Here is a 72,089-nt window from a genome sequence, read left to right on the forward strand (position 1 = left end):
TGAAGAATAGGAGAAAACAGAAAACCCTGGTTTAGACTCAGGCAGCCCTGGCATGACAGAGCCACTGACTAGCTGTGACATCTAAGACAAAATGCTTATTCTTCTGTGACAACTTCCTGATCTGTAGAATGGACTAATAAAACATGCCTTACTGTGTTTTTATGAGGATTGATATGCCGGGCACAGAGTAGGTGTGTAACAAACCACGTCAAAACCGAGTGGTTAACAATAATTTATAATTTCTCGCAATTTGGGGTTTTTCCAGGTGGTTTTGCCCGTCTCACCTGAACTCTCACAGGCCTCCTCAGTCAGCTTCGCGGGGCTGAGGGCCGTGTCAACCAGGACAGCTGGGCTTCTCTCCAGGGTGGTCCAGCCTGGTCTCTGCGCTGTGGCTGCTTCAGGGCAGCCTCTGGGCTTGTATTTACCAAGTTTCTCCTTCCTCCAGATTTGCTGATGTCCTACAGGCCCAAACAAGCCACATGGCCAAACCCTGACGTAACCTGGGAGCAATTTCACCTCTTCCTGTTGGTGTGGGGAGGGGCAAAGGATGCATGGCCCCTTCCAGTGCGTCACTTTTGCTTAGGAGGATACTTATGAAAAGACAGGTTTGTGTTTTTCAGTCTATGTCAGCACTTGTTCTGCTGTGCCTCAGCCACTTTTCAGGTGTCAGGAAAACTTCTGATATGTTAGCATTATTCCTTTCCTGAGTGTCAGACACTGTGCTCTACTCTATTAATAGGTATGATTACTGTGCCGTGACTATTCTCCTCTTTCAGATTTTAGGAAAGCTAAATAGCGTGCCTGTAGTTACGGTGAGAAAAGGGTGGAGCAGGATTTCAGGCCCAGCAGGCTAGCTCCAGCACCTATCGCAGCCCCGACTGCAGCCTCAGCAACTAGTTATGGCCAACAGCATCAGAGTGAGTTTGGCCAATGCCCCTTTGCCTGAGCGTTCACTGGCCATGCAATGGCGCAGGCTACAAACCCTGGACTCCAGCGAGGCTGTGCGTGTGGGGGCCCCAGAAGTTTAGTACGAAGCCAGTCCCCTTCACACCACTGCCTGTCAGGCCCAGAACTGGGCGAGTCAACAGTCTGGAAGAATCTTCTTTTGAAGCACTCCCAGGATGCCCAAGTGCTCAGAGAGAAATCTGGTGGGTATGAACTCACTGCAATCTAGTTCTCTTTCACAGGACAGGAACTCTTAATCCCAATAACCAGTTAGTACTAGTCCCTGTTTGCTCTGGACTTTTCCACTTTTCATAATGAAAGTCCCCCTGGAGAACACCTCAGTCCCAAGTACACCGGGATAGTTGGTCATTCTGGTCCTTAGACTGGTCTGCTGTCTGTCTACGATTCTCAGAAAACATCTGGTCACTGACTGAACAGCCCATGGAATGAAAAAAGACCCCTTTGACTGATTTTTTTCACCACTGTACCTTCAGAGCCTTGTACAGAGATTGGTGCCAAAGAGTGGATCAAAAAATACTAGTTGAAAAAATGAGTATGTGAATGAATGAAGAAATCAGTCTTGCTGAGAAGGGGTGGCCTTGATTCCTACAACCCAAGAAAATGGATGACACCACAGACACCCAGGGATAGGACCTGGTGTTTAGGCCCAGAGTGTGCACTGAGTTACCTTTATGTCCTTCTGGTCCCTTCTAATACAAGGAGGAATGGACGAAGAGACTGGTTGATTCAAATAATTCAATTTCACTCACATAAACAGGATTTCCCAGAATCATACCAAGTCCTCTTGAAGTTATTATGTTTAGTGAAATTCTGACCAACATTTTTATGAACAACAACAATAAAAAAAATCATGTTTTGTACAATGGAGCCACCTTAACTGAAACTTTCTGGATTATCACACTTCAGGGAAGAGATTACATAAGTAACTAGCTATTTTAGTCCCAATTAAAGCTATGAATAAGTCAAAGACAGTCTTAGAGGTGAAGGGCAGCGCTGTGCATTGAACCATTGTGTCCCTCCAAATTCATATGTGGAAACCCTAATCCCCTGTGTGATGGTATTTAGAGGTGGGGCCATGGGGAAGTGATGAGATCATAAGGGTGGAGCCCTCAGAAATGGGATTAGTGCCCTTATTGGAAGAGATGAGATGTAAGAGCCCTCTGCCCTATGCAAGGAGACAGGAGAAGGCACCCATCTGCAAATCAAGAAGAGAGCTTTCACCAGGAACCAGAGTCCCAGCACCTTGATCTTGGACTTCCTGCCTCCAGAGCTGTGAGACATAAATGTCTGTTGTGTAAGCCACTCATTCAGTCTTTGGTGTTCTGTTATAGGATCCCTGGCTGACTGGGACAGGCAGTATCATCCAGTGGCTAAAGGCAGGCAAATTGATGTAAAGCGAACTTATGTTTGAATCCTGTCTTTGCCACCTTCTAGGCCATGTGACACTAGGTGCAGCTTTTGACTTCTTTAATCCTTTGTTTTCTTACCTACAAAATAGACATGGCGCTCTCTTTGGGAGCTGTGGTGAGAATCAACGTGAAGCCATATCCTGGTTGGCCTCAGGGTAAGCCTGGGTAATTCTCCACCACAGGCCTGCTTTTACTCTGAAAGCTCTCCCAGTTTGCCTCAAATACCTTCTAATGCTGCAATACTTTCCTAATACTGCAAGTACTTAGCTCTGGGCCTGACATGCAGCGGATGCTTCATTAAGCACCATGGATTCATATACTGAAATGTTCCCAAACTTTGCATTACCTTTTTTAAATGAGTACTTTTCAAAACTATGCTTAGCGTAAAAATGGTGCAAAAAAATTGATATTGAAGAAAACTTCAAGAATGTGCAATAGCGTCATGCCATGTGGGCACCAGAGCCTATAAACTAAAATAGCATTTTTGAAAAAGGAAAAACAGCAATAAGGCCACCTTCATCTGTAGGGTAATAATGCACTAAGCACTCTTACACCAGCTCTCTATGTGCTAAGTCACGTGTTCAGCGTGTTTTACCTTTACTAACTCATTGGCCTCACGCAATTTTCTGAGCAAGACACTTGAATTGTCATCCCTGTTTCGTGGAAGGGGAAACTGAAGCTCATACATCACCCAGGGATTACGAGGCAGAGCTGGGACTGGAATACAGTCAGTCTGGCTCCAGAGTCTGTACTCTGGACCCTGCTGAGTACATCAATGAAGTAAGTTTTACCCCACTGGGTGCAGGGTTTGTTGCCTGTCTGGGCCAGGGAACCAGGTAAAATAGGAGACCTTTCTACAAAAAGAAAGGGTTTCAGTGCCATTCGGACTTCCTGACACCATTTTGGCCTCTCAGGGTCCTTTTGTGCTTCTTTCCAAGTACACAACTGTGTTCCACGGTAGTTGAGGTTCTGGCCTGATTGGCTGGAAAAAAATGATTAACTTTCCCTATTAAAAATCAACATATTTTACCCAAGGGGGGTTTCAGCATATCTTCCCTCTCTGTAAGGCTGATCATTTTTCTAATAACTACCTAGGTATTTTTTTCCAGTCATACTTAGAGAAGACATGAGCTATACTCCATGATAAAAGGAATGGCTCAGATTCTACTCTCATTAATATAATGATTCCATAACACAATGACAGATAAAAGAACTTTCTTTTTATTCTACTCAAGGCTGGTTTTACATAAAAATGGACCATAACTCAGAGTCTGTAATGTCTGTGGAAAGGTTATACTCGTTACCATCCAAATAGGCTCAGCTAATAAAAATTATATTTGTTACAATCCAAATAGATTAACCGGCCTTAAGGGCTTAGCTATGTATTACACTTTTCAATTTTCTTATAATTAAATTAACATAAAATAGTCTTCACAAATAAATGGCTGTTTCAGAAATAGTTAAGCTCTGTTTAAGAAAAATAGCCATTCTATTTACATGTGCTGCCGCTCAGGTAGTTCTGGAAGTGAAAAGAGGTACTTCTCTGTAGAATGGACTCACGTTGCAGAGATTAACAGGAAAAAAATTTCTTCTCATTAGTCCTGCTGAGGCCATGGGTGCCCCAGCTGGTGGTCCAAGAACAAACCCAGGACAAATGTCACCTGGACCACTGTCTGCTCTTTGCTGGGTGTTCCCAGCCACCCACCACTGGGCACAATGGTGTCACCTCAGTCCCCATGCTCTGGCTTCCTGCTGGTCTTGAAGCCCAATAACAAAGATTCTGCTCCCATGTTCTCAGCTCATCTTCCTGTTCCCTCTCCAGAAGCCTGCCCTCTACACATTTGCCTTCTGGCTAGAAATCCTGTTAGAATGGTATTCCCTTTTATAAAATCCTTTATTCGGGATTTTATGTTTTTGTTCAGGTGCCATTTTATTACTCCATCCCAGAAGTGCTCACAGCATTGACTAAACAACGTTGACATAACTCTCTCAGCTGAAAAGGTCTTAAACACAGGAGTTGACACCCCTGAGCTGGTTGCACTCTTGAAGAGTTAGGACCCTCACCAAGCTAATTGCTTTTAGGTTAGCCTTTTGTTTTATGCTATAAATGTTGTAAGAGGAGATAAAGAAATGGAACAAGTTATGTATCTGTTGCCATTTGAAACAATAAAAGCTTGCGTTTTTTTCAGTTCTAAAAGTCAAGAGGGAGAAAATTCACAAGGAAAAGAGATGGGAGCTAACACCGGATGGGTGATCTGATGCCAGGCAGGGGGCTGGGTGCTGTGCTAAATACCTTTCCTTGCTTGAGCTCATTTAATCCACACATCTTCCTGAATATTCGAGGAACCTACCCAATCTGTAGATGGGGAAATAAAGGTCATAGACCTAGTGGGAGTCGGAGCAAGTTTTACAAACCCAGAAATAAGGAGATGCATTCAAAATGGTGGAGAGCCAGGCGTGGGTCTGGAAAAGCCCTGGGTTGGAGTATTGCTGAAAACCTGAAGCACAATGTCATCACTGGTCAATTTGTATACAAGGGTTTTGGAGGGACTCTGAACTTAACAATACGGTCAATAGCTATCAATCCTGAGTGCTCTCCTTTGAGCTCAATGGTTCGACTGCACCAATAGTCAAATACAATCTAATACAACTACATGATAATATAATGTAAACACACCAGCAACCCCTGGTACATCATTGGGATTACCTCCTGGAAAATAAATACAAGATATCTTGATCATGTTGAGGCAGGTGGCACAGACTCTTTAAATCTTTGTATGCCCCCTGCTGCTGCCCACTTTTTGGGTGACTTAGTCCCCGTTAGTACCGCTACAAAAAGTTGGGCAAGAAAAATAGAGATGAGGCTCAAATGCATCCATGTTGCTGCACATCAGCAGCTTTCGTCGAAGATTCGATGAGGGAAGAGGTGAAAAGTAATGGAGCAATAAGACATTTAAATTATCTGTGAACCACATCTATTGATGACACTCCTGTTCCCCCTCATTGTGGATGAGCAAGCCATACACTTAAGAAGATTGAGAACACTTTTACATTCAAAGTGCTCCAGTAAGGTGAGTAGGTGAGAAACACTGTAATTTGCATTTTGTGTTATTTTTACACAGAAAAGCCCCCCCCACACACACACACACACTTTTTAATGTAAATGGCAGTGAAGTTATTCATCTTTATCTTCTTCGTGCCCAGCATGAAGTGATGTTCAATGTGCACCTGCACTGAGGACAGGCCATGTGAGGACCTGCCGAGAAGTCAGCCATCTGCAACTCAGGAGCGGAGCATGCACCAGAAACCGAATCAGCAGGCACCTTGATCCCAATTGGACTTGCAGCCTCCAGAACTGGGAGAAGTAAATCTTTGTCGTTTAAGCCCCTCAGTCTGCAGTATTCTGTTATGGTGGCCGTGCTAACACAGAGGCGAGTAGATAGGGGGAGCAGGCATATAGTGGGCATTTGGGCTACCTGGCCTGTCCCATACACACACATGCATACACACACACACACACACACGCACATACACACCTTCTCAAGCTCATGCCTGCAGAAAACATCTAAGAGACTATTTGGTAGAGTCATCCTCGCCAAAGCCACTTCCTCTCTCTACACATGAGGCCAGGGTAAAATGTCTTTGGTGGAGTCTCAGAGACAGAAATAGTTGGGTCAAGAGTGAGGAGGGGTGGTTGCTCCCGGTCCCTGACTTAGTTTGTTCAAAGCACCATAAACTAAGTGGCATATAAACAATAAACTCTTATATCTGACTGTTCTCAAGGCTGGAAGTCCAAGGTTGAGGTGCCTGCACAGATTCGATGTTTGGTGAGAGCCTGTTTCCTGGTTCGTAGACGGCCCTCTTCTCACTGTTTCCTCACATGGTGAGGGGTGAGTCAAGCTCTCTGGGTTATCTTTTATAGGGACATGAATCCAGTTCATGAGGGCCCCACCCTCACGACCTGATCACCCCCAACAGCCACCTCCTAATACCATCACATTGGGAATTAGGTTTCAACATATACATTTTGGGGGATACACACACATTCAGACCAGAACAGCACCCCCATACCATCTGGTGGCCCCCAGCCCCACACCCCACCACACTGGGACAGCAAACCCCTGGAGCTCTCTGAGCAGTTTCTCCTGGGCGTGTGGTGAGAGCCCTCCCTCCCTGCCACCCACTTTTCTCCTCTGAACTTTTCTGCCACTTGCCTGTGTGGTCCTTTCACCAGACGCAGGGCTGACTGACATCTCCTGGCCTAAAGTGTATCTGTGCATCCCACTGATCAAAAGCTAAATGACTCCTGCTTCCCTCCACACTCTTTTTGAAGACTATTTTTAACTGTAGTGGTAATTCACGGATTCACAGGGGAGACCAAGCTCTCTGGGGAATTCAGCATTAAAGTCTTCTTCTCATCCCCAGAGCTGATATGGATACGTCCCTCCTGTCGTGTTCAGAAGGGCTGCATTCCGCAGTCCCACTCCTAACACGAAATTAGGCCACGCTTAAAACAAACAGTGTTGCAGACAGCGTGGGAGGAAAACATTGACCTACATACTAGGAAACACTGAAGCCTTCTATTTTAGATCCTAAAGCAGGCTGAAATTCCTCCCCACACACCTGTGAGCTTGTGCTTGCACTACCACTACTGGGTAAAAATCGATTGTCAGAGTTAAAAGGGGCCTTAAGATGATCCAGCCTGGGGATTATTAAGTAGGGATGCATGTCAAAATCAAAAGCACCTGAAGAGGTTTTCAAAAGCGGACAAGAGGATCTGATTGTCTCATTTGAGTCCAATTGTAAAGCAATTAAAATGGTGCCAGTTGATTCTGTATTTTGCAATTTTGTTTGGGTAAACAGGGAGAGGAGGTTATTTTTATTATTGTCATTTTCTGCAAAGTAAAAAAGCACAATCCTTGCTGAGTGATAGCTCCCCTTCTCACTTTTCCTGTGGCATATGAATTTTTCTACACCCTCACAATCTTCGATTAAGTAGAGGGGGTAGAAAGTGGAAGAATAGTGGTGGCTCATGTAGGAACAAAGGTAAAGCCATTGAAGGTGAAATATTTGATCTTTTTCGCTTGTCTTTGAGAGAGGCCCTATAACATTTCCTCTCCTGCCACTTCAGTTGCTCATTCATGTCATTTCTTTGCTTCATTTGCCTTTCTCATCTTACGGATTTTTCCCCTTTGGTCCTATTTCCTTCTCAGCTTCCCATTCCTCTGCTCACATCCTCCTGGATAAAAATGAAAATGACTTTACCACTTGCTGTTCCACGATGCAGGACGAGAATCCAAATTTCAGGGGACACACAAAGGCGGCTTTGTCCCTCGTCCTCCTCCATGCCACTCCACACAGCATAGAGCCCGGTGATCCTCAAACCTCTACGAACTGGAAAAATCACCCTGAATGGCTTATAGAAGTAAGATGCCCAGGCCTTCCCTTGACAGAATTAGGTGCCCCTGATTCTAAAGCAGAGCACAGTGATTATAATGCAGGTTGCCCAAGGAGTACCTATGAAAGGTAGCTGGTATGGTGAAGGAACCCTCAGATTCTTAATTTAAGACTGGGTACAGAACACTCAACTCCTGTTTGCACAGCGAAGGAAACCAACAACAAAACAAAAAGACAACCTACTGAATGGGAGAAGATATTCACAAATGAGACATCTGATAAGAGGTTAATACCCAAAAGGTATAAAGAGCTCATACAACTTATCACCAAAGAGACAAACATCCAATTAAAAAATGGGCAGAGGATCTGTATAGACATTTCTCCCAAGAAGACATGCAAACGACCAACAGGAATATGAAAAGATGATCAATGTCACTAATCTTCAGAGAAATGCAAATTAAAACCACAAAGAGATTTCGCCTGACTCCTGTCAGAATGGCTATCATTAATAAATCAACAAACAAGTGTTGGTGAGGATATGGAGAAAAGGAAACCCTTGTGCACTGTTGATGCAGCCACTATGGAAAATGGTATAGAGATTCCTCAAGAAATTAAAAATAGAATTACCTTATGACCCAGGAATTCCACTCCTGAGTATTTATAAAAACAAAACAAAACAAAAATACTAATATGAAAAGATATATGCACCCTTACGTTCATTGCAACATTATTTACAATAGCCAAGATATGAAAGCAACCTAAGTGTTCATCATATTATGACTGTATAAAGAAGATTTGCTATAGATATAGATGGAATATTATTCAGCAGTAAAAAAGAATGAAATCTTGCCATTTGTGACAACATAGATGAACCTAGAGGGTATTATGCTAAGTGAAATAAGTCAGAGAAAGACAAATACCATACAATCTCATATGTGGAGTCTTTTTTTAAAAAAATTAATGAATAAACAGAACAAAAACAGAGCCATATTTATAGAGAACAAGCTGATGGCTGCCAAAGGGGAAGGGATGGGTAGATGGGAATTCTAAAAATTCAAAAATTAAAAATTAAAAAAAAAAGAAACACTCAACTACTGACTCTGAACTTTAGATGCCTCCTGGGTTCAAATGTGAATTACCAGCACACCACCTTCCACGGCCTGGGTAGGGGTGAGAGGAGATAACTATGTAAAGCACAAAGGACGAGACCTGTCACTGAACACACAGGCAATTTCTGCAGCTTTCTGACTCTCTAAGCTATCCCACACGCATTGCTTCTGGTAAGTGTCACTGTAAGAAAAAATCAAGCTCTGGTAGAAATTCAACTATTGCCTTAACATTGATGCTGTTGCACATAATGTCAGACCTGCACCTTAAGAACTTCAGACAAAGGAAATAGTTTTATTTGAGGTCCTTCTACCTCCATGGTCCCCTGTCGCCAATCAACTGTTCAACTCATGGCAGAAAAGTCAATACATTTCAATTTCTCCTTTCATGCCAATCATCTTAGTGTAAGGAATAAACTCCTTCATGAAATGGCCCCCACTCACCTCACCAGTCTCACTCCCCAACATCTCATGCTCTGCCGGCTGGGTTCCTTTCAAACTGCACCTCATCACACTCCCACATCCCAGCACCACATGTGCCAGGCTGGATGACGTAGCTCTTGCTGCCTCCCTGTCCTCAACAGCCCTTCCCACCTCTTCCCCCACGCACTGCAACTTATAGGCAATGCCCAGCTCAAAGACCTCCTGCAGAGGTGATTACTGGCTCTTTTCTGGGCGTTTGTGGGGGTTTTTGTGTGTTTTTTTTGTTTTGTTTTGTTCTTTAGCTGAGCCATCCCACCACCTGTTGGCAGCTCAGTGGCTGCTCAGCTCGGGCCGGGACTTGAACCGCTGTTGCTCAGAGCTCAAACTCTTGAGCGAGCTCTTAACCAACTGAGCCACTCAGTCGGTCCCGTGTTTCACATTTTATACTCTATTGTTTTTGGTTTTGTTTTTTTAATTTCCATGTCCATCTCACCCACTGGTGCTGGCATACTCTCTGGACAGGAAAGCTAGTCTTCAGCACCCCTGAACCCCCTGCGCCTCATCCAGAGCCTCAGTGATAGGTAAACAAGTGCTCGGCTTTTGATTTCTTAGAGGAGAAAGTACGAAAAGCATGAGAAACACCTAAACATGGCATGAGGGCATCTGATACAAAAAGCAAAGGTTTCGGGGCTGGCCGAGTGGCGCGATGGTTAAGAACTGGCTTGGGACGCCAGAGGGCCCCGGTTCGGATCCCACATATGAGGGCCAGTGACACTGCCCTCCACAGCTAAGATGCAGAACAACAGCTCAACCTGGAGCTGGGCTACCGTGAGTCGCCGACGACAGCATAGGCTGCAGCCCCTGTGGCAGTGGGTTGCCATGGGCTACCGTGTGTAGCCAGCAGCCAGTGTGAGCGGCGTTCCGGAAGCCAGCGACTGATCTGCCTCACCCGGGAAGAGCGCAACTTGGTGCCAACTTGGGCCAGTGAAGCAACGTCCTCCACAACTAGACTGAAGAACAAAAATGATAGCAACTTGTCTGTTCCCTATCCCCCAATTTCCCAGCACTGTTCCCATCCCCCCAATTCCCCAGTTAAAAAAAAAAAATCTTTACAAAAAAAAAAAAAGCAAAGGTTTTATGGTTTTATCCACATCTCCTCCTCCTCTAACTTTGCAGTGGTTAATCCCTTAACAAATGCAAGCTTGGCTCTCCCTCAGTTTAGCAGTATAGATTGAGAAGAACCCAACTGTTCCATGCTTCAGGGAAAGGATTGTAGAAACAAGCTCCCGGATTTACCTAGGCTTAATGGGACTTGTAATGGAAAATTGTAATATATTGCTTAACACATAGTGAATAACAAACAGATATTTATAAACTGGAATACCCATGTATTTTTGTCATTTTATTAGTACCCTTCAGCCATTGTGTATATGGTAGTGTTTGGGAAGTGTTGCAATAGGAGTGAGGGGGAGGCAGCTGATTTATACCAAGTTTTACATATTGTTTCCAAATATAAATGATTTGCATTTGTGGTTTGTTTTATTCTTAGGCACTGTATTAGTAGTTTCCTAGGACTGCTGTGGGAAATTATTACAAACTGGGTGGCTTAAAACAACAGAAATGTATTCTCTCATGGTTCTGGAAGCTAGAAGTCCAAAATCAAGGTGTTGGCAAGGCCATGCTCCCTCTGAGGCTCCAGGGGAGCGTCCCTCCTTGCCTCGTCTGCCTTCTGGTGGTTGCCAGCAATCCTTGGCATTCCTTAGCTTTAAATACATCACTCAGTCTCTGCCTCCATTTTTGCTTGGCATTCTCCCCTGCGTGTCTGTGGCCAAATTTCCCTCTTCCTATAAATTAGGTTTCAGGCCCACTCTAATCCAGCATGACCTCATTGGAACTTGATTATATCTGCCAAGACCCAATTTCCAAATAAGGTCACATTCATAGATTCCAGGTGGACGTGAATTTGGGGGGGGGGGGAACACTATTAAACTTAGTATAGGCACTGTCTTGTCCTGAGAACTATAAATAAGCATAGTACGATGAAATTCTCCTGAGTCAGCTCTTTTGTCAGAAAAGTAAATTTTTATCTCCCTAAGGCCTTAACTTAACAGTTATTTAGAGGAGAGTGTTGGGGTTGGGAAGTTAATGAGAAAACTATTCACAAGTGGTACCCATTTCTACCGGAACAAGGGTCTAGGCCTGTGTTTCTGGACTGACTGCCATCCCAGAGAGCAGATTCTCAAGTCACGGAAATAGGTCAGGGAAAGGGAGAGGGAAGCCATGGGCCCATCTCACCCTCTCACAGCCACTTTAAAACTTCAGAATCAAAAGTTGTCTTAGTCAGTTCAGGCTGCCATACAAAATACCACAGACTGGGTGCCTTAAACAACAAAAGTTTAATTTCTCAAAAATTAATTTTTTTGGAGGAGAGAAGGCCAAGATCAAGGTTGCAACTGATCTGATCTCCATTGAGATCTGTCTTCCTGGCTTTCAGACGGTTGCCTTTTCACTGTGTCCTTGCACAGCCTTTCTCTGTGAGCCTGGAAAGAGACGTGCTTCTTAAATAAATAAGCATGGATGGCAGCCCCTTCATTTTTACCTATTCCCAAAGGCAATACATAGAAGCTTGATCTAAGGCCCCTTCTATGAAGGATTGTAGATAAAAATGGGTAACCATTTTGGATTTTCCATGAACCTAGCACTCTGAGTTATACATACTAGGCATACATTAACAATAGATCATATTCATATTAATGACTAATATTTTATTTAGTACTTACACTATTCTTAGCACTTTCCATGTATTAACTCATTTAACCCTTACAATAACTTAATAGACAGGTTCTATTGTCAGTGGCATTTTATGGGTAAGGAAATTGAGGAACAGAGGAATTTAGTAATTCACTCAATTTTCGCTAATGTATAAACGAATAAATGAATGAATCATAATATCTGAAGACCGCTTTAAGCTTTATGCTTTAACACTGCCTAGCTGCACCCATCTTCTTTCAACAACCTCTTGTCTGAATTTATTTTGGAGAGTCCTGTTATTGTTTTCTTTTCGTAGAAGGTAAGAGAACGCTGGACAAATCACACTAATTTTTTAAAAAGTCACTAACTATAAATATTCAACACTGTATTATCAGTGTTTTTATCAAGATGCATGCACATACTGAAACAAGTTTCCCCAAAATACTACTTAGCCTCACTATATACTGTAATGTATTGTTATTTTCTATTGTATTCTATTTTAGTCTTAGTCTAGTTTGTCCATTTAACTTAATTTGTTTAATGCAGATCATGGCCAAAACTGATTTCATGATCTATAATTGGGTCACCAAAGCTATTTGAAAAACAATATTGTTTTATATAATAGGTTAATAAGTAGATTTTTCTTCTGCTTTTAGCTGCTGAAGTTCAGGATTATAAAGATGTTGTCATATGTATACCCTTAAATGCTTTTAGAATTTATTTTTAAAAATGAATGCTTTGTTCTTAGCCTGTAGTAAAAGGGACTAACAGATTTCAGAGTTTCAGCTTTGAAAATTCATTTAATTTTCCTTCAGTCATATCACAGTATGTTTCCTTTCATTGGACATGACCTTCTTAAAAGGAACACATTTTCTAGTTAAAAGGAACAATTCAAGTCAGACATCATCAGATTGTGGCTCTGTTTAAGTTCTGAATTGTGAACCCCAAATGCATCCTGAAATTTTGGAGGTGAATTCAAGTTCTTTTCATGAAATCCCAGTGCTATAGTAACCCTATTGTCTTGACATTATCAACTAATATGCAATCAACTTCCTCAGAGTGTAAGACCCGAACTCATATTCTCACACTTCAGTCTGATGCATTTTTTCAGAGGCAACAAGCCTGGAGATTCGCATCTTCCAAAGCTACAGACAGGAAAATCATCAAGGAAAGAATTGAAATGTGTCTTGGAATGATGTTCTCAGAAAGGTACAAAGAGCTAATATATTTTTTTAATGATAAAAAGATAAGTTTGAAGCATCCTCTATGTATATATTCTGCTTATTTTAAAATCATGCCATAGAAAAAGTAAACAGTGCATATGCAATTGAAGTGAAATGTTGTTTCCTGAACATATCCAGATCTTATGTATAGGAGCAAATGCTTTATGAAGACCAAAGGGACACAAATAAATATATCAGCATGGTACTAAAAAAATAAATAAATAAATGTAGCAGTTAACTTTTAAAGGGATTTATTGATATCAGTTTTCTTCCCTTCAAAAAAATGTTAGTTCTCTTGCCCTTCCTCTTCCTAAAGCAAGAATGAGCCATCTTTAAATAAGCCATACTAAGAGATGATCCTAAGTATCCTGGGTAATCCTAATCAGTATTTGTATCTGACACTGGAAGGTACTTGGTCAGAGAAGTGTTTCTAAAGGCAGTCAAATCTGCTCCTTCTCCAAGGATTGACCGTGTGGCAGAGCCTCCCAGAAGCACACAGTCTAGCCAGAGGGACCAAGAAGGATGAGCACCGGATGTTAACATCGTAAATGGTTCATCTGTTTGCAGTTCATCAAGACTTAGTCCAGCGATTCTCAAACTTGAACAGGCATCAGGAACACCTGGGGGACTGGTTGAAACATGGACTGCTGAGCACCCTCCCCTCCCCACCCCACCCTCCCGTTCTAATTCAGCGGGTGGGGCCAGAGACTTTGCAGGTCCAACAAGTTCAGGGAACACTGCTGATGATGATCTGAAGCATATGCTCTAGTCCCATTTTCTGGAATTAGGACCCTTGAACTTAACCCCAAGGGTAAAGCATAGAGCCTTCCTGACTTCTTCAGAGATATCAGCGGCACGCTGGTGATCAAATTGACTGAAAGCCCAAGAGCACCAGTGAAAATGATCTACAAGTGAAATAGGAAGGCAGCCATTAGAACCACAAGAATGTGGCCCCCACTCAGCTAGAACTTACAGAAGTTGAGACTTGGCCCAGGTTCTCAAGATTGCAAGAAATGACAGGACAAGAAAGTTTTATCAAACATAATGACTCTACAAATAAATGGAGCGGATCTCATTCCCCCTTGCAATAAAGAGCTGACATCTCATGACACCAGACAAAGGGCAAGTGGACCTGGGCTGAGGATCACAAGAGCAAGGCCTGTAATTTATCTGTACATAAAATAAGGATTTTGGAGAACAAATGCTGTGAAACACAGGGACATTTCCTTTTTTTTATTTTTTATTTTAAGGAAATAAGGAGGAAAGGAGGGAGGGAGAAAAGGAAGGAGGGAAAGAAGGGAGAAAGGAAGGGAGGAAGGGCAAGCAAAGTAATACAAGCAGTGCTCTTGGTAAATGTGCCTCTGAAATAGTTTGTCAACTGCCTTATGGTGCAGGAGACTGGCTATGGTGGGTCTAAAAGTGATTCCATTTCCCACAATTCCACAGGGTGGTTCGTGAACAAAAATATGCTTCTTTTCCTAAGGAGCACCAGGTGAACCGTCGTAAACCAGCCACAGTAAGTAGGGGCCTGCAGATTGCTTTAAGAGAAAAAGACTTTATTAAAATTCAAAGGAAAAAAATCAGCTGAGATGATTTAGAAAGCATTATGCATTTATTGAACAAACACTGCTAAAGACATTTCAGCAAACTGTGTGTTTAAAAAGTAATAAATAGCTATTGTGCTTACTTCATAAACTTGTCAGACTGTCTTCATTTTATTTTCCTGAACAAACTGAATTTCTGTACTGCTCATCCCCAGCCAGTTAATAAATACATCACCCTAAAAAGTGCTGTGGTATTAAATTTACAGCAGATAAAATATGGATGAAGTTGCTGTGCCGCAGGTACGTCAAGTGTGATTTAATATCTCACACTCGTCTCATGAGGAGTAAGAGATTACTGGCTGCTTCAACCGCCAGAGAGCGACCTTTGCCCCTGAGTAACAGCCACTCAGCAAATAGCGCCAAATGAAGACGGAGAATAACATATAGATTTGCCATAAGAAAAAATTGATCTAAATCCGTATATCAAATCTGCTGATCAGAGCTCTGGAGAAACATCTCAGAATCTTCAGTACACAACTGCAGTTACTTTGCGCGGAAAGGAGGCCTTCCTGCCAGTGTATGGGATATTTTTGTGTTTTTTCTTAAAATTTTCACCTTATTCCTATTATTATTATTTACATTTTATATCGCTGGAATAAAATTTCCTTAGGAAAAAAAAGCTCTTTGACTTAATATCTTAGTGGTAAGTTTTTTTTGTTTTTTGTTTTTCTCTTTGTAGGAACCAGAAGCTCTTTGAGCATTTCAGAGATCGGGAGAATCTTATAAATGAAGGCGTTGTTCTCCAGGGAAATCTCTCAACAATCTGATTTCATTTATGTCTTTTTAAAAAGTTCTGTCTAAATGATAAAAAAAAAAATCTCCAAGGAAAACATTTGTTAGCACAGAAAATAAATTCTTATGATTAACATTTTGCCATCCAAAAAGGTTGGTGACTAAGAGAGTTTTCAGCACTTCAAAGGTAAGAGAGAAATGAGTTTTAAAACAAGAGTGAAAAAGAAGCAAATTGCTGCTGAGCTATTTTTATTTCAAATATATAAAAGTAGAGTTGGTAACTGCCATGGGTAAATCTTCAAAGTGCGGCTTGCAAAGGGTCTTCCTCTAAAGACTGTTGTGAAAAAATAAACTTCAGCAATTAAAGCGGCTTTCTCCTTTCACCACGGAAGTGAGGCAAGTGGCCGGTGTCCCAGGGGCTCCTGGCATCCTCTCAGTTCCCAGGGAGCAGTGTGTGCTGGCTAATTTTAAAAAACCTCTTCAGCTCTGGGCCTTTGCAAATAAAAGCTTTTGGTGCCTCCCCCAAAATGTGACGGCTCCACGGTTTGAGGATTTTTTGTTTGTTTATTTGTTTTTCACTGGGCATTTTTGTGCTCACTTGGTAATTGGTTTGACTGAGCCAGAGGCGTGTGGGGACAAGGCTGTTTATTCTGAATTTCATCACTGGTGAGTAGAGAGGCATTGGCACTAGCAGATAGGTTAGCACAAAAGCTATGATTCCTATATATGAACTGGGGAAATATCCTAAAACAGGTGAGAGAGGGGACTGAGTGGGGTGACTTTAGGGCTGAGGGCATGTGTCTGTGTGTATGTGCACACCTACCATGGAGGCTCTCCTATTAGAAATGAAAGCTCTCTTCAGAGAGTAGCCAGATGGACCAGCACCCCTCTTCCCAGACTGGCCCATATTCACTCAGTGTAATACCTGCCGGTCCCCACACCTTTCTAAACAAGTGCTTTTCCCATTCCGATTGTACAGTACATTGGCCAAGGAGGGCGACGTTTCTGGAGTGACAGATGTGCCTGCTGAGAGGGCTCCAGGAGGAGCCTGGTCTTTTTGTTTGCATCAGTGGGGAGGGTGCGGAGATGGGTGGACTACAGGTGGGGGGCAGGAAACAGGGCCAGGCACAGGGAAAACAGGAAAAGGGAGACTCTTTATGCTTGGTATGACTTTATTTTTTTTAAATATATATGTGCATATTGTGAACCTAGAGAGGAGAGTTGGAGGCAGCTGGCAAGAATTCGGAGGCCACGCGGGAATGGGGAACGTTTGAGTGGCACACACGTAGTGTCAAACCCCATGGAAGCCTCCTTCTCATGGTTGTGTCTTTCCCAGACTGACCAGACAGGGAAGGGCTAGTGTTTAGTGAACAATTGGAAGGAAAATAATGCCCAAATTTTAAAATTATCATAATATTTTCCAAAGGCTAATTTCCCCTTATCTTGCCATCATTTTACTTTTTATTTACTCTCCTGCTCCCAACTTATAGATTATCCTGTCAACTATTTTTCAATAAAAAATTTGTTTCTGAAAAAACTACGGGAAAATGATGTTCACAGGGATTTATGCTCGCCTTGCCCTGCGATGGCAACACGAGCCCCTCCTGAGGAGGCAGTAAAGGAGATTTCTTCAACTAAGAACTTCTTTCCATTTCAGATATGTTGAAAAGATCTACATGTAAGCAATATTGACTTGCATTTGGAACTGTATTTGCAAAACTAGGTTTTGGAGGAATAAACTTGACTCACTGGAAATGATCCCATGGAAATTAATTAGCATTTCAAAACAACTAGTAAAAGGCCATTTATTTTCTAATTTTTTAAAAAGCTAACAATACCATTAATTATTCCTTTTATGAATCCTGGTAATGGCTGTTTATTTGCAATAATTCGGTATTACACTGTCAGGGGCATAGCACCCCTGCATATTACAACATTTTTTGTTTTTAACAGGCCACAATGCAGACCTCCAAAATTCTCTCATGACAAAGCAGATTACAAGTGTCAGTCAAAATCTTGCAACTCCTGGTGCTTCCAGTCACCAGTATCACTTTTTGTTTCTGCCTTCCCTCTGCTAATACCCTTCCCTGGAATGTGCCCACTTGACATCAACGTGTAACTGAGAACAGATGCTTTTAGCATTCACCTTTCTAATCCAAGCATTTCCTAGTCCCATTGTAATGACAAATTAAGTTGCAACTAACAGTTTTTAATTTAGTTGAGTGTTTTGTTTTTTTTAATTAAAACGCAGGCCAAATCCTGCTGTATTTTTTAATAGATTTTATTTTTTAGAACAGTTTTAGATTCTTCCTGGCATGTCTTTAAAGTTGTTTTCTTCATTCAAGAACATCACTGAAAATATCTGGAAATTATAAACCATAACTTTTGACCTGTGTGGATTATAATTTCCAGCCCCTGAAACATTGAAAAAAGAGAAAATGTTCAGAATTGTATTGATGCTATATTGAGTAAAAATAAATTTACTTGAAATGTTAAAAAAAGAACATGAAGATAAAGGTCATTAGCATTTATAAAAGAATTAGATTGTTTATTTTTTTTCCTTGGGGGAAAAATTTATAAATGAAATTGCTGGATCAAAAGGAAAATACATTTTTAGAATGCTTACCATATCTACTTACAGAGAGAGAGAGAGAGAGAGAGAGAGAGACTATATATCCAGTTACCCCTCTAAAATGATGTACCTATTAATACTCTCCATATCCATTTAGGACAGAATGTCTCTTTTCCCAAATGTGGAAAATGCTGATTATTCCCATTCTTTTAAATCTGATGAATTGTATCTTGTTTTTATTTGCAACTTATTGATTTCTGCAGTTTGAAATTTTTCACATCTATTTTTCCCTGGTGAGTTCTTCATGACCTTATCTCATTTGTCCATTAGAATGGTCACCTTTTTTTTTTCATATTGATATAAAAAAGCTGTTTTATAAATTAAGAATGCTAATTAACCTTTATTATTTACTTATAAGAATGTTCTTCAATTTTGTCTTCTGTCTTCTATTTTTAAAATTTATTTTTCTTTGTCAATTTGCTATTATGACATAGAAAGATAAAGAAACTGAGGATGGGGCTTGCTTAATTTTTTTGTTTATTATAATATGGTAAAATGTATTGGATTTCCCTTCACACCTTCTGCTTCAGATGCAGTGCTAAGGTAGTCTTTCCCATGCATCCCCAAATTATATACTCATCTCTATTTTCTTTTACTATTTTGTTCCAATAATCTGACTATTATTGTATCAGTGTCATACTGTTTTCATTGCTATAGTATATTTAATATCTGTTAAAGTAAATCGTTCTCATTCCTATTTTAAAAATTCCCCTTGCATCCTAAAGTAGTCTTACTAATGGATTATTTAGAATAATGTTAACTTCAAAACTTCGACTGAAATTTTATTAAATTTATTATTTATTGAGTTTTCTCATCCAAGAATACTGCAATCATTTTTTTTATGCAAGCCCCTTTTATTATGTCCTTCAGTAGAGTTTTAGTTTCTCAGATCAGTCAAATACTCTTCTTTCTAAGCATATTACTGGATATAGGACATTTACACCACTTTTAATATTTATTAAATTCTAGGAGAAAGTTATTACATTTGATTTTTGCTTTCTTACCAGCCAAGGTTTCTTAGTATTCCTGATAGATGTTCAGTTGACTCCTTCTTATTTCACAAGTTGATAGTCATATCATGTACAAATAATAACTTTATCTCTCTTTTCTCAATATTTACATGCCATATTTTGATTATTTCTCTAATTACATTGGCTAACTTTTTCTGAAAAATAAATAGCAATGATAATAGTGGGCATCTTTTCTTTCTCCAGCATTTAAAGAGATACTTTTCACTACTTCACCATAGAACGTAAAGCTGGTTTTTGGTTTGAGATGATCTACCATATTTTGCTGTGTATAATGCGCACTTTTTTGCTCAAATTTGTGAGGGAAAAATAAGGATGTCATATAGGTAGTACTAATTTCATATCTATATCAATGTTTGTAATTCTTTCATTCATGCTTATGAATTAAAAGTGTAACTCTATAACAATAGTCGGTTTTGTTGAACTTAGGATGAACTTGAAAAACGAGTTCTTGGCCTTCTATGATGCATTAATATCGTAAATTTGTTACTGGTACATAAAATTTCTTGTACCTTGTGTCTTTTCTTGTAATTACTTGTTTTGTAATTATTTGTTACATAAAATTTCTTTTACCATAATATAAATAAATAAGTTAAAAAATAAGTGCTAAAATTTTTTTGTAATACAAAAAACAAATATTTAAATGTAAACAAATACAAATTTGAATTAAAAAATTAACATGAAAGATTTTTTTCCCTGAAAGTTTGGGCCAAAAACGTGGGGGCGCATTATATACGGAAGTGCATTATACATGGCAAAATACAGTATGTCCATTTTACTATAAGTTGTTATCATCAAAAACAGATATTAAACTTTGCATAGTGATTCATTAGATCCTCTATGATAATGTTTTTCTTTTTCTGTAGATATAATAAACTATACTAACACATTTGAAGATACTTTTATATTCCTGGAATAAGCGTTAATTGGTGAGGACAGGTAAACTTATCAAATACTGATGAATTCATTCTAGTATAAGAATTTTGTATTTATATTCAAAAGTGATATGGGTCTCTATTTGCCAAGGATGAGGAGATTGCAAAAATCAACAAGGCTGTGGTTGAAATGGCAAATGACTTTACACTGGGCATGAGTGAGGATGGCATTGAGGAACACCTCAAGTTTGTTCCTGAGGAATTAACTAAGGGAAGGAGTTGTTGGAACTAGAACAAGAACACGTAGCTGAAGAAGAGTCGAGAGAAAAATAAACTGTAAGAGAGGTAAAAAAAAGAAGAGCCAGCAAGAAAATTAGCAATAAAGAGTGTAGTAGAGTCTTTTGTAGATCTCAGCAAGCTCCTCAAAAAGTTTGAAAACATGTACCCCAACACAGAAAGGTTTCCATTACTAGAAATGTTCATGGTGCATTATCTGTTTAAAAGAAAACCTATGATAATAAAAGAAACAAACCAAGCACACCACCATGGCCATGTTTCTGAAAAGAGTGACACCTCCTTAAGAAGAGCCTCAGGCAGGTCCTTCAGGGGGTATTTTAGAAGGAGACATTGTTATCATAGGAAGTGACAGCTCTATGTGTGTTATTGCCCCTGAAGACCTACCAGTGGGACAAGATACAGAGGTGGACATCAGTGATGTTAGGCCTAGGCTAAAGTGTGTGTTTGTGTCTTAGTTTTTAACAAAAAGTTGAAAAGGTTAATTATTTTTAATTAAAAAGAAAAAAACATACAATAAGGACATGAAAAAATGAGAAAAATGCACAACTGTAAAATATGTATTAATAACCTAAGAGTTTATAAAAGAGTTGAAAAGTTAGAAATATTTAAAAGTTTATAAAGTAAAAGTTACAGTAAGCTAAGGTTAATTTATTATTGAAGAAAAATATTTTTATAAATTTAGTGTAGTCTAAGTGTACAGTGTTTCTAAGTCTATAGTCATGTACAATCATTTCCTAGGCCTTCACATTCACTCACCTCTCACCCACTGACTCTCCCAGAGCAACTTCCAGTCCTGCAAGCTCCATACATGGTAAGTGCCCTATAGAGGTATGCCATTTTTTAAAATCTTTTATACCATATCTTTACTGTACATTTTCTTTCTTTAAATCTATTTAGATACACAAATACTTACCATTGTGTTACAATTACCTACAATATTCAGTACAGTAATAGGCTACATATACCATACAGCCTAGGTGTGCAGTAGGCTATACCATATGAGTTTGTGTAAGTGTACTCTATGAGAGTCACAGAATGATGAAATTGCCTAATAATGCCTGTCTCAAAATGTATTCCCATCATTAAGTAATGCATGACTGTATTGGAAGAAGATGCCCTATAGGACTTTTAAAGCTAGAGAGGAGAAGTCAATGCCTGGCTTCAAAGGACAGGCTGACTCTCTCATTAGGGGCTAATATAGCTGGTGACTTTAAGTGGAAGCCAATGCTCATTTATCATTCAGAAAATATTAGGGCTCTTAAGGACTATGCTAAATCTACTCTGCCTGTGCTCTATCAGTGGAACAACAAAGCCTGGCTAATGACAGCACATCTATTTACAACATGGTTTACTGAATATTTTACATCCACTGTTGAGACCAACTACTTAGAAAAAACAGGATTCTTTTCAAAATATTACTGCTCATTGACAATGCATCTGGCCACCCAAGAGCTCTGATGGAGATGTATAATGAGATTAATGTTGTTTTCAGCCTGGTAACACAGCATCCTTCCTGCAGTCCATGGGTCAGGAAGTAATTCTGTCTTTCAATTCTTATTATTTAAGAAACACATTTCATAAGGCTATAGCTGGCATAGATAATGATTCCTCTGATGGATCTGGGCAAAGTAAATTGAAACCCTTCTGGAAAGGATTCACCATGCTAGATGCCATTAAGGACATTCATGATTCATGAGAAAAGGTCAAAATATCAACATTAACAGGAGTTTGGAAGAAGTTGACTCCAACCCTCATGGATGACTGTGAGGGGTTCAAGATTTCCCTAGAGGAAGTAACTGTAGATGTGGCTAAAATAATAAGAAAACTACACTTAAAAGTGAGCCTGAAGATATGGCTGAATTGCTGCAATCTCATGATGAAACTTGAATGAATAAGGAGTTACTCTTTATGCATGAGCAAAGAGAGTGATTTTGTGAGCTGGAATCTACTCCTGGTGAAGATTGTTGGAATGACAGGAAAAGATTTAAGATATTACATAAAATTAGTTGATAAAGCAGAAGTAGAGTTTGAGAGGATTGACTCCAATTTTGAAAGTTATACTGTAGATAAAATGCTATCAAATGGCACCACATGCTACAGAGAAATCATTCGCGAAAGGAAGAGTCAATCAATGCAGCAAACTTCACTTTTGTCTTATTTTACACAATTGCCACAGCCACCCAACCTTCAGCAGCCACCACTCTGATCAGTCAGCAGCCATCAACATCAAGGCGAGACCCTCAACCTGCAAAAAGATTAGTACTCACTAAAGGCTCAGATGATGATTAGTATTTTTTAGCCATAAAATATTTTCTAATTAAGGTATGTATTGTTTTTTAGACATTATGCTATTGCACACTTAATAGTTTATGATATAGTATAAACATTACTTTTATGTACACTAGGAAACCAAAAATTTGTGTGACCTGCTTTATTACGATATTTGCTTTATTGCGTGGGTCTGGGAGTGAGCATGCAATATCTCAGAAGTGTCCTATATAAGACATGAGACTCCTGAGTACAAGACAAAAGATGGCACATTACTCACAACAGCAGTAGCCAGAGTATCGGCATTTGCACTGATTCCCCAAGCTCCAGTTCCCACAGGGTGACACAAAGAGGACCAGATGACACCTGTATGCACTGTGGGATATGTTACAAGCAAGAAACCCTGAGTTTAGAGAACATGAATCTTTTGTAATGGACACTGAGTCTGCCTGCTCTTTGCTCCAGAGTAAAGCATTATCTGCATTATATTACCAGCATCCATGGAACTATGGCAGTCTAACTTATTAGCTTGCAATTAAGGTGAAGTCTCCTTCTTTGCTTCAAATGGAGTTATTTGCTCTATCTTCCAAGGCTGTTTCCTACATGACATCCTTGATAGGTAGTCCAGAACAAAGTGATTTTATTGACAATGTGCCCAGAAACATGAGAGGCCAATGGAGAATTGGTTCCCAACACTGATATTCCGAAAACCATGACTTGGAATTACAACAGTTTTCCATGTGCTCTGAAACATTTTTCCAACTATTTACCTTTTATGTGCAAATAGTGGTTTAAAAAACAAAAAAAGCACAGCCCAGGAAAGTGATCACTTAAGTTTTGATGTTTGTTTGTTTGAGAATGCTCATATATAGAATAGAAATTTAATGGCATTTTTGAAGGAAAATCGGAAAAGTTTTTGGTTTTTTTCATTATTTCAGATGAAAATAGGGAGAGTTTTATACATCACTCCTCCAGTTATCTATTGCTGTCTATTAGACCATCCAAAACTTGGTGACTTCAAGCAACAATTTACTTTTATCACTCATGGTTTTTGGCTCTGCAGGATCATTATTACTCAGAGCTTCTCTCTGGTGTGGTTGCTGCCACATGGTGGCAAAGGTCGAGTTTTCTGGAGGCTCCTTCACTTCTGTTTATGACACTTGGGCTGGGAAGGCTGGAACAGCTCAAGCCTGGTAGGCTATCTTTCTCTCTGCATGTGGCCTCTTGACTAGCTGCATTTCCTCACAGCATGGTGATCTCAGCGTGGTCAAGCTTTGTGCATGATGGCTGGCTTATTCCATCGTGGGGCTGCCATAAGACTAAGGCTGAAACTGCACGTCTTCCTAGCACCTTGCTGGAGTCTCACTGCATCCCTTTTATGTCCTTCAATGAGTGACAGAGGGCAGTCCAGATTCTTGATGGGATGGGACTTACACTGAGTAACAGGATTACATGTGGCTCATTGTGGGCCTCACTTTTGTATCTGCCACTGTTGACCTGGACTCAGAAGTCCCAAGCTCAAATTCTGATTTTTAATTCTTAATGACTATGTAATCTTGAAGAAGTCATTTGTCTTCTTGAAGCCTGTTTCCCCATCTTTAATGTAGAAAGAATATTACCTCACACACAGGTAGACAGGAAAGAATGCTTAAGATGACATGAAAGCATTTTGAAAACCTAGTGAAAGTATACATGTTAATATCATAGCTTTATACAGGCCGAAGTCTTCTCTTGACTTGCATATTTTTGAAATTGCAACTTTTGCTTTATTAAATGGAGCATGCCCGTCTGCTCAACTCACCCAAATGTAGTTCAGAAAGTGTAAGTAAACCCGAAGCTTGGTTATATTTCACAGAGCCTCCATTCTTTTGAGACTTGATGCATCTGAATACAAGCAGGATACACAACGCCTCACTCAACAGGTGACATTGAGTCTCTGTGTATCACAGGGTGACGAGAGCGGGCAGTGGAATGCCGGAGGAAATGGCCAGCTCCAAAGTTGTACTATTAAATTTCAGTCAGTCCAAGGAGAGTCATCTCTTGTTTCATCAGCAAGTACTAGTTCTAAAAACTATAAAACCCCCAAGCGTTCTAAAATAGGCTATCATATAGAACACCATCAATTATTGTAGCCAAATATTCCATCATTTGTCTTTGCTAAGAAGAGTGGTCTGCTGGAGGGAGAAAAATACAAACTCGAAACCTTGTTTCTGATTTCTTTTGATTCCCTCTCTTGCCTACTTCAGGAGAGACTAGAAGACAGCTTTATTTAATTATGTAATACCTTTTCTTTAGTTTTGTGTATTTAAAAGCTTTTTGGAGCTGCCCAGTGTGGGAAAAAAGAAACTATTTCAGAAACAAGAGTGAGACAACCATTCTTATGTGTCATACAGATGGATGTGTCAAAACAGCAAGGAAATTGTATGTAAAACAAAAAAAACAGAGAAATAAATATATTTTCACCTTGATTTCCATTATAATTTCAGATTTGAATACTCCCGGGAAATTGATCTAAAATGCAGTAGAAATCACCTTTTAGAATCTTTCCATCTAGTCTAAGGAAAGCCCTGCTTTATCAGCAGGCATTCTCTGTGCGTGCAATTCCCTTTAGTCAGTCTCTACTAGAATAGCTAGTCAAATAAATAATCGGCCCACCAGATCTTGACACACTCACTAAATGTAACATATATTACAGTGTACCACGCACTGAATTGCCATTTGTTTAGAGGTTTAAACACTCTATCAGTCTTGTGTGTATGAGTACACAGTAGCCACACTGTTGTTCCAGGTATGCAGAGGAATTTAAAAGCCCAGCCAGCCACAGGGAGGCTACTTTGGACTGAATATGGGCTAAACCACTTCATTCACATCACATGGTATTGAAAGATCAGTGCTGAGTGAAATAGTCTTATTATCAGTTTAGAAGGACTTTTTATCAGTGCCTTTTTTAGTGTCACACATTAATAGAGGCATTAATTGCCATAGTCTCTCTAAGACGAGAAGAGAACAGGAAAGCATACCTGCAAAATTATTTCCATAATTTCTTGAGGTTTTCATTTATCTCCAACCACCAGAAAAGTCAGATTGATTTACAATTTATAGATAGAAGATTAGATAGATGATAGATCGATAGATCGATAGATAGATGATAGATAATAGATAGATATAGATAAGTTAAAGAACTCCCATTATTTTTAACTGCAAAAAATAGTAGCTGCCCTAGGTGAATATGGACAGATCAAAGTTGACTTATCATCAGTGAGAAAAGAACTTCCAAGTTGATCGAGTTTAGTCCCAGTGAACTTGCTATTTGTCAGTGCACTTAGCTATTCATTAAACATTTCTTGTGTCAGAAACTAAAGAAAGGATCCAGGGATGAAAAGCATAGTCTTGTTTTCAAGTTGTTCATGATCTAGAAAGGGAGAAAGACACAAAATGTTTATACAGTGTAAAACGAGTTATAATGGAGTCACAATAATATGGTGGGTTCTAGAAAGAATGACTTCAGTTTATGGCAAACGCAGGGTAGAGTGGGCACGTGGAGATCAAGGATCAGAAGAGACGAGAAACCAGTAGATAGATGAAGGTGAGGTATTAGAGGAGACTCTCCCAGTCTGAAGAGACCAGGCTAATGGCATGGCGAAATAACAGTTATGAAATAGCCTGATGTCTTTGGAAGAGCTGCAGGTAGTTCAGGAAGCCATGGACAAAGAGGCAGACTAGAAGAATGACAAGATAGAAAACTGGCGTAATAAGCCACGCCCAACATCAAGATACCTCATGGCCCACACTAGGGGTAGGAAGCCATCCATTCAACAATTCCATCGAATTCCACAAATATGGTTTTCATGTCCATTTGAATAAAAAAATCTTTTTTTAAAGCATTTTTTAGGGACCAAAAATTGCATCACACTTGTGTCCTTCAAGCTCACAATTCTGCTTGTCAGAGGTGAAGTAAAAGAGTGTGAGAGGGTGAATGTGGATGAACAGCCCTGGCTGATGCAAGATGGCAGGGATACTCCGATTACATGGGCTACTGAGAAGAGCATCAGCTTTGCAGCTGAAAAAAAAAAAGCAAAATGATTACATTTTGTGAAGAGACCTTCTCTTCAATTTAGGAAAACAAAACATTTGACAATATGTTGAAATAATGTTTAAGGATGTGAAACTGCCTATGCATTACAAAAGTCCCTCAGACAATATGATACATCAAAGCTTTTCATGTGTTCCAGATGGCACTAATTCCATCAAAAAATTGTACAGAGCATGAAAGTCACTAATATGACGTGAAAAATCCAAGAGTCCTCAATTATATTAGAAGCACTAGTCCATTATATTAATCTTCTGTACAACTCCTTTCTATCAAATCAGATTAGCTAATTTGGTATAAACTAATGTGCTATAAAATCTTATCATTTTTATTAAGTATGAGAAAATTGTGGCTTTACTTATATTGAATATTTGGTCTCATTCATCCCTGTATGTCAGATTAGTGATAAAGGAGACCTTTGCTGTCCTTTATTCCATTTCTTAATAATAAAGACATGAATCTTATCACTTGGGTTACAGCAAGTTTGGATTAAGATACAAAGGGGTGATGGCAGGCCCCTTACATGGAAACTATACGGTTAAACTTAGAGGCCGAGTTATTTACTTTCCATTTTATTTGCTCTCCAGCTTCCACAGCCCTGTCAACCAACTTACTAGTGCTTCTCACTTTCTGTATGATGTGCTTCAACTTGAACATTTGACCCAAGGACAACCCCCTAAGAAACATTACCTCCGTTGAATTAAGATACAGAAAATTTTCTCACAATGCTCATTACTGGGACACCTGAGAAGGAAGTCTGTAGCTGAAGTTCCTTCTTTCCCCATCTTCACTTTCAGCCAATGACCTTGCTTCTACTTCCTTGAGAAAATCAAAGCACGTTTGATCACTCTCTCCTCCTTGATGCACCTGCTTCCTCTGCCTTTTGGGACACCTCACTTTCTTGGGTTTCCTTCTATGGCCATTTGGGCTCTTCATTGCCCCCAGATGTCTTCATGTTAAACTTGTCCAGGTGCAATACTTTACCTTTTACTCTCTAAACTCACTCCATTGGTGATGTCACCTGGAGTGCATACCTGCAGGCTTTCCCATTGCAGTTCATGTCAAGTCTATCCTCCCAGTTGCTCAAGTCTTAAGCATCCTTGACTCTTTCTCTCACACCCACCTCCAAGCCATTAGAAATTCTGCTGGCTTTGTCTTAAAAATGTACCAAGAACTTGACTCCTCGTCACTTCCATGGCTACCACTGTGGTCACACTCTAGCCCACATTGCTGCATTAGAGTCCCATCTAATAGAGACCTTGCTTCTACCTTTGCATGACTAAAAGCCCCACAACTGCCAGAAGAAGCCTTTAAAAGCAGAAGCTATTCATCTTCTCAAACCTGTTAATGGCTTCCTTTTTACTCATGGTAAAACCAAAGTCTTTGCAGTGGCTACCAAAGCCCTCCACGGTCTGCTGGCCCCAACCCTCTGGCAGTCATCTCTCTGATCTTGTCTACTACTCTTTCCATGACTCGTTCAACTCCTGCAGCCCAGCCTCCCACTCTTCCTCCAAAGCAGACCCTTGACCTAGGACTTTTGGTCTGGTCGTTCTCTCTGCTTGGAATGATCCTTTTCCCCAGATACCTACATGGTTAACTTCCTTATCTGCAATTCTTTGCTCACAGGTTACCTTCTTGGTGAGCCTAACTCAACCATTGACTTAATACCTTAACCCACCTGTCTGCTCCCCTTACCCATGTCCCCCAACATCCCTGACTTTTTTTATTTTCCATTCCTCTTATCCTACTTTGCTTTTTCTTTTTACCATAGCACTCTTATCATCCTCTAACATAGTATATAACTCACTATTTTGATACTCACTATTTTGATATGGTTACTGTTCATTTGCTATTACCCACTGCTAAAATGTAAGTCCCACATTGGACTGAAATACCCTATGCACCTGGAACAGCACCTGATATGTAGTAGGACTCGATAAATGTTGGATGAGTAAATGAATACACGAAACATTTTGTCATACATAAAAATTATTTGTGAATATATTTTTATTTTGTATTTTTCTTTTTTTTTTAAGATTTTTCATTGGGGAATTGGGGGAGGGAACAGCATTGGGGAATTGGGGAAGGGGAACAAACAAGTTGCTGTCCTTTTGTTCTTCAGTCTAGTTGTGGAGAATGTGGCTTCCCTGGCCCATGTTGGTATTATCATTGCGGTCTTCCTGGCTGAGGCAGATCAGTCACCAGCCATTGGACCGCCGATCATGGCAGCCCACGGCAGCCCACGCCGCGCGACTCATGGCAGCCCAGCTTCAGATCGAGCTGTTGTTCACCATCTTAGCTGTAGAGGGCGCAGCATCACTGGCCCATGTGGGATCCCACTCAGTGGCGCTGCAGCTCAGAGCTCACGCTCCCAAGCCAACTCTTAACCAATGAGCCACTTGGCTGGCCTTATTTTGTAGTTTTCTAATGTTTAAGTAAAACAAACTGATTTGGAAAGTATTGAAAATGAATCATATATTAGTGTATAAAGTTAGAAATAAAAATCATTAATACATCCACCAATCAGTGAAAAAAGATAAGTTTTTGCATATTTTTCTATAATTCTTAGAGATTAGATTACTTTAGGCACTATTATGTACATTTTTTTGGTTACATATTATAATATATCAAAGCCATTTTTATGACATTAGAAATGTATCAAGATTTGTACACTGGCAGTATTGTAGCCAATGAGGTTTACCTGAGGCAGGATTATTGCTGAAAAAAAATATCAAAAACATATATTTTTAAAATAGTTACGTAATATCCCATTATGCAAGTTACCATGTTCTGCTTAATTGTGGTCATTTATATTGTTTCCAAGTATTTTATATTATTTGCTACCTCAATGAACATCTTTATGTTCATTGCAGACATCCTTATTAACATACCCAACTTTTCCTTGGGACCAATTCATAGAGGAAGGGGAAGTCCTAGGGAAATTGGCATGGGTATTTTAAAGGATCTTTATCTATATTGCTAATTTGCCTTTCAGAAAGAGGTTGCCAATTTATGCTGCCATCAGCAGCATATCTGAACCAAAGAGAAATCATGACAAGATTAACTATCATAAAATTGCTTAATTTTTCTAATTTTATATGGTCAAAACTATGCGTTCATGATCAGAGCAAAACTGAACATTTCTTTACATGTATTAACTATTTATATTTCTCTTTTGTGAGTTGTCTTTCATATCCTTAGCCAATCATCTACTGAAGTCTTTGTTTATCTTACTGATTTAAATGGGTTCTTCATATATCAGAGGTGTTAAATTTTTATCTTTTATATTAGTTATATTTTCCATTGTGTTCTTTTGTTGAGATTTTTTCCATACAGTCTTTTCCATCTTTATGTAGTTACATTTCTTATTATTTTCCTTTGTGATCTTTTTCTTGTTAAGTCCTTACCCAGTCAAAAATTAGGTAGATGTTCATTAAAGTGTTTTTCCAATTTTTATGGGGTTTTTTTAATGCTTTTCTCTAATTCCTCTAGAATTTATTTGGAGATATGAGTTGAGACTGTAATGTCATTTTCCCTCAAAAGAGATCAAGTTGTCCCAGCATCTTTTATTCACCTTCCTTTCCCCATTGATTTAGAATGCCTTCTTTGTCATCTATCAAATCCTTACATGTAAATGTCATTTTGCCATCCTATAGTTGTTACTTAGATCTGTTAACATTTTTACCTGATTTTACTGCAGCATTTCTTACTCTGTATTGTAATCATGTACTCATTCCTCTCTCTCCCCCTACTAGGTTATGAGCTTTCTAGTTTTTTTTTTCTTTCCCCCTGGATCCAGCACAATACCTGGTTCACAGAAGCTAGCAAATAGATTTTGATCAACTAATGGCAATTCTTGACCCACCGAAAATCAAGGAGCCAGGTAGACTAGATGAGGTGGATGAATCCAAAGCCTTTTAGCCTCTCTGCCTTGGGGACTTCAGAACTGGTTTCAGAAACAAGAACATAGCATCTCAGAGAGAGAAGAAATATTGAGAAGGTTAGGCAGTCATTCCACAGAGCCAGTCTTAGAAGGACATATAATGTTCAGATATTAGGAAGGCTGCCTAGTTCTAAAATAAAATTTCTAGTATCTAAGTCCCAAATGCCTTAATTTCCACAGCTATGTATGCATTCTTTTGCCTTTAGACTTTGACCCAGGCAAAATCCAATTGCTTATTTAGTTAACGCCATCCCTCCTAAGCTCCAAGTCCCTACAAAGCTGGCAGAAGCCCTGACTAACTTGTATATTTCTGTACTATCATAGTAATTGCCATAGTGATTAGCACACAGTACAATAAATAAATACTTTCTGAGTGAGTCAACAAATCAACAGAGATCAAACAGTAAATCTAAGCAACCATTGTAATATAACTATGTAGCTGCAGGATACTTTTCTCAAAAATAGTTTTCACAGAAATGAAACCAACATAAACAAACTAAAGACCTGAGGGGTCGAGGGTAGATGATTAATGCATTAGAGAAAAAGAGTGTAGAAAAGCAGAAATGGAGGACTGACTATCCTTTTAGGTCATTGATATTTTATCCAAATTAACCAAGGTAAGAAAAACCCATGCCTTCACTGTTAAGTCAGATATTGTTACTAATATTCATAATCTCCAGGTAAGAGTATTTTATGCCCCTTCCAAGACTTTTGTTTTCTGAGTTTGTAAAGCACCTACTATTCCAGTTATCTACTCTTGCATAACAAACAACTGCCACAAAACTTGGTGGCCTGAAATGTCCGTTTGTTATGACTTCTCACAGTTTGGGGATGACAGGTTCAGCAAGGTGATTCTCACTTGGAATTCTTTATATAGTTGCAGGTAGATGTGCATGAGGCTGGATCATCTGAAAGCTTCCTTTTCCACACATCTGGCATACATCTGGCACCTCTCCATGGAAACCCTCTACATAGCTAGCTTGGGCTTCCTCACAACATGGTGGCGTCAGGATATCAGACTTTCAAAGACTCAGGCTCTAGAATGATTGTTCTCAGAGGCTCAGGCAAAAACGGCCAGGCTTCTTTTGAGCTGGCCTCAGAAGTTTGAAAATATAGTTTTTGCTGCATTCTTTTTGTTGATCGGGTCACATTGATTCAAGGGCAAGAGAATTAGATTCTGCCTCTAATGGCAGAAATGTCAAAGAATTTGCCCTATCTTTAGTCCTTCACAGCTTCTCTTAAGAAAAAAGAGCCTTTAAAGGCTGAACTTACACCTCACTGAAAACTTTCTTGTAATTTAAAGCCATTTTCCTTATTCTGTCTCATTGAAGATAGTCAAGAGGCAACTAAAAAGCTTTCATTTGCTAGCAATAGTTTTTATAATTAAAGATATTTACATCTTATCTGCAATTGTATTTTCCCTGTCTACAACATGAGATGCTAAAACTTATATTGTACTTTCCAGCTCTAATTTTCAGGAGTCTCTATGGAATGCTTTACTTGTCGTTTATAGTCTTTTACAAAAAGTCTAAAAACTACTTCATAAGAAATACTTATTTTCAATGACTAAACTACAACCACTCAAATAACTGACAAAAATTCCTTGTCCTCAATTACTAACTACTACTGAACTATTATTGCCCAGATAGAAACAGTTCTGAATTTACACATAAAAGATAAAGTTATTACAACATTTTGAAGAAAATCTTTGAAGCTAATTATCTAAAGATTAGAGAAAGGATATCTTTTAATTAATTTGAAACCCTGGATTGAGTACTAAGCAGAAACATGAAAGAAAGATTTCCAATAGGAAGTGGTGGTTATGGAAGAGTCTCCCTCCCCTTGAGGATTACCATTTAATTTTCAACATTGATTTGAAATAAATGCTGGTATGATCTCCAAGGGAAGACTGTTTCTGTTATAAACCTAACAAAGAAGCACACAGTATAATAAGCAAAATATATGCTGTGCTCCTCTGTTTAACTAACTTCCATAGTCTACACTTTGGTTTCAATGAGGGTACATTTACACTCTCTGTCCTCTCACATAAATGTCATGGAGGGTGAGTCTTTAGGTGGGGTGTACTTCAGGGCTTTCCTGATCTTTTTATTTGCTTTCCTTCCACCCAGGATCCATGTTGCGTGGCACTCTGAGTTTTGATAACAGTGAATTGCCACAAATATTTTGCTTTCCCTTATATTAATGAAAAAACTTAACATTTTAAGTTAACCAATTTAAATTATGGGAATGATGCACACTGTGTCAAGATAAGCTTAAAAATTACCTACAACTTACTTCTACAGCTCAATAGCAAACATCATATATATATATATATATATATATATATACATAACCTGATTAAAAAATGGGCTAAGGACTTGATTAGCCATTTCTCCAAAGACATACAAATGCTCAACACCACTAATCACCAGGGCAAAGCAAATCAAAACCACAATGAGATACCACCTCACACCTGTCAGGATGGCTATTATCAAAAAAACAAGATAACAAGTGTTGACAGAGGATGTGGAGAAATTGGAGCCCTTGTGCACTGTTGATACGAATGTAAATTGGTGCAGCCACTACAGAAAACAGTACGGAGATTTCACAAAAATTAAAAATGTAATTAACATATGATCCAATAATCCCATTTCTGGGTATTTATCCAAAAGAATTAAAATCAGAATCTTGAGTAGATAGTCACACACACATGTTGATTGTAGTGTTATTAACAATAGGCAAGATGTAGAAACAACCTAAGTGTCGATCAATAAATGAATGGACAAAGAAAATGTAATATATACATACAACAGAATACTACTCAGTCTTTAAAAAGAAGAAAATTCTGCAATATGTGACAACACAGATGAACCTGGAGGACATTATGCTGAGTGAAATAAGCCAGTCACAAAAAGACAATTACTATATATGACTCCACTTATATAAGGTACCTAAAATAATCAAATTCATAAAATCAAAGAGTGGAATGGTAATTGCCAGTGGCTGGGAGGAAGATGAAATGGAGATCTATTAATCAACAGGCATAAAATTTCAGTTAAACAAGATGAATAAGTCTAGAATCTGCTATACAACATTGTCCCTATAGCCAACAATAATCTATTGCACACTTAAAATTTTGTTAAGGAAGTAGATCCCAGCTTGTGTTTTAACACAATAATTTTTTTTTTGAAAACCACATGCATAGCTGGAAGAAAAATTACCTACAAGTAAATATTGTATGATTCTCAGAACTTTTACTATATCTTAATTTCTCAATTTTTTTTAAAAGACATTTACAGAGTACATACAGAGTGTCAAATACCAAGTAGGTGCTGAGGCTCTAAGGATGCCTAAGAAATGTTCCTTGCCTTCAGGGAGATTTCCAAGATTCCTCAGGCTTTTGGAAGCCAAAATTATTTTTCCTAGTTTGTCAGCATTGATGCAACAGACCTTTCCTAGCTCCCATTTTTGTTTTCTTTTTTCAGGCTTGGTTTTAAAATTGCTTCCAAGTATACATTATTTTATCTTTATAATTATAGTCTAATATATGATCTATGCTCTTTGAAACATAATGCTTATTAAAAAAATAAGAGAAGCCCTTCCTTTCCTTTCTTCCACACCATTGGTCTTCCACAAACTTAACCTTAACTTCCCAGCTCCCTGACCTCATGTTCCACAGGCTAATGAGAACCTTCCTAGGCTACAACAGTACGTTCCTCACAAAGGGCATAAATCTTTCATTTCATAGCAATATGGTATGTATTAATGTTAAGTTTCAGATGTACATGAGACATTCAGGAGGTGACATCCAGTTGATAGTTCAATGTTTCTCAAAGCTTTACGTACATCATCATCTAAGAAGCTTTAGAAAATGCAGATGCCCAAGTATCTCCCCCCACACCCACCCCCAGCCTTATAAACCAGGTTGGTTGTCTGGCGTTGGACCCTGAAGCTGCACATGGGATTCTAATCACAGGGATAAAAATTGCTGAGGTAATTTAATATACTGTCTAGAGCTTAAGTTTTACTTTTTTAAATTTGGGTTTGAGAATCATTACTATTCAGGTGGTAGTTGAAGTCCTGGATATGAATGAGAATACCCAGAAAGAGAGGAGAATGAGAGAAAAGCTGATGAAGGACAGAGAAAGACTATGCACCATCCCAGCATTAATAGTGGAGTCCCAGTAAAGGGGAACAAGAAAAAGTCACTTGCAAGATGGAAGAGTTGAGAATGTCATGAAAGCCAAGGTAGAATTGATGATAAGGATGCTGGAAGACAGAGTTGAGAAAAGAGAGAACTAGTAGCCTAATTGTTTGAGAAAGTTGGTATGAAACCTGAAGCACCTCACAGGAGATTCATCTTAAATACCAGGAGGACAGAGAAAGTAAGAAAAAAACAAAAGAGGAAAGAGGTAGGTAAGTTGATAATGAAAGGCATAATTGAGGGGACATTGATTTATTTTGTAGTAAATAGCTTCAAGTTTCTTTGTGAAGAAGGAAAGGAATTTCCTGAGAGCGACACGGTCGAGGGTAGTCCTTGAAAGGAATGGAAAAAGCGTGAATCAGAGACCCCAAAAGAGATTGGATTGTGTCGTTTTCTACAGAAGTTCTCCACATCTCAGGTGTAGGTGCAGGAGAACTAATTAATTAGTTACAGCAGATTTGCAAGATTGCATGAAGATGCAGTGGGGTGGGATGGGGTCAAGAAAGTAAGAAAGTTGAGGGGCCGCCATGAGAGAGGCGGAAGTGGTAAACAATGGAATTCAGGCTCCATTGGAAAGGAAATGAAACCATGGAGATAAAAGGAAGGGTTCAAAGAGCAAATGTAATGTCAGTAAGGAAAAAAGAGCTGGAGACGGGAGGAGTTCCAAAAGTAGTCCATAAGTGTTTAACATTTCAGAGGTAGAGCCAGTCTCAAATGGCCATGGGGATGAGCTTTGAATATAGGATGGTCAAAGCATTTTGAGCTTGGGTTGCTGGGAGGGACATTTAGTAATACAATTTTGATGTCCCCCAGGATCGAGGATAGGACAGGAATGGAAAGAAAGGCTACAAGCCAGGGCTAAAATCCTCAGTGACCAAGGGGAAGAGGACACAAAGAGAAGGGATGGAGAGAGCTGAGCTGATGGCATGAGTTTTGAAGGACAAGGGTTTTTATATGTGTTTGAAAGTCAGTGTCCAGCAGCAGCAGTGAGTGAGAAAAATGCCAAATGCCATTTTCCTACTACGCTCCATCCTCCATGCTGTAGATCCCAGGGCTTTCCAACACACATCTGTTATTTCCTTCCTCTTTTGAAAATTTGTCACGATTCCCATCAGCCTCTGAGTAAACACAGTCTACGAGGTCACCATGACTGAGCCCAGCTTCACTTCCTTCTCTTACTCGGAGGGTCATGGCGACAGCTTGTCGCACCCCCAGCACCTGCGGGTCCTTTCGCCTGTGACCTTTTCTCCTTAGACTCTCTCTCAGCCCAGAAATGACACCCTGAAAGCCCGTCCTGACCCCAAGGCCTAATTCATTGCTGGTCCAATATTCTAATATCCTAATTCATTGTTGGCCCTTCTAGCACCCACCCAACTGTCTTACAGCACTTTCCACATTGTACAGTGATCAACAATATAGCAGTCTCTTCCTCTAGTAGGCTGATCACCTTGGGAACAACCGCTAAGTGTTTTACTGCTCTCTGGATCTTCAGCCTATCGCCCTGTGCCTGAAACATAGCAAGCACTCGGTAAACATTGACCAAAGTGACATGTGCTTACTAAGCTACTGAGCCGGTTCCTGTCATAGGACAGCTTTGGTTTATAGATGATTCATAATCTCACAGTCACCACAAACCCACACACAGTTTCCAAGAATGACTGTAACGATCCAGTTCCCAAATTGACATACAACTAACAGTGTGTTAGGGCCTCATCCTAACGCTTGTAGAGAGGAGACAAAATTACATCTTTCCGGAAGCAAAAGAAATTCCTCTTACGCTGCTCCCTTTCAATGGCTTTTGCCACCACTAGCAGCCTCCCAGCAAAAAACTTTGATTTTCTTGCAGCTTCTATATTGAGCCAACCAAGCCTCTGAAGGGGTGCTGGCCACCTTCCAGGAGCATCCTAGTCCTGTCTTTGCTGATTATGAACCTTGGGCTCTGCTGCAAACACACTCCTCTGTGGACGGGAGACCAAAGGCAGAACAGATGGAAGATCCGACCACAAGTCTTTGAAAGGAGGTAAGGCGAAGCCACCCCCTATCACTGCCCTCGATTCTGCATTTGCTGTCTATATGTTCCATGCAGGGTAAGCAAACTCCAATTCGTTATTATTATTATTATTATTATTATTATTATTATTATTATTTGTGTATACTATATCTGCCTTGGTTCTTCTTATCTCTTTGTCAAACTGTATTCATTGAGGTTCTGGCCACCAAAATTGCTACTAGCTGATTGCTCCTGGCATAGGTAGGAATCTTGCTGGCCGACGTGAGAAAGTCATTACCATCCCCCACTCTGCCAAGAAAAAATACCCACCATTTTCTGAAACCTCTAATGCTACTGCTATGTAGGCCGATAAAGTTCACATCAAGGTTATGTACTGTGTTCATAAAAATATACGTTTTTTAATAAAAATAGCCCCTGGAAGGCAATTCCATCAATTGCCATATTTTGTAATACAAAGAAGACACATTTTTTGGAAGTGCCCCTCATGTTTTGTCAACTTTATTTAAAGAAAAGATTAGCCCAAAAAAGCAAGATCAATGCTAATCCTTACTTCCCATCCCTGAATTTAATGCTGTAGTCATTTATTTTTATAAATAGAGCCATTTGCATTCTTTCACTGGAGACAACCTCAGCTAGTTTATAATGTTAAGAAGCCAAAAAGTTGTCTTTCGCTCTTTCATCTTCTAAACTTAAAGTCAGATCTAAACTCATGGGGAGAGGCATCTGAGGCAAGTGGCACCAAAGATTTTATTAATATGCATCCAATTCCTGGGCTCTCCCTCACTTTGAAACTTGAGCACTTAACATAGTTTTGACAATGGTTGTTTGGCCAAGGTTTTTAATTGAGTCTAGCCACTGCCCTTTTGGCCACAAGTTTACAAGAAAAAGGACAGTGGTGAGAGTGGGTTCATCAGAACCCCCAGACATCCTTGTGGAAAAACTCTCTCCCCAAGGAATTTGGTCCGTGCCCTTGAGCATTCCAAAGTCTGCAACTTTCCATGGCTACATATGGCCCATTGACAGTTAGCAGCTGTCAAGCGGACAGGCCGAGCACACCCAGCTGGTCAATTGAGGCCACGTCTAGACAAAATGAATAGACACAGCTCATCGGTTCCATTTGGCCATCCCAGCGATTGATGCAGATCAGCCCGGGGCTCCCTGCAACTGCAAAGATGAGCGTGGGAGCATGGCACTCGTCAGAGGTGAGCAGACAGCCCCGCCGAGGTCCTGGCTAACCAGGGTGAGCTCCACACACTGTGCTGACAAAAGGGAAGACCCTTTCCAGAACCACTGTGATCCACCTTCATTGCAGTCAGTGGCTCATTTTGACCTCAAGCCCCCACCGCCGAACAGTCCATCTCAGGAAGCTCTTTTCTAAAATCACCTTGCTGAGCATCGTGTCTAGCAGAAGAAACTCAATGCTCCAAAGTCAAGAGTGTCTTCCCATATTGAAGAGTTCCTATGGTAGGAAAGGAATATTTTTTTAAAAACCTGAGTAAGTAGTGACTTTCCCCCAGCTGCCATCACATGACGTATATTAAAGAGAAAAAAAAAACCTGCAAAGCATAATACAGTCAAAAATATAAAATGTAACTGAACTGACCATTCCACCTTCTGCCTAAACTTTACAATACTAAAAAAAAAAAGAAAACGTCCACAAATCTCGCCTGAAGAATTTCAAAAATCATCACAAAATCCTGCCTCAGATATAAAATATTTCTTTATAAACTAATTAGCAATTTCAGTGACAGGCTAGCTTTTGTTAGGGATAAAGAAAACTGGCTATCAAAATAGTTCCGGCTTGCTTCAAAAGAGAAAAAAAGGCAGAAGACGCCACAAAATCGGCTCAAGGAAACAACAGTTGTATGGCGTCCTACAACTCTAGGGCCAAAGCTCCAAGCTTCTCACCAAACATGTGGCTCCATGCAGAAATATGCCAAAACAGCACAGTTTGGGCTCATTGTATCCCAATTAATACTATAATGAGCTTCCTTAGATAGCCGAAGCCTTAATCAGCCCTATCAAAACTATGCTCAGAAAAAAACTCATGTTAATTCTGCTTAATGCCTGACAGTGGTTAAGCACCATTAATACTCCATAATTTCATTGTATGTTATTGTAATCATATCAGCATATATCTCAGTGGCCACACAAGGCTCAATAGGCTGCCGTGAATTACAGGTCACGTGACTCTGCTTCAGTAAGAGACTATCTTCCATCACAGCCAGACCTCCTTTGCCCTCCCCGCAGTCAGTAGCCTAAGCAGGTATTAATAAAGGTCTCCTTTTTTAAATTGCACAGCTCTAAATGGTCTTTAAGGGACCCAGCAGTAATCTCAAGATTCCTATATTTTAGCAGGAAAGCAGGACAGAGGAATTAATAAGAGCCCTTTCTGTGTAAACTGCTCCCTGCTCTAAGGCTATAGCGTGATGTCAGGGCGCTAAGAGAATTTTAAATGCACAGGATGGATTGTTTGTGTTGCAAAAGCGAAACAGGGGGCAAAGGCTAAGAGACTTGAGGAAATTGAAAGACTGCCAGGGATGCTGGGATGCAAATAGCAACAAAACAGGGATAAATGCTCCTGCTCACATATGCAGGAGTCCTGCAGAAGGGGGAGAAAAAAAAAGGTTATTAATTTTCACCAGGCTGTATCTTACAGCTGGTGGCTCAGCATCAGTTTTTGGTGTAATGAAAATGGTCTGAGCAGAAGATAAATGGTTCATAAAGTGGACCATTTAGATGCAATCGAGGCTCAATCTGCCCAGTGACTAATCACGTCCCCCCAGTAAAGCTGAATTCCACTAACAGACTTTTTTTTTTTCCCCCCCGGCTGTACCAGTGAATTGTAGCCGGGTCTAAGTTCAAGGCAGGCAGAGAATTATCTTGATTTATTAGCACACTCCCTGGCCGTGCCACTCGCTCGGCTGTGCCTTTGTGGGGCTTCTGCCCTGTTGCTGTCGCAGTGTAATTTTTACTGTTCCCCTGTGACTAGTACACAGCATCATTTTCAGCTGCTAGAAAAATGGGCTGCTTTTGCACCTGTAATTTTTCTTCTTTTGCTGCTGAAGGTATATAATATATCTCTAAAGTACGTAATAAGTTTCTGAAAAACGTGTTTTTAAAAGAAATTGATTCCAGTGGTTTATAAGCCCGAGCAAGGCCACATCAGGAAATGTTCCAGATTGCAAAGGTATGCCTGGCTAGGAAGGCAGCCATTTTTCCCCTTCCGTTTAGTGAATCCTGACTTCTGTCTAGTCCAGAGTATCATCTCAGACTTCTTTCTATACAGTAGTTGCTTCTCATAATGAACTCTGATCAAATAAAAATGCTGTTTATATTGAGACTTTACAAGTCCTGATTACATATAAAATAGAGTAGAATCCCTCATAATGACATTTAATTGTGAGAAAGAAAAGATCCCACTCGAAGAGCTTTCAGCTGCATTTGTTCAATGTTCCTTTGCATAATGCCGTTTATAGATCATTCAATTATGACATTATTATGAGCGGCATAAGAGTAACTCACTGGTTCCCCATATTTTTAGACCTATGGAAAATAAACTTGGGGACGACTTTCATTATTTTGACTGGGAGTTACCCACAAAAGGCCCTTCGTTTACATGAGGGTTGGCCACCCATTTGGCTAATGAATTCCGACACTTCACCCATAATCTCATGAGCATCTTCAGAAGGGGGATTCCTGTTGCTGAGGACACTAGGATGAGCCAAGTGAGGCTCCAAAGATTGTCACTGAATGTTATTAATAACCCAACAAATGGCGGGGGAGGGGGCCTGAGCTGGTTTCTACTGAGCCCTCGAAGGTTTTTTTTCCATTTTCTGAAGGACCTGACAGATATGATAGGTAAACTAGCAGGCAATAAGCAGGGGGGAAATGCTGCTGAAAACCTCAGTGATCATACAGCTAGGAAAGGAGCCCCAGTTTTTGGATATCTGCCTTGGCAGCCTCACTCCTTCAATAACATCCGTTTTCTGCAGGCGGCAGGAGGCGTAGATTTATTATTGTCTCTCAGACCTACATCTGTCCATTTAGCAGGGTGAGCTTTCACCTGCCCCCCTCCCCTTTTCACAGAGCTTTGACCAATTCAGCTGGGAACTGACTTTGCAGGAAAACAAATGTGCCTGTGGGATGCCGGCCACGCCCACAGTTTTGGCAGCAAAAAAATTTAAAAATAAGGTGGGGAAGCATGGCAGTTGTCATTTGCAGCCATATGTATCCATAGAACACGTCTGTAACGGCACAATCGGAGCAACCAATGCATTCTGTCGTTCACGTAACAAACATTCATAACATACGTAGTATGTGGCGAATGCTGTGATAGGTTTGCTGAACACATAGGTGAATGAGGCAGAGCCCTTCCCTCAAAAATCTGCAGTGCTGAATGACTAATGACTAAATGAATGAAATGGATATATGTGTCTGACCCATATGATGCTCAATAAGTCTGAAAGACTAAGGCCACGGGTGAGTAACCTCTGGTTCTAGTCAGAGCCACCTAGGATCAGCGTGGCTTTGGGGAAGTCACTTAACTTCTCTGTACTTTGGTCCTATAACTATAAAATAAGGATAAGGATCTTTGCCCCTCAAGATGCTTTTGAGAATTAATGAGGTGGTATTTGTACAATCGCTTTGATGCATCACAGAATATAGGGAATTATTACTATTACCTGAAAGGTGAGGGACTGTCATAGAATTGTGGACACCGTGCCCTGCCCAAGGGCACCCAGCTGAGGGGGAAGGGCAGGCTAAAATACAGCCCACTCTTGGCCCACCAAGCCATGTGATCAGGCATGGGACTGTGTCATCCCTGGAGAAGGGGCACGATTTTCTAATTTGCACAAATGCACCAAATGGGCTAGGAATAGTGTGTGCAAATGTGAAGTATGTCAAAACAGCTCTTGGAACTAGTCCATCATGGAACATTTCCATAAATTGTAAGTGCTTGAGTCCTCACTGGCTTCTGTTACGTACTACATGGGCCTTTGACACTGAGCTATAATATCTTGGAAAACTACATCTTGGTTAAGGAACACAATTTTTTTTAATGTATTTAGCCCATAAAAACACAGCCTTAATTTTTAATTCAGAAGAATATAAATGTGTATGAGTGAGAAAGTTTTCCTAAGTGAAAGCATAGCTTATACAGTGGGTGGATCAAATTCTTGAACAATATTCCTTGATTGAATGGCCCCACTGAGCATTAAATCAGTCCAATGTGATCTCAACATAGGACCTATTCAACTGCAAATGAGAATGTGTTCTAAGCCTTCTCCAAAATTCCAGACTAAACAGCCCCACCCCTGTCACTGACTCTGCCCTTGCCTGCTTTATCTTTATAGCGCTGATAAACACAGAATTATATGTTTGGTTTTGTTTACTTCTTTATTTTCTATTTCCTCATGCAGGGGACCTTGAGCAAGTCTTGGACTTGAGTTTCCTCACTGGTCAAATGGACATGCTAACACCCTACGGGACCACTAGGAGATTGTGATGGTAAAGAATCCGATAAAGGCTATGATGAGCCTTTGACAGTACGGGCCCAAGGTCCCCAAGAATGCCTGAATCCTGCCCAGACCTTAGTAACTTTTCCACACAAAGCCCCCAAGGGGCAGATATGCTCCAGTGGCAGCAGCAAATAAAATTAAAGTAACTCTTCCCCTGTGAGCCTGGAACAGTGACAGGGCCCCAAACCAATCGGTCAGTCCAGCCTGCTTGGTAGTAGAATGGCAGCTGGAAGAGATCAAGGGAGAAGGCTGACCCAGGGGAGTGTGTGTGTGTGTGTTTAATAGAGTGGGGGCGAGATTGCTGGAAGGCAGAGTAGACCAGCAGCCTGATTACTGCTTCTGCAGCTAAGAGGAAAGAAGAGCAGAGCACCAGAAAGACGCGGATCGGCGAGTCTGAATTGCAACTCACAGTGACCTCACCTGCTGGAAACATGGTGTTCTGCAATAAGACCAACAAATAGCAGCTCCTTCATGGGGTGGTGAGGTGGGGGCAGGGAGGTTGGCAGCCAAAGCGGATGGTGAATGCTTGGCCACCCACACAGAGGTCTCGAAAGCCTGACACCTACTGGGTACTCAGGACAGAACTCATCATAGAACATTTTCCAAATAAAATGGACTAAAGAGAATTCGCTCCTTTTGAGGGTGACCTTCAGGATTGGCACGTATGAGGCTGTGGTCCTCTGTGAAGGTGCCTCCCCCACGTCAGGATTATTCGGTGTCTTCGTCAGCTTGGGCTGCTATAGCAAAATATCGGAGACTGGGGGGCTTAAACAACAAACATTTCTTTCTCACAGTTCTGGAAGCTGGAGAGTTCAAGTCCAAGCTGCCAAGTGATTTGGTTCCTGGTGAGGGAACTCTTCCTAGTTTGCAGACAGCTGTCTTCTCATTGTATCCTCATACGATGGAGAGAGAGAGATAATGTCTCTCATTTCTCCTCTAAGGGCACCAATTCCATCGTGAGGGCTTCACCTTCATGGCCTAATTATCTCCCAAGGGCCCCACCTCCATCACATCAGGGATTAGGCTTCTACATATGAATTAGGGTGGGGGAGGGGACACAAAAATTCAGTCCATAGCATCCATTCTGATATTTTTGGTTTTTTATTTATAATTGGCAATAATGAAAAATAAAGTTACACTATCTCAGAACTTGCATTTTCTTAAGAATGTTCAAAAAAGAGAAAGGCATGGGGGTTTTGGCTGATATTTGTGTGGAAAGACAAGTACTTATTGTTTCTACCATCTAAGTCATAGACAACTAAATGGCTTACCAGTTTTGTGTTGCAAATAAAATCAACACTTCTCTCTAGAAGTTATCAGCTTGTCTCGAAAAACACTTGGATTAATCCAGTATCTACTTGTCTCTATGTTACGATAATCATGACAACTGGGTAAAATATTTATCAATAGAAAATTGAATCCAAATACACACTAAAACACTCACTGAGCCACTTTTTCAAGCCAGTAGGAATTAGTCATAAGACCGACATTAGAGGTAGTATATCTTCCTACACTACAAATAGTGGAGCTCGATAGGTAAACTGGGTCTGAGAACAGAAACAGGGATTCAGAATTCACATTGACAGAGACTCTCCTGTCAGCACTTTACACATTCATGGGTCCTGTATGTTTCTGTGAACCTCTTTATATATACTGGTGTGACAATGTATTTGTCCTGACAGTAGGCGCATGCGTGCGTGCACAAGCATATGACTGTGTGTGTGTGTGTGTGTGTGTGTGTGTGTGTGTGTGTCAGGAGGATGGGGGCAGGGAGAGTATGTGTTATTCATGCCGGGACACAAGTATGCTAATGGGCTAATTATTTATTGATTTGACAACTAAAGATGATTTTTTAAAGCCCAATTGACCACAAATTATTGACTTTTTTTCCCTGTACTTAGGAAAACTGTTCTTTAAGTGGAAAATTATATTAACAATAATAATAGAAATAATTAGCATCGTTCCAAAACCTGGTATCTCAATTTTGTCTTCATATAGTGCCATGTCCTATTACTGTCACATTTCTTACAAATTAATCCACATGTAGTTTCATTTTTTTCCAGCTTGGCAAATGAGACGATTTAGCCAAAGCCTTATGGGCTCCATTCTCTCCCTACCTAGAATCCAGGTTGAAAATAAGAACTAACTGAACAACCAGACAAGAACTTAGGAAAACCTCCAGTTTTCAGGTTCTACTTTTGTTCGAGTTTTCTAACGGACAATGGCTGACAAGTCTAAAGAAGTACAGGGTACGCAAGCAGAAAGACACGGGGGATTTATTTACTTATTTATTTATTTATTTTAAGATTTTTATTGGGGAATTGGGGAAGGGGAACAGACAAGTTGCTGTCCTTTTGTTCTTCAGTCTAGTTGTGGAGGACGTTGTTTCACTGGCCCAAGTTGGCACCATCATTGCGCTCTTCCCGGGTGAGGCAGATCAGTTGCTGGCTTCTGGATGGCCGCTCACTGTGGCTGCTGGCTACACACAGTAGCCCATGGCAACCCACTGCAGCAGGCGTTGCAGCCTAGGCCATCGCCAGCGACTCATGGCAGCCCAGCTTCAAGTTGAGCTGTTGTTCAGCATCTTAGCTGCAGAGGGCAGTGTCACTGGCCCTCATATGAGGGATCCGAACCGGGGCCCTCTGGCGACCCAAGCCAGCTCTTAACCAATGTGCCACTCGGCCGGCCCAAGATACAGGGGATTTAAATCAGAGGTTCCAATGCTTACAACATGAACCTACAGCTGCTACTATCTAACTTGGTGGCAATATTCAAAACTACTTCCCACCCCGCCTCCCACACACACACAGACTGGGTCAGGGAGGGGAATGGGGAGGAACCCAAGGAATCCTACCTGGCAGCAACATTTTCCCTTTCTGCTGCTCCTCCAATCACGAGTTCAGCAGGAGAGCCTTACCTGCAGGTTCAAAAACCAAGGTCCGTCCTCAATCCCTATTTGTTCTTGTCTGGGATGTAGCTTTTCCTGCTAAGGGGGGGAGGGGGGGAAGGCAGATGCTCATCAGATACCTTGTCCTTCTACTGAGATTTCCAAAGTACTGGTATGGCCCATACCTTGCAGAGGCAAGAACAGTTTAGGATGAAAAAAAATCACTACATCCACGATCTTTATTCATGTCTCGAAAATCAAACATCCTGATAGTATATGTACTGCAAACCCTCAGATTGAGTATAGGAGGGACCCAAGGTCATGTGATATTTTAAGAACATTCAGATCCCTCCTCCGGACACTCCTGGGTTTGAGAGGATGCATTCTGTACTCGCTAATTATTTCATCGCGGACCTGAACTCTACAGTTCTCAGGAAGAATTTTATTCTAACCAAAGCATTCAAATAATGTGTGGGAAGAGTATCAGGGAAGGAAGTAGAAATTCTGGAATCTCTGAGTCATAGTCAATATTTTTATGAACCTGGTTGCTATCACCTCCTAAGGAAGAACCACCGTGTGACTCAAAGTTCTACATTTGAGCAGTTGCAAATACCAGTTCCTACAAAGTTAGCAACCAGAAAGAACTGACGTCTTCCCCTTGCTACCCTTGATTCTCAACGAGGGAGAATTTATCAGATATTGAGGTGATACTCAACACCTGATGGAACCTGCCTCTCTCAGGAGATTTTACCCAAGCAGCGTCAAAATAGGATCTGCCTGCAGAGGGTCAAGTTTCTTTTTATGGGCGAGAGGTAAAGGCAGTCCTACTCACAGCGGTAAGCGAGGAATCTTAAAGTTCCACTGTAATGGCGAACACTTGGGAAAAGCAATGCTCCTAGCTTGGAGGTTTAAAATCACTGTTCAAACAACTGACCAGTCCTTTCAGTCAACAGATCTCTGTTGTGTACAAACCATGTGCCAGCCACTGTTCCAGGTGCTTAAGATAGATCAGTGAGCAAAATAGACCAAACCCCTGCCCTCATGAGCAAAAAAACTCTTGGTTAATAGATTTGATAACAACATCCCAACCCCAGCATCCCCACGAAAGTTGTTACCAAGACAACCCAATTCCATTTTGTTCATTTCCAAGCTTTGCTTACAAAGGCATTTTAATACATATTTTGATGTGGTGATAAAAATGGCAGCAGTGGCATAGAACACTAGTCTTCTATTTCTGCAGGGCTGAAACTGTCAACTCAGTGAACTAATGAAAATTTCAAATGTTATATTTGGAGTGAATTCAGCCAAACCTACCATGAACCAATTCCAGGAATGAAGTGCACAGGTGAGAGTTCAAAACCTCAGTCAATCGTCACATGGCAGCAGTTCTGATAGAGACGCTATCCCTCTGCATGTTGGACTTGAGACCACCACCTCACCCCCACAGACCGTGCCCACACAAGGGTGGAAAGTAGCCTGTGGGGGTCTTTGCGGGTTCCGGTTGGATGTCAGCCAGCCATTCAGAGGTGAAAGTGATCTAGCCTCTGATCACCCCCCACCACCTCCAGCCATCCAGTTCCCTGAGAGGTAAAATGGCTTGCCTGTGCTGGTCACATTCCTCTTTTCCGCCTTCATTTTTCATTTATCTTTATCAGTGGATGTCTGGAAAACCTAATTGCTGTTATTTCCATCTTGATCAGGCTAATAGGTATCCGAGAGGAAAAAGCTTTTTAATCCCCTCCCTGAATTTACAAAAAATAATAATAATAACAATAAAATAAAAGCCTACGTTGATAAGGGAAATATAACTCGGTCTTTTGCCTTAACAAAATTTGCTTTCATTAAAACAGAATATGCAGCATAGCTCCATGATTACTTTGGTATGTTGCATTCACCAGCATAAATAAACCTACCGCTTTTGAGCTGGGAAGGCTGCTATTTTAAAGATGAAAAAATTTCAGCTTCTGGATGGCTGCTTTCATTTAACACAGCTTCAAATGAATTTATGAACTGTTCTATAATGTTTTCTGCATACACCAAATGGCAGACGTTAGGCAGAAACCCAATATATGTTTAGTTAGTATATAATAAACATAATATTTACATGGGCTATGCACTGTGTTAAGAATCAAGAGCAGTTGCTCTATAAACTGTTATTGAATTCTCTAACACAGAGCTCTAAACCAAGTGGTCCATCAAGATTCCAGAAGAATCTTCCAGAAGAGACCCTGACCTACTCCAAGTACACAGACACATGTGTGATTCTTGGCACACACATGTGGGCATGCAAACCTATGTCTCCTTCATTTAAAAAAAAAACCCTTTAATCAAAATCTTGACAATAATCTCATTTTCTTTGGCCTCTAGGATGACAGTATAGTTTAAGATATTGTTTTTAACTGTAAATGTGTCTCTGTGGTTTTGAAGAATGTTTCAGGGGCTAAAATATATATAGATATATATATTTTAAAATCCAGTAGATAAAATAGCCAGTTCATTTCTTAAGCAATAAACAGAAAACGGGGGGAGGGGTGCTGAATAAGCATGCTTATATGGAATTTTTCTTTGAAAAGCCCACTAGTTAGGCACTATAACACTTCAGTTGATATTTCTACAGTGCAAACACGATAGTGGAAATTAAGTTGCCCCAGCAAATTCAGTTTAGTGGAAATTTGTTATGAATAAAATGCTGCTGTTGGCTCTAGAACATTGAATTTATCCACCAAATAATATCTCAAAAATACCACTTCAGAAGAAATCAGCTCTAAATAATTGATAAATTTGGTTTGTTTAGAAACCTTTTGACCTCTGTAATAGAAAGTAAAAACACATTGCAGTTATTAAAGTCACATATATTCCCTCTGGTCAGGGGAGCTTTTAATTTTAAGCTGGACTCCACAGGGGCCATTTGATAAAGCTTAGAGAAATTTTTCAACTGCTGCTGTTGGATTTGGGTCAACCTCCTTTGGGAAAATGGAAAAAGATAAATTTGTAGCTTTTCATAATACGCGAGAAAACTTCAGAGATTCTAAACCTTAATACCTATTGGAAGTGCAAGAGTTTTTGCGGTAGCCCCTTATTACTAGCTTTTGTTCCCCAAACTCTCTTTTTCTTACTCTTCTTTCTCCCTTTTCTTTTCAAAGAAGGTGTAAATGCCCACGCTGTTAAAATAAAGGAACAGAGAATGAGCATTTCTTATTAATGTAAGACATTTCTTTTTAGATAAAAACTACAACTCTTATCTGCCATATATAGTGCAATTCTGAAGTTTCACAGAGAAAATAGCAAGATACTATTTATTTTCTTACTGAAAGTTTTTTTTCAAATACACTTATTAAATAAGTAATTTCACTGGCTACTTACCTTTTATAGTAAAAGCAGAGCTTAGTGAGTGATCTCTAACATGACTTACCATGTCGGAAAAAATGCACAATACAAAGGGTTTACATTCTATAACATTAATGCCAATATCATTATTAATACATACTTTAAAACAGAGTCTTCTTTACGATCAAGAAACCAAAGTAAAAAATTCATCTCTATTGTTATATTTACCTAAGATATGTGCTCAAATTACACAGCTCAAGTAAGTGGATTTTTGTGAGTACTTTGTAAATTCTGTGTCTCAAGGATGTACATTGAAATTACATTTCTACTACCTATGTGTACCTAGCACAGCCTCGATTGCATTTGGACATTATTTTGTTACACTGTAGGCTTGTGAAGGCAAAGGATTATATCTGATCTTTATTATATTCCTTAAAACCCAATCCGCCCTTTTTGCCCAATAGATGATTAAAAATATCCATTGTTGGAAACCCTTACCCTGACTTAAATAAACATCAGAAGCAAGCAGTTGTCCCTCCCCAGTCACACATCACCTACTGGGAAAAATAAAAGGTTTTGATACTGTTTTTCAAAGCTCTCCTGCTGGGGACCCCACATCTCAAATTTCTTTGTTTCCTCCAGTTCCATCCCCATCTCACTCTGTCCCCTGCTTCTGCCTTCTCTCAGTCATTTCATGGACCAGCATGTCCTCCTCCAGGCAGCTTCTCTAATTCCACAAGTACCCGGCACTGTGCCTGCTGGTCATGGTGGCTTGGATTCTCAGAGTTTCTGGATAAAGATGCAAATGAAGACCACAAAAGATGGAAAAAGTTTTCTGATCTTAATGTGGTGAAATGCAAGTGGCCTTTGACAATGAACTCATCCTTCAGATTGATTTTCAAGCCACCTGGCTGAAAGAATATTGGAAATTGGTATGGAATAACGCAAAGAAAAAAATATACATAAATAAGGGCCAGCCGAGTGGCACGTTGGTTAAGAGCTGGCTTGGGACGCCAGAGGGCCCCGGTTCGGATCCCACATATGAGGGCCAGTGACACTGCCCTCTGCAGCTAAGATGCTGAACAACAGCTCAACTTGGAGCTGGGCTGCCATGAGTCGCCGGCGATGGCGTAGGCTGCAGCCCCTGCTGCAGTGGGTTGCCATGGGCTACCGTGTGTAGCCAGCAGCCAGCGTGAGCGGCCAGCAGCCGCAGTGAGCATCCGGCAGCCGCAGTGAGCATCCGTCCAGAAGCCGGCAACTGATCTGCCTCACCCGGGAAGAGCGCAATGATGGTGCCAACTTGAGCCAGTGAAGCAACGTCCTCCACGACTAGACTGAAGAACAAAATGACAGCAACTTGTCTGTTCCCCTTCTCCCGATTCCCCAGCGCTGTTCCCATCCCCCAATTCCCCAATAAAAATCTTTCAAAACACATATATATATATATATATATATATATATATATATATATATATACATAAATAAGAAGCAACTTTCTTGTTTCTCAACTGAGTATGAAGAAGTGGAGGGTTTGAGAAGTGAGAAGAGCAACAGCTGTAGAAGTGAGGGTGAGTGCCTATCTCAGTGTCTGAGGGAAGGAAAGTTCAAGTATCCCGCAATGGGACCGCCCATAAAAATAAATACCCCATGTCCCTGGAGTTTAAAAAGCTACTCCAAGAAATTCTGAAACTGTCCAAGACCATGAGACACTAGTGTACAAGCACTTTGCAGGCATGAGCGATCCCGTCCATAGGATCCTGTCCTCATGCACAAATACATGATGATGTAATAGTTGCATGATTACATTCCACTCTCTCAAAAAAACAAAGAATCATGCTTTGTCTTCATCATCTGGGGTTTGTCCTTCCTCAACATATATTTAGATGTTTATCTTTAGGAAACACTTGGCTAAAACTAAATGTTGTGTCCCAATTTGCATGGAAAAGAGGATTCTAAAGGACCAGTGCTCACACTAATTAGGATAACTGTTTTAAACCAATCAATCAATCAATAATCAGTGTTGTTTAGGATGTGGAAAAATTGGAACTTTTGTGCACTATTGGTGGAAATGTAAAATGGTGCATCCACTGGGGAAAATGCTACAGTGGTTCCTCAAAAACTTAAACATAGAATTACATAAGATCCAGCAATTATACCTCCGGGTATATGCCCAAAATAATTGAAGCAGAAACTCAAACAGATATTTGTACACTCTTCCTAGCAGCATTATTCACAATAAGCAAAACATGGAAACAACTCAAGTGTCTGTGGACAGATCAATGAATAAACAATATGTGGTACATAATCAAATGGGATGTTATCCAGCCTTAAAGAGGAAGAAAATTTTGACACATGCTACAACACAGATAAACCTTGAAGACATGCTAAGTGAAATAAATCAGAAACAAAAGGACAAATAGTGTATGATTCCACTTATATGAGTCCCTTAGCTTAGTCAGATTCATAGAGACAGAAAGTAGAATAGTGGGTGCCAGGGGCTGAGGGAGGGGAATGGAGAGTTACTGTTTAATGGGCACAGAGTTTCAGTTTGGGAAGATGAAATGGTTCTGGAGATGGATGGTGGTGATGGTTATACAACAATGGGAATGTACTTAGTGCCACTGAACTGTACACTTAAAAATGATTAAAATGGTAAATTTTATGTTATATATATTTTACCACAATTAAATAAAAAGGACCAGGGCCACTACTCACTGAAATCTCATGATAAAAATCAATAAATCAAATGTGAGCAGATCTTTCTGTTCCAGCCAATAAAAGTGTGCACCAAAATAATGTCCTGTTTAATATTTTTGCAGCTCACACTTCTGTTTCACATTTTCTTTTCTGTTACATCTGTCATGCTGCCTTGTCTAGATCAGCAGTATGAGAGGACTTTTGGTATTCTCCTTGACTTAAAAGAAGATACCTTCACAGGGGTTGAGTTCTAAGAAGTCCTCCTTACGTTTGAGACATTTTCTTCTATTCTCAATTTACTAAACTCTTATTAAGCATGAATAGTTTATTCCATTAAGCTAATGAATCAAATTTATTTGTTGTTCTTTGAGGACATCAGTTTTCTTTGGTTTCACATAATTTTGTTTTTGATTACAGGATTTTTAGAATATTCATGTGACCAGTTTTCTCACACTTAAAATAAGCTCAGGTTTAGTCATATGAAAATGCTTTCAATTCATCTTAGCAACTTAAATGTCATTATCGACTGTACCATAGAATTTTAAATGAGCCCTAAGCATTTGTCACAAATATATTTTGCTTTCCTTTTTATTTAATTATTGTACCTATGTCCGGTAGAGCATACTTATCATAACGTAGTTTTCCTAGAATTAATTCACAAATACTTTAAAGCTCTGTCTCCCAAGACCAGATCAAACCTTCTGGGAAGAAGTGAATTGGCACTTACAACTCTATGCATTTGTTTTTTAAAGGGTTTCAAAGTGAAATTTTATAACTAATTTGCTTTCATTTCTCAGTTTCGCTCAACGGACATCACTTAAGCCTGTCTCGAGCGGTGTCAATTTGAATTAAAATATTTTTATGTGATCAGAAAATAATTTCATAATTGAGCTGGCAATACTATCAATCGTCAGATTCCTTGTCATGAGAATGTTTGTTGCATAAATAATTTATTTCCTTTATTTTCTATAGCGAATTCCGGCAAAGATCAAATTAAAGGTACTATTTGAGAAAAATCTTGTAGCTCTCCCAAACAAGTCGGCCTTTGATGAGCACCCTGGTGCCCAGTTACATACTTGAAATTTGTTGCCTGATCATTTGACCCTGCGTCCTGCTTTTATTACATCAATCACTCACTCAACAACTCCTTTTTTCCTCAAAAGATTTTTTCTGCGTTCACAGGCTCCTGGTTGTGAAACATGAGTTCAGTGTGGAGAGCTTCCATTATATGGCACTTTGTTTAGGGGGAAGAGAGGTTCCATTTTTCATGTTTCTGTATGTACACATCTTTATGGTTAATACAAAAAAATGCTAAAATAAAACACTTTAAAAAATATAATAAGAAAGCCTGGTTCAATGCAAATTGATTTCATTTTCCTTATTTTCAAATGCATACTTTATTTTTGTATGCTATTTGTATGCTGCTTTAATCTGCATAATCTTTTATAATTAAAAATAAAAAGGATGTGACTAAATGTATTTTATTCCTCTTCAAACCCAGATTAGATATGTATAGATAGAGCCTACAGTCATGGTTTGTTGGATTTATTGAATAGTATAAAATCTTCATGTTTCCACCTGTGTATCAACAGTCCTCCTTCAACCAAGGTCTAGCCTGTGTCTGACTTTCTGTGGGGGGGTTTACTTGAAATAGTTACAATTTCTACCTAATTCATGCCCCAAACTATGTATATCTTCTCCAACCAAGTCAGGAAGTCTGTCCCTGCCTCTGATTACAGCCATGATCCTTGTCTCCAAATCTGGCACCATCTTGGATTCACTCTTAACCGCCAATATTAGTCCAGAGACATTAGTCTGTCATCAATTCACCTGGTTGCTTAGAGTACCAGGCTTTTTTTTTTTTTTTTAATGTCCCTGAAGTTTCTAAAACCCATCCTTTCTCCTCATTGCCCCTGTCATCTTAGTTCAGGTTCCCATCACCTCTCGCCTGGATAACTGCAGGTTTTTCTGTAGTTGCCTTCTCTGCACCCCCAACTCCTCCACCCACACACACCAGCAGACAAAAAGACCAACAATGTCTGAGCAATATCTTGAAAAGGTCTCATTCATTAAGTCATGGTACCATCCCGACGCATTCATTGATTCACATTACCACCTTGAATTGAAGCTTATTTACTTGATCACTAGACATTTATTAAACATCTGATATACTTAAAAAGACTCTTCATAACCTGGCCTCTTGTCTTTCCAACCTGCTTCCCATCACTACCCAGCAGTTAATAAGGACTTCACCTAATGGACTCCATTGTAATATGAACTCCAGATCATACTGATTCATTCTTGCTTCCACACCATGTTTCCTGCTCTTTTTTTTTTTTTTACCTTTCTTCCTTCCTGCAAACCAAATCATTTCTATCCTGGAAGATTTTCTTGATAATTCCCAATTTTATTGATGTCCCACTCTCCCGGAAAACACCTAGTCAGTTCAATACAATTTCATATTTACTCTGTCATTGAGAACGGTCTCTTGCCAACCAATTTAGCAGCTCGTTCAGATGAGAGTCCATATTTTACATTTTTCTGTAACTCCTTTAAGGGCACACAGAGTACTTTGCATAGACACAACACATGCTGGATGATTAATTAGTTAGCTTCCTTCTGTTTGCCTTACTATATACACTAGGAAACTATTCATAACTAAATCTTCTTTAGGAACGCCTACAAAAGCAGGGGCAGCAAATATTGTTAATCATTATTGAATAAGAACTGATAAGTTTTCAGGAGGGAGAATACAGCTGGATAGTTCCTACAGAAAGTCATTTGGCAAAAGTCAGGCCATATTTTTAGGTAGTTGGACACCTCCAAAGATAAGGTACACTCAAGTAGACAATTCTGTCTGGTATAAAAATGCATTTTTTAGTCTGGCCAGTTAGCTCAGTTGGTTAGAGAAGTTTAGACATAATAAAAATAATGTATTTTTGGAGCTGCTGAACTAAGGTTCTTCTGATTATTTGCCTGTTTAAGACTGGAAGTATCTATAAATGTTCAAATGAGTAAGTGGGTGGGATCGTCTACGACATTCCCATGATGGAGATCTGGCCTCAGCTCCCTGAATGATTTGCATGTGCAGACCCTGTCAATATGTTTCTGGAGAGTCTGGTGAAAAATACAGGAATAAAGATCAGAAATTGCATTTCCTGCTTGGCTTAAATGAGGGAAGACTGGAAGGGTGGGAGTTGCCTTCCCCCTTGGCCATAAGACAATTGTATCAGAGTGTTCTGTTTTGTTCTGGCTGAATAGTGTCTACTTATCAAAAGCAGGAAATTGCATTTTAACTTGGATCTGTAGGATGCCTGCGGGGAGAGGCTGATCTGGTTAGGAGGGTGGAGGTGGGAGGAGGACCAGAGCAGAGAACAGTCTGTACTAGACCACTGCGGCCTGGGGCCATCAGGAGCTTGGCAGGAATAAAAACCGAGTTCAAGAAAAAACAAAACAAAACAGAAGACATGGGTTGAAGACGTGAGAAGCCTGTCTTCTCCAGATGTGAAGAACTGGAGGACCTATTTTTCTGATCTGGAGGGGAACGTTGTTCCCACTGTAGAGTTGGCGCATCCTTACCAGCTACATAATATGAGCGCTGATTCAGTCACAGCCCTGAAAAGGAAATAAGCGGCAAAACTGTCTGATGCCAGATTACCGGCATCGTTGATACTGAGATAGAAGTATCTGCATGCCATGAAAAAGCTGGGGGGGGGAAGGAGGGGCGGAATAAAGGAAAAGCATATTTTGTGAGCAGGCTTTTGTTTGTGTTCAGTTTATAGTGAATGTGGTAGGAGATTTGAGGGCTAATTTTAGCTAATGAAAAGACAATGAGCGCTATTAGGGAATTTTAATACACAGGAATATGAAAACAAAATCACATTTATTCCCTCTTCTGTAAACAAAAAAAAATACTAATTGGACATTTAGCAATTAAAATTTGATCTAGTAGAATACATAGAACTAGTTGAGTCTTACCTTTTAAATAGATGTTCAGAAAGCACAGCATTCATCCATTTCCCAAGTAAAAAAAAAATGTGCGTGTGGTTCAAATAAATGAATAAAGCAAAGACAGACTTCAAATAGAAAACATTATGTGTGTGTATATCATAGATATGTATATATGATATATACACAAAAACATTCAGATATAAGGAAATGCAGAATCTGTTAGAAAACAAAACAGTGTGAGAGAACATGACTAAAATTATAGCTAAAAGTCTAGACTGGAAGTATATAATAATTTGTCTTCTTAGACCTTTCTGTCTTTTATATTCCTGTAACTCAGGCCACATTATAATTATCATTCTGACATTACATGTTAGTGCAAATAATAAATGAAATACACAAAAACACAATTATATTTTCCTAAATTGTGGTTGCTTTTCTTCCGCTCGCCTTATTATAATACTCTTTCAATAAGGAGTGGGTGTTTTTTTGTTGATGTTGTTCTTTACTGTAACTGATTTTCCATCTTCTCTAATAATATTAAAGAATTGCAAATCAGAAAATAAACCAATTCAACTACGATTTATCTTTATTTCAAAAGTTCTGCATTTGAGAATGGTGTACACAGACTTGGAACCACATATTTACTAGGTAGATTTTCCATAGTATATTTAATATAAAAATATAGGCAGATGATATTTTGAAGAAAGGAGACAGAGAGAAAGCGCGAGCTCAGACATAAAGTAGTTTCAGCGTCATTTTAAATAATGTTAACGCTCGTAAATCTACTTAATTAAAATGTTAAAGACATAGGACTCCGTTTTGTATTGCAATATTTACAGCAAGACCAAAATTATATTTTTTAAATGTTAGTATTTTTCATTGCTGCACCTTTGCCTTTCATTGGGAGTGGCTAGGCATTATTATTATTATTATTATTATTATTATTATTATTATTATTATTAGTTTACTTACATCCCAAACAGCTCTGGTTAAAACACAGTTAATGTACCAACTGCAATTAGCCAACTGTCAAAGGCTCAACTCCCAACCGTTGATAAGCTTCATTTAACTAATTTGAGAAGTGGAAGTTTGATTTTTTTTTTTCCAGGAAGGTAGCTTGTTTCCTTATTTCCTGTCAAGAGAGCCAAGTCCTATGACCTATGGTTAAAAGGGCTCTTTGTAATTAAGACAGGGAGTCTCCAAGTGAACAGTTCTCACAGTAGGAGGGGGGGAAATTAAAAGAGTGTGGGGGGAGAGCTTGAGAGAGAGAGAGAAAGAGACAGACAGAGACAGAGAAGGCAGAAAGAGGAGGCGGAAGCAAGACACCACTTAACGAAGTAATCGGAGAGCGAAGCCAATGTCGCGTCCCCTCCGCCCAGGAGCCTCGCGCGCCCGCCGGGCCACCTCCGCGGCCATTGGCTCTGCGTCCATTTTATGGAGCTCGGAGTCTATTAAGACCTTGGCGAGTGGGCCGATCGCAGGGTGCTGCTTCCTCCGCAGAGCCAGCGCTGAGACAACCAGAAACTGATCAACCGTGTTATATCAATAACATTCTCACACCAGGTTGTGTAAATTGATCTTTTACAATTTCTCTCGGTGACAGTCTCTGTAACCAACAAGATAAATCATTCCTCCTGTGGCTTTTTTATTGATTGCTGAGACCTGTATAAAAATTACACCGCTCAAGCTGTGAAGTGAACATCCTCATAAAAGAAGACTGTTTTATTTACAATCAAAATATGCTTGGGCCTAGATCAAGTGCAGATTTACTAGCTCAGAACTACAAGAAGAGTGAAATTTAACAGACTTGGAGAAAACTAAAAATTAAAAAGAAACTCCACCACCAAAAACCAGCCGTCACAAACTTCAGGAAAATACACACAATGTGCCTCAAATAAAGACAACGATTTTTTTTTAAAAGAAAAGCTTTATACATTTAATTTTAAACTTAACAGTGAACATAAAGCCAACTGCTAAAAAAAAAAAAAACTGCCACAACCAAATTAGCCTTTGCAATGGATTTTATAAGCTCACACAAATTGCCTTATGATTTCACCCCCAGTTCTTGTTATAATATTAAAAACAAGAACCTAGAGTCCTTTTTATCTTGTCAAGAAAGCTTGGTTAGCTTAGACAAAAACCATGGAACAATACACTCCAGAGATGAGATTTGATCTTTCTAAATAAGTTGAAGTGGCATTATTTTGCCATCATGAAAATACCTTTATTTCCACTTTAAGAAGAATTTAACATTCTGGAGTACTTAGACTTTGTAAATGGAGTTGAAATATAGACAATTGATATCGTTGAGTATATATTTTATACAAATATCGTCTTGGAATATAAACTTTCTTTTTAATTCTAATTTTATATTCTAAAGAAATAAACACAATTGCAATTTGAGAACACTGTGTTGAGAAGAGTTTCAAAGTGAAAACACTGCGTATTATTTCTTAAACTTTTTGCAGTCAGTTTTCCTTCCGGGGGGCACAGTTTTGAACCACCTGCTAATAAATGTGGTTGCTTCCTAAGGCAAAACCCAGAATCCACTTTTTGGGAAGGTGCAAAAGAAAAATGTTAAATATTTTTGCATCATCTCCTGTTAGTGGTGTTTATAAAATAAAGAGAATTACCCTAAATTTTTGCTGCCTACTGTCACTTTCCGTCTAAGCCCTGTGAGGCGGGTATTGTGTTTCAACTCAAAAAAGCGTTTCACAGACCTAAGAATCTGAGCATAGCCTTTTGTATACATCTAAGAGGGGAGGACAGAGATAGTCCTTTTTGTCCCTTCCCCTTGAGCCTTTGCCCGGTTTCTCTGAAGCTGTCCTTTTTTATTTGCAGTTTTAGAGAAGGCCTTTTCAATGGGACTGGCCAAAGAGGCGGGCGGGGGAGAGAGCGGCGTGTTTGGGCTGCTCTCCTCACTTTCCTGGCCAGGACGAAAAGTGAGAGTGTGAAAGTCTGGCTGGAGGTTCCCTCACCTCTCTGGGAGATACATTCACTGAGAAAGAACAGCAGCACACACACGTTCTGGACAAATAACATTAAAAAGGAAAAAAGCAACTGGCTCTAGAAGCAAGGCCAGAAAGGGGGGCTGCTGAGCCCACAGCGGCTGTCTCCTGGTTATTAAAAAAAAAAAAGGCAGCATTTGCAAGCGCTCATCTCCTAGCGACTGGCTCTGGGCTCTGCCCTGTGTCTGCCTTTCTCCCGGTGGCCACAGTTCCAGCGCCTGGCGGGGCAGAGTTCAGCCTTCTGTTTACATCTGGGCAGTCCTGGCCCCTGAGCACAAAGACCTACTGTGCCCAGGTTCACCGACTGTCTTTTGGTCCTTTGTAATTCTTGATTTAGTTCTTTGTAAGGCTTTCTCCATTCTTCCTCCGGCATATTTCCTATGGGGGTAGACTGACAGTCACCATCAAAACCCTAGGAAACATAGCTACAGCCGGAGAGGGCTTTGGGGTTTGGGTACTTTGGTTTGGGGGTTCGTTTTTTTCCCCCTCTTCGCGTGGGAATGCGGACTGCCTGGCGCCCACTCGGAGGCACATCCTCTCCATGTCTCTTCGCCTGCGAGTGTGACACGTCTGTGGCCGCACATTGTCGCCGATTGTGGGAAAGGACTGCCAGCCTTTCCGCCGCTCTCCGCCGCCTAATGAGGGAACAATCGGGCTCCCCGGGGCTGACGGCGGGGTCAGGCGCGGCGCCCGAGCCCCTGACAGCGCCATAAATTGGCCTTGCAAAGCCGAGAGCCTGGTGGTCCCCCTGCAGAAAAGGACTGCCGCCCAGAGCGCGAAAAGGCCAGTCGGGGAGTCCGCCAGGGAGCGAGTGGTGTTTTTTCCAGATCACCTTGTTGGAACTTAGAGTAGCAGAGGTCAGACGGGAGGGACAATAGCCGGTCCAAGGGTGCATTCCACGGGGGAGCTGACCTCGAGCTCCCAGGTCGAGCAGAATGAATGGGGTGGGAGCTGAAGTTGGGGAGCTCAGAGGGGCCCCAGAGTCAGGGGTCGCGGGGCTGGCCTCCTACCCACACCAGGAAAGAGATGGCCCAGACTGAAGAAGAGATTTCTGTGCTCACAGGTTTCTCTCTTTCTTCCTTCCTTTCCTCTCTGTCTTTCTTTCTCTTTCTCTTTATCTTCTTTTTGGAAAGATATTTTAGTACAGATCTTGTCAAACAGGGACAAGATGAGAAAATCACTAGATGGGGATTTTTTTTTCCCCTCACATAGTATATACATATAATGCAAAGTGCCTTTTGAAGTGCTTTTATTTTAAATCAAAACAGTTTTCTAAGGGAAAAAATATTTTTTTTCAATCTCAGAGAAATAAACGACATAGGTTGCTCTTTCTGGTTTTTATTTAGTGTCAATGTGTTTTTGTTTTTGTTTTTGTTTTTATCTCTCCAGGGAACAGAGAGAGAGAAAAAAGTAGTGATGAAGGGAAGGAGAAGCTTATATGAGAAGGATTTAAGTGAGCTTTTAGCTTAAAAATTGTATTTAAAAAAAAAAGTTTGCCAAAATAGCATCAGTAAATGTAGCCAGATATCTGGTTTTAATAGGATGATTCAGGAGTTTGTCTATGGCAGGCCTCAAGCTGCCAACATCCCCAGCCAATCATGATCTTTCCAAACATGAATTTCAGTTAAATGAGCCCAAAGAGTGATTTGCTAGACATGGTAACTATTTACTTCTGAAATTGTGTTTGCACGTGCTGTGGTTAAAGTAGTTTTCCGTTTTTTTAATCTGACTTCTTTTGGCGATGAGAATGTGAATACTGGACAGGTGATGACGTGGTGGGTTTTCTGCTATCCTAAGTTCTCAGTCCCCCAGCCCTGTATCTTCTCTCTTTAAAGGTCCTAACATCACACACAGAATTGCACCAGGCCCAAGCTATGCTGCTGCTAAGAAATGAGTTTGCAAAGACTGCCCTCCCTTGTCTCCCTGATGGCAGGACCCTCAGTTTCCACTGCCTCAGATCAGGGTGGCTCAGCGACAAAAAAACGGACCAAGGATGTTACTTGATCTACCTGTTTTCCCCACCCCCAACCCCCCACACACCATAATCACAGCACAGAAAACCTTCCTCCTTTGTTGAGCAGAGAAGTGTGTGGCCACAAAAAAACGGATTGGTAGGTAGAAAGGCAGAGAAGAGATAGGGTGATAAGAGGGAAGGTGATATATACGCTTTTATATAAAACACATGACCCACTCAACTTGGGGATAAACTGAAGGGCCTTTGCTTTGTTTGATTGATTTTCCTATTTTATTACTCTCTGAAGCCTAAAGCCCAAAGTTGCCTAAAAGAGGGTGAGTTTTTCCTATTCCTCATTTTTTCCCAGTGTAGGAGGACCATTGAGAAATACAGGAGAAAGAAAATGTAGGTGAGATGAGTTTGTCCAGGAAGCAATGTGACCTAATACTCTTCGTACAAAACCACAGAATTAGATAAATACGTATTTCAGTGTTATTCCTGAAAGTTAGGGAAAAAAAAAAACAAAAAACTTCTAAGGTAAGTCGGATTGAGTTCCCCTTTTAATCTGATTACCTTCAGAGTACTTGACTTGCTTCCTGAAGGTGGGTAATAATTGGAGCAGAGGTTTACTGAAAAACCATTTGGAGGCAAGAAACAAGGTATATGTTCTAAATTAGGGCCCTAAATTCAGTTGAACAATGGTTTTGTTCACATCCTTCAGGTGCTTTCCAAAGATTCCTATTGAAATCCCATTTTCTCATAATTTATATGGAAAGGGAAGCCAAAAGCATGTCTTTCAAACTGTGGGGAAACTATCTACAAACAGTATTCTACCTAAGACAAACACAACATTTCTTTAAAATGAAATCAGGGGGCTGGGGAAGTGGGAGACAGTAATTTCTAAGTTATAACCTGTGAGTTTTATGAATACAGTACTGATTTTCAGAAACATACACAAATGCCGAATTTCCTAACTATCCCCAAAATCTTACGTTGAAAACAACAGTAGTGTGCGCTTTAGGAGGACATTGCAAAGGATTGTTTTCTGATACTTGAAGCTGAAAATTTCTTTTCAGCTAACTAACCACCTTCATTTTAACAGTTGAATAGTATTGCTATTAGCTGGAGTGGTTAAACAAAAGTTAGGGTGTAAAATAAATTTGAAGGGTAAATTGAAATTAAAATCCCTACAAACTTTCCATTGTACATTGTTTAGTCACTCTGAACAATTAAAAACACCTTTGACATCATGGCACTTATTTCTGATACTGTTAATAGCTGTTCTTCACCTCCTGTTATTTAGACATATGTGAGTATAGGAAAGTGTGTAGTTATCCTTTTCGCTTGAGTGTGTTTCCCATTCCCTGAGGGAAAAGAATAGCTACACTTCTGAATTCTTCAGTGATTCCAGGTAGTGGTTCCATGTATACAAGCTTGAAGGATTTCTCCATTTGTCACCTACTTCCAAGTTGTTGCAATAATACACTTTAAAAGAGAAGAAAAAATAGAATAAGAGAGATTATTATTCCAACCTTACATTATAAGCATGTCACGTGTTCTTCAAAAATTGTTGGCATAGTGAAGGAATAATAAAACACGACACGGGGAAGAAAGACAACACAGCCAAGAGCCCCTATGGCTAAGTATACTGAACAATGGACAACCTCTAAGGATTCTCGCCTGCAATACTGGCTCTGCCATCAATTCATTGAATGCCTTTGGGTAAGTCACTTAACCTTTCTGGGTCTCAGTTTCCCCATGGGCAAAATGGCAGTTATTATAATAACCCTCTTACCAGTATTTTGTAAAGAACAAAGATTACAAATGAATGCAAATCATGCTGTGTGTGTTAAGAATGACATACAAGTGCTATGAAATTGCATGAGCTTGTAGTTCACAATACACTTTTCCAGAAACAACAGGCGGATGTTGCAAGCATGGAATGATAACAGGAATTAGAGACCACCAAGCAAATTACAACCAAGAGAATCCTTTAGAAAGAATTCATGATGAGTCCCTGGGACAAAACGGGGATGTGGGAAAGGAGAATTAACTCTCATTTTTTCATGTACGTTATTGTCAAGTGATTTGGGTGCAACAAAGCATAAGATATACATAATATAGGTCATCTAAAATTGTCGAAAATTTTGATCAGTGGTGTATACTTTACATGTAGAAAATAGATATACAACTTAGAGAAGGTATTTTATGTTAAAAATAGGATGTCTTGTTTAGTATCTACAATACATGTCTTGTTCTGTGATCAAGGAATGTTTTACATGTGGCTTTTTAAAAGGATGGGAGAACATGTAATAATTAACTAAATGTTCTGTAATGTTTTACTTTAGTTTATTTCTGAAGAAACAAAATTACCCGATTTAAAGACAAGTTATATTTAAAAGCACATCTAAAATCATATATTTCTATCTTTATAAAAACTCAAAATAAGAAAAGTGACAAATGAGGAACATATAAAATATTTATGACAACAAAGGGTTAATAATGTGCATTACAGAATTATCACAGATCAATTTAAAAAGATGAATAACTTAGTAAGAAAGGGCAATTGTCATGAACAAGCAGTTAGCAAAATAATAAATATAGTTGTCCAATTCACATATGAAAAAGTATTTAACCTCAATTAGAAATTAAAATTAAAATGCCTAAGGAATACACTGATACTTTCTAGGAGCTAGCCAGAAATAATTATTAAACACTATAAAAAAATACTGTGCCTTTATCCCAGCTGTTTCACTTCTAGGAGTTTGTGTTAAAAAAAAATCATTATTGTACCCTAATAATTAACTAAAAGTATAACTATTGTTACATTATATAATTGCAGATAACTCTAAATGTGCAGCAATGCAGCAACTGGTTCAATAAACTATGGTATGTGCATAAAATGCATTATCATCTAGGTAACAGAAAAGATACTGTGGTATAGAGGAACACATACTAAATTGAAGGATACTTAAAATGTGTTAAATGCCAAAGTAGGTGAGAAACAAATATAAAAGATATTTTGAGAAAAGAAAGAAGTATCAGACAGGATAGGTTAGCTGATATTGTGATATAACAAACACTCTGGAATTTTAGTGTCTTATAACAAAGGTTGAATTCTCACTTATATTTCAGGCGCCTCTTGGGGCAACAGAGAGATCCGCTCTCCATCTCCTCACTCTGTGATGCAAACACTGCCCATCAGGATGGCAGAAGGAAAGAGAGCTGTAGTGTCTAATCCAGTAGCCACTAGCTACATGCAGCTACTGAGTACTTGAAATGGGCCTGTGGGAAATGAGATTGCTGCAAGTGTAAAATATGCACCTGATTTGTAAGACTTTGTAGAAATAGTAATAATAAAAGAACATAAAGGATTCGATTATTTCATATTGATTACATGTGAAATGATAATATTTTGGATATCTTGGTTAAAGAAAATAGGTTATTAAAATTAATTTCACCAGTTTTGTTTACCTTTTTAATGCAGCTACTAGAAAATTTAAAATTACATGTTCCTGGGCCGGCGGAGTGGAGCGGTGGTTAAGAGCTGGCTTGGGACGCCAGAGAGCCCCGGTTCAGAACCCACATATGAGGACCAGTGACACTGCCCTCTACAGGTAAGATGCTGAACAACAGCTCAACCTGGAGCTGGGCTGCCATGAGTCGCTGGCATCCACATAGGCTGCAGCCCCTGCTGCAGTGGGTTGCCATGGGCTATCGTGTGTAGCCAGCAGCCAGTGTGAGCGGGCAGCAGCCTCCAAGAGCGGCCGTCCAGAAGCCGGCGACTGATCTGCCTCGCCCGGGAAGAGCGCAATGATGGTGCCAACTTGGGCCAGTGAAGCAACATCCTCCACAACTAGACCGAAGAACAAAAGGACAGCAACTTGTCTGTTCCCCTTCCCCCAATTCCCCAATTAAAAAAAAAAAGAAAAGAACACAATAAAAATCTGAGTTTTTAAAATAATAAATAAATAAAATTACATGCTCCTTACATTTGAGTGGGCCACGGTGTTCTAGAGGGTCTTGTACTAGCGAGGCACCTCATTGGCTAGAATCAGTCACATGACCCCACACATCACAAAAGACTGCAAAATGCACTTTCTAATGCACCCAGAACGCAGTGAACTGGAAATATTTGGTGAGCAGTCCTAATAAGTGCCAAAATGAGAGAGACAGACAAAGAGGAGCGCGCACACACACAAATTTTTGAGAGTACATTGGAGATCATCTGGGTTAAATACAGGCTACTTGCTATCAGAAAACTTAATCAGAAGTCCTTGGGAGTACCTCCAAGAGAAAAGCCTTCAACTTCTAGAGCAACTAAAAAGGAGTCATGAGATGACCCTGTAATGGCTGATGGGTAGAGAACTGCTACATATATTAAGGCACTAAGGGCAGAGAAGAAAAAGGATCAGCAACAATCTGAAGGAAAGAAAAGTGAAACACCCCCATGTGTGCATGTGTGCCCACACACACCCAGGCAGACATTTGCAGATGGCAGCACACGTTGATCTGCTATTGAGCTGCTTCTTAATTGGGCAACTCTATATAGTACATTCCAAGATGAAAAGCAAACAGGACTGGTTGGTTGATTGATTGATGGATATTATTCTCCTAAGAAAAGCTGAAAGGTCATCAAATGTATGTTTGTGTGCTGGATATGTCCAAACATATTAAAACACCTGAAATGACACACTCCAAAAGCTGTATCATCATCTTCATCGCTTGGTAATGGGATACCATGTGATTTCAAATTTATTCTTATTTTTATTTTCAAATCGTCTTCAAGAAACTAAAGATGTTCCAAATTACTTGTCATACCCTTTGCTCAGGGCTCAAAATAATATGCAGTCATACTAACTTCAACTACAGGAAGGTAAAATAACATATTGGTACTCTAGAGGCAGCCCACCTGAGTTCACATTACTAGCAGTATGACCTTTCACAGGTTTCATAACCTCTCTTCATTAACCCATGTGTAAAATAGGGATTCCAATCGTATCTATTTCATAAGGTTGTGTATAAAAATCCAAATGTGTAAAGAAGTGGAAATCCAGCTAGGATTTATTTCTAACTTCATTACTAAATCTAGCTCTTTCAGTTTTCAAATTAAAATAAAGACCAAAATCAGCCAAACTATATTTTAATCTCCAGCTGATGTGTGGAGAAGCATTAGGAGTATTCCTTTCATCTTTGCTTGTCCCTTCCCTTAAAAGAGCTCTAACTTAGAAATGAATTTTTCCCCTCATATCTGCACAAGCCATTGATTTTTCAAGAGAAAAAAGCAAAGACTTTCACATTTTTACAGTTCTGTTTCCTGAATTAACACTCCACTTCTGAATTTAAGGAAGCAAAGTACCATTCAGTGTTTTAAGAGTGAATAAAATATATAAAAATTAGAATGGCTTTGACAACATCAATTTGAATGACACCAGAGAAATAAAATTCTGTAGATGAGTGCTTTCATTTTAAGTGGTTCTACCAGTTTTCAAATGATTAGGCAATTTTGTTTCATTCTCTTCAAATTTATAAATTAATATTTTTAAGAGATGAAGTTAATAACCAGGTGAGTTAAAACATATTAAAAACTATTAAGTTTTGCTCAATTTAAGTTCCGAGTTTTGCTATATAAAACTGACTTAGAGTTACAATAAAAATAGCAATATCATGCAATACCAAATTTGTATTTCTCAGTTCAATTACTTTTTATTTTCAAACTGTAGGCAACTAAGACATGCCTGAGCAAAATTTCCTAGGAGCCAAATAATTAATCCAACATTTATCCAAAACGTTGAACTAACTTACATAATTCTTCAAATGAATATCACATCTTTGATGGTGACACACAGATTGTTTTCAACCTTAGACTTAAAAAGGTGTGTCATAAAGTATTCTGATTAATCAAGAAAAACGCCTTGTAATTTGTTACTTTTGGAATGTAGCTACCTAACTCTCTGAATATTTTAACAAAATACTTGTAAAATTGTACCACCAAAACCGTACCACCACCGAGCGAAGAGAGAGAAATGGTGCCAACACCAACAGAAGGTATAAGAAGAAGAAATCTCTAAAGAATCTAGCTGTTTCTGTACCCTCTGCACCCTCAAAGTGAAACCAAGAATTGAAAGGGATTATAGGCTTAAAATTCCATTAAAATAAACACTTTAGACTCAATTATTTTACTATTTGGAGTAAAAAATAGAATTTTCTGGTAAAATGTTTTGGTTCTTTGCCTCTTTTTTTTCACACGTGTGGTCTTATTTTAAAGTTCCATTGAGGCAATACACATATGCCAGCCAGAAATTGCAGATATTAAGGGATTCTATTCATAACAGGCTAAATTTGTCTCTTGTGAAAGATAAAAACACTTTAAAGTTGATGAGTCTATGATTTTAAGTAAGATCCTCATTCAAATGTGATTGTTTTATAGGTTTGACTCTGGTCAGAGCAATTTGTGTTCTTTCTATATATTACTCCAACTATAATAAAGCTGTTTATGCAAATGTGAATTTGTTGCTATTGCAGAATTTTTCCGACCATGTAAGGTTGTAATGTTAAACTGCCATTCAAGATCAAAATTTCACATACATACAACCTGCAAACATCCAAAATTCACACTTCAATGTATGTGTGGCTGACAACTTCTACTGCTATCTATATCATGCTTTTTCAGAAGTGGAAGGGTGAAAAAAACTTGAGGTAAGTATAATTTAATAATTATGGAAAATCAGTAAACAGGTGTTGGAGAGAATGTGGAGAAAAGGGAATCCTCATGCACTGTTGGTGGGATTACAGATTGGTGCATCCACTACAGGAAACTCTATGGAGATTCCTCAAAAAATTAAAAATAAAACTACCTTATGACCCAGCAACTCCACTTCTGGGTATTTATCTGAAGAAATGCAAAACACTAAATCAAAAAGATAGTAGACTTGGTGGGATTATCACTTTGTGAGGGTATCAATGTCTAGTCATTATACTGTTTTGTACACCTGAAACTAATAATAAAATTTAATTTAATTAAAAAAAAACACAGAAAAAGGGGAAAAAAAGATATATATGCACCTCTATGTTCATTGCAGCACTATTTACAATAGCCAAGATATGGCCCCAACCTAAGTGCGCATCAACAGATGATTGGATAAAGAAGAAGTGATGTGTGTGTGTGTGTGTGTGTGTATTCATTCATATACAATGGAATATTACTCAGGCATTTAAAAAAAAAAAGAATGAAATCTTACCATTTGAGACAATATGGATTGACCCAGAGGGTATTATGCTAAGTGAAATAAGTCAGACAGAGAAAGACAAATACCATATGATCTCTGTGGAATCTAAAGAACAAAATAAATGAACAAACAAAACAGAAGCAGGCTTATAGATACAGAGAACAAACTGATGGCTGCCAAAAGAGAGGGGGGTTGGGATGCTGGGTGAAAATAGTCATGGGGATGTAAAGTACAGCATAGAGATATAGTCAATAATATTGTAATAACTATATATGGTACCAGGTGGGTACTAAACTAATTGGGGGATCACTTCATAAGCTATAGAAATGTCTAAGCGCTATGTTGTATACCTGAAACTAATACAAAATAATATCAAATGCCAACTGTAATTGAAAAATAAAAATAAATAAATAAATGATTATGGTAAACATTTCCCAAATGTTGCTATGGCATACATTTTATTAATTGATAACGCAAACTGCACTAGATATGCAAAAGCCTTAAACATTTGCAGAATTCTAATAGAAGAGTGTGATTCATGTTTCAAAACCTGCCAAAATCCCACAAAATGCACACTTCTCAGACACAAACCTTAAAGGGTTCTTCATCTACAATTACGTATTTTCTCTAAATTCCTTTTATTAATGAACTTTGAAAGTTTTCTGATAAGATGTATTTTTTCATTCTTAATAAAACCTTTATTTTTCCAGTCCCTCCCACTGAAAAGTCTACTATACTAAACACCTTCAAAGTAAATAACTGAGTATGATTACATTTGTAAACTATTGTTCTCAGATCTTGTAATAATATTTTAATGTTTCATGTTTCTGCATCAGACGAAGTATGTTAATCTAATTGTGAATTATTAAAACTCAGACCATAATACCCATGGACAACCTGATTTCTCTGCTCATCACCTTTATCTCTATTATTCCTTCCCATTGTATTCCGGTCCCTCTAAATTTGGACGGAAACAAGGAAGGCAGTAGGTATTTCAGGAACTGTGAGTAAAATGGTTAGCTGCTCAGACAAGTGAGCCAACTGCTGACTTTTGGAGGAGAGGGAATTACAAGCTACATAAGAAAAATAACTGTGTCTTGTCTGACCATATAGCTGGTCACCCTCAAGTGTCTTACTTTCCTTCATGCTTGAGTCATGCCATCCTCAGTTACTATAGTTTTCCACCCGGGAATTCTCTCTACTCTTTGGCCTATAAAATTGAACTTCCGGTGATGCCTCATCTATGAAGGCTTTCTCATCAACACCTCCTGATTATCACTGCATCTCAAGAGCCCCAGTCATGTCTTCTGTAGAGCAAGCTGTGGTCTTACTTCTGGCCATTAAGTCTCTACACACCCCCTTAATCTTTTCAGAGCTTTAGTTTGCTTATTTGTAAAATATGAATGAATTATAAGCAACATCTTCATTGTTATTTGGCCATTATTACTTTTGTAAATTCCATCATACCTTATTCACTGACATGAGTAATTTTTGTGTAAATGACTTAGTGCATATGGACTATTCAGACTAGCAGGCAGTATCATTGCATTCTTTTGATGCACAGTTTTGTTTTGTTCTGACATTTTTCTGGTTATACCATCCAACAAAGCAGCAAGAAATATTACTGGAAAGTTGAGGCCCAAAAGGTAAAGTGCAGTAGGAATAAATATGAGGTTATGTATTTAAGGTTGAAAACTAATTCCAAAAATGGAATTATACATTTGATGGGCACTTTTATTAAGCACCCACTAGGATCAGGCTGGGCTCCTATAATACAAAAAAAAAAAAAGCCCCCATGTTTCACAATATTGACAAATGAAACTGTGAGTTGGCAAACACTTGAATAAATAGAATACACATTGAAATAAATACTATTGTACAATAGAATTGAGTGCATATTATATAGGAGCACAAAAAAGAAGAAATTAATTTTATTGGAGTGGCGTATGGACCAGGGACGCCTCAGATAACTCTGAAATGGGAAAAAGCTGTCAGGGACTGTTAACATGGGTTCACCCAGCTTCTCACTAAGATCACTGTGAAGATGGAGAAGACAAGAGTCCATACTATCACCACCCAGTGAGTTATAGCTAATAAGTTGCAGAGCTGGGCCATGGAGCCAGGCACATCCTACTTTTAGCCACTCAACTACGCTGCCTCTCAGTCTCATAAGTGATAGAGTTCTGTTCCAGCTAAGTCTATGACTCAATTGAGACTCTAAGAAAACAGTTAAATTAGAAAAGTATTTTTCTTCCATGAAATCTATAAATAAAATAATATAGTGAGTATGTTCATTGCCAAAAATTTGAGTAATGATTTACTGAATCTTTAAAGGAATGACCTAAGGTGTTTGGGGTTTTTTGGGGTTTTTTTTCTTTTAATAGGTAAAGGATACTAAGGCACCCCAGGGAGAGTGGTATCTGTTGTCAGACTCCCCTCTACAAACTCCTCCATGTACAACCTGTGAGTTTTCCTCGGCCAGGTGTTCTCCAAAAGTATAATAGCGTGTACAGTATGCTTCTTATATAGGCATGGAAAAAAGATTCTAGGGAAGTACACGAATGCAGGGTGAAATTCTAGGACACTTTTACCCTTTAGACTTTTCTGCATTTTTCACATATTCTACACAGTGTACACTTGTTTTTTTAATCAAGTAAATAACACATACAGTTGGGTTTTTATTCCATAGGATTATGATTTTGCTCTTAAAATACCAAGGAAAGAAAAGGAAACTAGCTAAATTGGTGCAGAGAGCGATGGTGATTTTTGCTTTATTGCAGGATTTGTTTTCCCATATTTTCTGAAATGAGCTTTTTCTTAAGATGTTCATTTACATTGAAATGCATCAATAATAGACAAGTGAAAGAAGAGGGAAGCTCTGGAAGACTTCTCCATGTGAAGGAGTCGAAGTCCGAGCCTCCCCAGGGAGCAGCCTGCCCAGAGAACAGCTCCAGGCCCAGAGCGAGTAGAGGTAGAGAGGGCCTGTGCCCAGGAAGGGTGGAAGGGTGGAAGAGGATGTGATGGAGACCCTAGCTGAAGGCATCTCTCCTAGAAAGGAATAAAGACACCCCTCCAGAGAATCTGCTTAGAGGCACAGAGTGAGGAAGATGGAGAAAGGTAGATTCGAGTAAGCTATGAGCTCGAGGAGGGGCAGTGTGGCAGAGTGGTGCTGCTGTTATAAATTAAAAAGTGGACCAGGGGAGGAGATGGGTTTAAAAATTAAGGGCCATAATGAGATGAGCAATGAGTAATGGAGTCAGTCACATCTTTGGGAAAGATGAGCTGGTAGAGTTGGTGACAGAATGTAGAACTGGGGTCAGCATCTGGGCTGTAGGCCCCCCTAGGCCACTGACCAGCTATGCAAATGTGGCCAAGACCAGGCCCCCGTGCACTGCAGCTTCTTCAGGACTGGAGCCAGGTGCTCTCTTTCTTAGTGCACTCCTCTTTCCCCAGTTTGCATTTGTCTAGTCATCCACTGAGCCATCGTAACCTAAGGTTGCCCATGGACTGTGCGACGTGCTGAGTGTGTGTGTTCAGTGAATCAGAATGCCCCCTCTCTCACGTTGCTCACATAGCAGCTGCCACTGGAAGGCATTATGGACTGAAAAATAAATGGGGCGTTCTGGAATCCCACAGGTGAGCAGCAACCCACATGTGTTCATGAACTCTAACCGTATCATAATTAGTGCACCCCGTGTCTCCTATACGAGAATAAAACGAACTTATAATTCTGAGGTCATTCGCACAGAAGGTTCATCTCCTCTCTCTTTTAAGGAAGACGGTTTCTGAATCTTACTCCCAAATGTCTTTATTAGTCAAAGAAATAGCTCACTTCATTTCTTTCAGTAAACTGCTTATTCTCAATTTACCTGAATTTTCAAAACAGTCCATAACTGAAAACTCCACTGTAGCCTGATGGGAACGGGGCTTCCTGAGAGTTTTGCCAGGAGCACTTGGCCTCGCTCAGACCGGGAATACCATAGTGCCCTTTATTACTAGGTTTCAGTATTTCCATTTCAAGCCCTGGTAAATACAGGGGTATGGGAGAAAAAAATTAATGGGAATATTTTTAAACCTTCGGAAAACTCAGGATTTGATATTTGGCAGCAGGGCTAAGAGGGTGGTTAAAGAAAAAAAAAAGTGCAAATGCTCAAAACTTTCTTTAAGGTTGAGTTTGAGTCCAATTGACTCCGTTCTTTTTTCACACTGGCGCTAGCAAGGGTGCGTTTTTTCCCCCCGCTAACAACTCTTCCCTTATTCTATGGAATGTTTAATTTGCCCTTTGAAAGAAAGTATGATTTGTTCCATTTTTTCATGTGCAATTTCTGTGCTATTTACAGACTAAGATAAGAATCAAGGAGGATTCATGTGCCAAGAGCACAAATTCAAGGCTGAGAGAGGAAATCAGAGTCATAAGTCCCAACCTGGACTGATGCACCGCAATTCTAGTTACAGGGCCTTCTCCATGCTGTGCTCTCATGTGCCTCAGGGATACCCTACCTGCTAACAGAGAAGGTCGCCCCCATCAGCCATTGAATCAAAGGACGGTCTAAAC

The 72,089-nt window shown here is 39.6% G+C and overlaps 1 long non-coding RNA gene across 3 annotated transcripts; it reads left to right on the plus strand.

The window, feature by feature from the left end:
- Positions 1-15,575: 15,575 nt before the first annotated feature.
- On the plus strand, positions 15,576-43,893 carry LOC109373380 (uncharacterized). Of its 3 annotated transcripts, none has more exons than XR_002122213.1 (3): positions 15,576-15,798; positions 36,795-36,968; positions 42,383-43,893. It is a non-coding gene; the product is annotated as an uncharacterized LOC109373380 (long non-coding RNA). The 3 variants fall into 3 exon arrangements; XR_002122212.1 differs by lacking the exon at positions 15,576-15,798 and adding an exon at positions 16,140-16,277 and having other exon boundaries at positions 42,383-43,892; XR_002122214.1 differs by lacking the exon at positions 15,576-15,798 and adding an exon at positions 21,217-21,254.
- Positions 43,894-72,089: the final 28,196 nt, after the last annotated feature.

The sequence above is a fragment of the Hipposideros armiger genome, unplaced genomic scaffold (assembly GCF_001890085.2).
Source record: "Hipposideros armiger isolate ML-2016 unplaced genomic scaffold, ASM189008v1 scaffold_716, whole genome shotgun sequence".
NCBI classification, from domain to species: Eukaryota; Metazoa; Chordata; class Mammalia; order Chiroptera; family Hipposideridae; genus Hipposideros; species Hipposideros armiger.